Source organism: Henckelia pumila, chromosome 3, assembly GCF_033568475.1.
Source record: "Henckelia pumila isolate YLH828 chromosome 3, ASM3356847v2, whole genome shotgun sequence".
Classification (NCBI taxonomy): domain Eukaryota; kingdom Viridiplantae; phylum Streptophyta; class Magnoliopsida; order Lamiales; family Gesneriaceae; genus Henckelia; species Henckelia pumila.
The window spans coordinates 150,240,072-150,312,160 of NC_133122.1; the positions used below are offsets into that span (position 1 = coordinate 150,240,072).

Consider the following 72,089-nt stretch of genomic DNA (forward strand, 5'->3'; position numbering starts at 1 on the left):
AGGAATTTCAAATCATAGCTAAAACTCATAACAATTTCCTACAATAACCGTTCTTTAATCCGTCTTCGATATCGCCATACATATCACATTTAACCATCATCTGAACATCTAATTCATCTCTTAACATCATATACCAGCATAATCAAAGGTGATAATCTCGAAATAATTTCTGGAATTTCATATCAAACTCAATCGTTGTCCGTTCTTCGATTCAATTGCGATATATCAAGACATAGAAGCTTTAGAACATCAATATATGATCAATATGATTTCTGCCCCATATCAACATTTAAAAATCATAATAAATCTCATCAATACTTACATCAATAGATAGCCCTTCTCGCAAGGAGTCCGGAACTATTTTCAAAATTGAATTCGGACAAACGGATCATAAGAAATCAAGGATTGAAGATGATAAAATATCTTGAGCTTTCCTTTCCTTTCTCTCTCGGTTTTGGTTTCTAAAATTCTGAACATGTACATGTATTTACACGTTCCTATTCATAATAAAGACATGTGTCCATGCACTTTTCCCATATTTGCACTTTGGCCCCTCAAGTCTTCATTAATTGCAAATCGGTCCTCGGCAAATCTTTTTAATTCAATTTCAATCCTAAATAATTTAAAAATATTATAATTTAATTCAAAACTCCAAAATTCTCAAATTAAATATACTTGGATTAAAATTAAATAATTTTCGAATTAAATCAATTAATCCCGGGCCTTACAATTCTCCACCGCTAAGATCGGATTTCGTCCTCGAAATCTCATGCAATCTATACGCACATAAGATAAGGAATAAGAGAAATACTGAATAAGAACTCATATCAGTAGAATAACTCAGAATAACACTGATTCATATCGGATTCAACTTTTCAAATAACTTCTTCAATTCTACAACGACTCCACTGAACTATCACCAGCGGAATAATCTTATGTCTGAGTTGCTTTTCTTCCTCATCAAATATCTGTATCAGCTGTTCGACATACATCAATGTCTCATCAAACTCAATCTCATCTGATTGAAGTACATAAGAAGTCTTTATTCTAATACGTTGGCAAGATTGCCTACTTATTCGGAAGTGTCATAAGATTCAACAATTCTCGAAGATAATATTCTTCGCTAGTCAAATGAGATAAGACTTCAGCAATTAAAAGAATCTGCAAACATACTCGATCTCCCTGTTCACAAATCAAAGGTCGGTGTCTGATTTTCGTAAGTCTTGCTTCTCGATCTTAACCTATCTTCATTCTCGTCTTAATAAGCTTCTATGTCTCTATCATTTCTCAAATCATATCTGATCCAATAACTGATAGTTCTGAAATACTATCTCAATTCAGGGAATTTCTGATTTTCTTGTCATTTCACAATTCAGAACAGTATCGTTACATCTATTAGATAGCTGTTACAGGAATTATAATATTCAAGTGGCAATATTAGTCCGCTAATACCGAATCAGGTACTAGAGTTCTGAGCATCTCCTCAAATTTTGGATAGTCAACTCAGACAATCCATCGATAAGAGGATGGTCGAATGAAATCTCATAAAACCAATTACTCAAAAATATTTGACAATCGATACCACAATCAATCAATTAAATCTAAAGTCGTAAACTTGACAATAGATTTTCATAATTCCTGTCCTCTCATCATATCAGTAACTTCTTTTACAGCTATCTTTTCATATCTGTATCATATCCAATATAGCATATTCTTGCATTTGTTGAATTCTACTTTAAGTAAATCGCAAACTCATAACGATCAGTAGCATAACTGAGAAATTTAACTCAAACTAGTACTCTGACATAATAGATCTCAACCTTTCTGCCATAACATCGAGTAATATCAATTTTAGAGTCAAACTCCTTTGGCGATCTCTTATAACAAGGAATAAAATTTCTCATATAGCTACCATCTATTTCATCATCTTGTATAACTTCAAATACAACAGATTATTCCATCTATACGAACTACATCTATACGAACTATCAAAAATTATATCGCAATCTCCTGCCAATATTGATAGTTTCAGAATAAAATTCAACGAAATTTGATCTTCTTTCGATTCTGAACTACGAATTTGTTCATAAATCATTCAATTGACCTTGCTCAGTCTAATTCATTGACAATATAGACTTTAGAACCAAGAATTCTATCACATCTGCATTCATATCTCATCTGCTAGAATTGATAAATTCTATAACTGTGCAAATCAATCATCTAATCAAGGCAAAAAGATAACAATTTAGTATTGTGGTCTTATTCAATTTCTGATAAGTAGCATAAAATCTCACTGATCTGTGTCTCTTTCAATTTGTGCAGTTCTGTTGGTGTCATTCTATAAGGTACTGGAAAATCAATAAGATACCTGGCATCAGTTACGTATCGAAGTCCATCTCACAGGCTGGAATTAATCTCAGAATTTCATTTGGAAAATAGCAGCAATTCGATAATAATTGACAAATCAATCAATTCCGAGCTAGCTTCCAATACATTGATTTCATAATAAAGAATTTTCTCTGCTCTTTTCTGCAATCATCAAATCATAAATAGAATAGATATCGAAGAAATTCAACATGTCGAACTCTTACCGTAGAATTCCCAGCCCTCTATCAATTCAATTCTGAATCTCATAACTTTCTGAATCAATCGACGACATCCATGTACTTGATCAACATATCTAAGACGATATTTCAATCATAATCTGACGAACCAAACACAATACAATCGATGTTTCTCACATTACCATCAGACTGTAGTATACAATTTTCGAACAGATGTCACTTCCTTCAAACTCACGAATAGATACCACAGTAGATAAGATATCAACAGGTAATGCACAAAATATGGAAATTTCGTTGAGAGATAACATATGGAATGCTCCAATATCTTCAAGAACTTAAGTAAAATAATCATAAAGAGAATAATTACTAGTTATATCATCATTCGATGCTTCCGGCTGGTTTCCTCCTGGTTTAATCTGTAGTGGAGGCTGTAGTTGATAGAAATATACCAAAGATGCTTGCTGTTTAGGCTGAGTCACTTCTCTCGATGATCTGGGGAATGGTTGCTGAAACTGAGTCTGTGGCTCTCTTTGAGACTGTAACTCACACAATGCTTCTCGTTGTTTCATCAAACCAGCCTCTGCTCCCTTTGCTTAATCAAGTGCATCAGTAAAGTTGTTATGTCTACCAGCATTCACCAGTGTAAACACATCAGGATTTAGTCCATTAATGAACTGATCAGTTTTAGCTTCTTCGTTCTCAGCTTGATTCTCGAAAGCTTTCTTGGTTTCAATTCACCAGCTCTTTGCAATGTCTTGCATTTGATACCCAATCAGTCTAATTTTTTTTCTATCATTTGCATAATCAAGGGAATCAAACATGATTTCAATATCCTCTAACCAACCTTCGCATTCCACTGAATTATCAATTCCTGTCAGAATAGGCGGCATGAAAAGATTGAAATGTTTTCAGAAGTATCTCCATTGGTGACGCTATGTCATCCCTCATATCTCTCAATGTACTGCCTTGCTCTATTCTCGGAGCTTCAGGTGCTTGTGGCACTATCGGGGATATATTCACCTGTTCTGGCTGAGGAACTGTCTCTGTCTATTTATTCATCATTCGACGAGAAGACATATCTGATATTTCAAACAGATTAGTGTATAATACAATCTCATGTAAATCGATTCTATCTCAACCCTCCTCTGATCTGCGCTTTCGTGCATTCTCAAGAGATCAAATTCTAATTCATTCTCGAATAATTCTGATTCATTCTCGAATAATACATGCTTTCAATCAACTCAGATAATAAGAAAAGCATGTAATTCTTGCATCTGTACGGCATACTATTCTTACCATTTAATCACATAATTATAGCATTGTATAATTCGAAAAACAGTAAAGCATGCTCGATAATTTAAATCACAAAATCATGCAATCATGCAGTTCTGGCATTATAACACAATATTCGCATGTACTTTAGGTAATCACAAAAAGAATTCAATCACATGCGAATAAAGAAATCAAACGGACTCGATCTACCCCGCTCATTCTAAATCAGTCCAGAACCTACGCTCTGATACCACCTGTTGTGACGACCCAGTTCTTAATCTCTCGAATCAAATAATAATCTAAGGTTCATGAATTAAGGTCAAGCATCAAAGCCAAAACCAAAAGAATTTTTTTTTTTTTTTTAACAATGTGGCTCGCTCGAGCGAGCCTCACCCCTCGCTCGAGCGAGAGCTGCTCGGGTCCAAGACCCCGCCTTGGCTCGCTCGAGCGAGCCTCGGGTTTCGCTCGAGCGAGCTGCACTCTGTCCAGCTGCTAAAAACTCTGATTTTCTGCTGTACAATGAAGATTTATACTATATAACCTCTTCCAACAAAACCAAATGTACAAGAGAAGGTGATAACATCAAAAACTCAAACCCAACAAGATCATGTGTTATACATCTCAAAGTAGTAGAATCTCTAGACTAAAAGTTCAAGTCTAAGAAGAATTAAGACAATACTAAGATTCACAACATGAGTTTCAACATGCTTCATTTCATATCCATCTAGCATTTACAACATCATAACATCTATATAAAGATGTCAACTAGAAACTCATAAACTAGAGTTTAGTACATGATAAGCTAAAATCATAGCATAAAACAAACTATATCTCAAGTTGATACAATTTGACAGCAACTCTATATCTAAACCCGGATTACTCTATTCTCTCTCGATCTCAATTCTTCAGGGTCTTCCCGGACTCGTTCCAATCCCACCTATTGTTATGCACACATACAAACAAGACAATAGCCGGAGAGACTCCGATGAGAATTTAATCCCAGTATAAAACAACATAAACATGCATAATCTCAAGTAATTCAACTTGAAGTATATATCAATTATTCAACAAATAAGACTCAAGGCAACTTAAAACATATTAACTCAACATGCTATAAATCAAGTTGCAAACATTGCATTTAAGCAAGACATGCTATCAATATTTACAAACTCATATCAAATCAATAAGTCAATATCAACTCTTCAAACAATCATCATTTCCTTATACCCATACCTGTCGAACATCTTCCAAAGAAAATTCATTCAATAACATAAAGACTCAAAGACAAGTCAAGGGTTCAAGGATTCAAATCTCACAGAATCGATATTTTCAAAAATCATCTCATTGGGATCCCGGGAATATAATAAGGCCCAAAATCAAGCCTCCCACCTACGCTCCCGCTCGAGGTGGTAACAATCTCATATTCCCTGGACTGTGAAAACTATACTGAGAATTCGTAGCAAAAAGAAATCAAGTCCAGATCTCTAGCTTCTCATATACAAGTTCACCACGTCCACTATTTTCTTTTCAATTCTGTTTTCAAGGTCTCGAAAGAATTGTGGCTCAAGAGGTTTACTATCAATTCCATAACCAATATACCACAACTCAACAACTCAAAATAATTTAAACTCATCAATATCAAATAAATTATCAATCATCAATCTCAACAAGTAATCATATAAGCATCTATTAACATAGAAGCACAAAGTATGTGGTTTTAGAAAGGAATACTCAATAGATTCATATTGAGTGTGCAAGCCCTTTCTTTAAAGGTTGTCTTATACCTTTCTTTTCTTGGTTTTCAAACTCTTCAACTCTTCAAAATCTTGACCCAAATCAATCCCGGTTCGAAGCTGAACTTCTCGAGCTCAATGTCCCCTATTTTCAATCTGAAAATACATCATATATATTCAAGAACATCAGCAAGAACTCAAACCATGTTCAGCTCAATCAAAGAGAATCCAAAACTAATCAATTCTTGACTTGACAACATTAACGATTAAACTTCGGCAACCGTAACTCATTTTTATCAACTCTACCATTTATATCAACTTTATATACATCTTATAACAGCTGAATATCATCATATATCAGCTAATTCAGAAGCATAAATTCGAACCCAACTTCTGAAAAATCTTGACGATTGCAACAACGATTGTTCTTCGGTTCAACTTCAATACCGTAATTTATATCATTTCTAAACATCATATTAACTTCTAATAAACCTCATACCAGCAAGATATCAATAAGAACCAGCACATACACGTTCACACTAGCAAGATCAGATGGTAGGAATTTCAAATTATAGCTAAAACTCATAACAATTTCCTACAATAACCGTTCTTTAATCCGTCTTTGATATCGCCATACATATCACATTTAACCATCATCTGAACATCTAATTCATCTCTTAACATCATATACCAGCATAATCAAAGGTGATAATCTCGAAATAATTGCTGGAATTTCATATCAAGCTCAATCGTTGTCCGTTCTTCGATTCAATTGCGATATATCAAGATATAGAAGCTTTAGAACATCAATATATGATCTGATTTCTGCCCCATATCAACATTTCAAAATCATAATAAATCTCATCAATACTTACATCAATAGATAGCCCTTCTCGCAAGGAGTTCGGAACTATTTTCGGAATTGAACTCGGACAAACGGATCACAAGAAATCAAGGATTGGAGATGATAAAATATCTTGAGCTTTCCTTTCCTTTCTCTCTCGGTTTTGGTTTCTAAAATTCTGAACATGTACATGTATTTACACGTTCCTATTCATAATAAATACATGTGTCCATGCACTTTTCCCATATTTGCACTTTGGCCCCTCAAGTCTTTATTAATTGCAAATCTGTCCTCGGCAAAATCTTTTTAATTCAATTTCAATCCTAAATAATTTAAGAATATTAGAATTTAATTCAAAACTCCAAAATTTTCAAATTAAATATACTTGGATTAAAATTAAATAATTTCCGGATTAAATCAATTAATCCCGGGCCTTACATTCTCAGCCCCATTGCATGTGTGGATGAGAACCATAGTTTTGGGACCCGAATATGTCCATGATTTATGGTATGGGAGCCACCTCTTGATGCGACAGCCTAGCATGTTGCATATTATGGCTCCTAGACTGAGCAGAATTTTATTCCCAGTATGATACCCAGATATTCATTTGCATGCATCATGTTTGTATGTTTACCCGTACTAGTGTATTGAGCTTTAGCGCTCACGTCCAGTATTTTGTTATTGTCTGGACACCCCATTCTACGGAGAAGTTGCAGATGCAGGTAGTTCATCCAGAGACTCGGTGGAGTCATTAATCAGGGAAGAGACCGCAGGGTTAGCTATTAGGCTTATTTTGTTTATCGAAGTTTATTCGATTGAGTTGTAAATTATGAATTTGTTTAGCCGGTTGTTGATAAGTGTATTTTATACACTTAATTTATATATGATTTTAATTATTAATTGTTTGTTTCGAGCAGATTTATGTGGATATTTTATTGTGTTTGTGATTGAAGAGAATTAATGAATTATTTGGAAAAGAAGAAGAAAATGAGAATTTGTGAAGAGGAAAGAGGAAGTAAAAGAAAAGAATAAAAGAAAATTTAAGAAGAGAAGTCAGGGAAAGAAACGTGAGAACAGAGATGGGCTTTTCTTTTATTGGGCCTTGTTTCAGCACTAAGGTTTAGCGCCAAGCTAAGAGCAATCGCGCAAGTTTTTGTCAAGGTGAGAAAGTGGAATCCAGAAGCCTATGAGCGCCCGCCTGGAATGTGGAGCGCCCGCGTGTCGCGAAGTCTGAACTTGGAAATTTCTTTGGGAAAGAAAGTTTTAATTTTTCTTGGACTTTTGAGTGGGTTTTTCCATGTCCATATAAAAAGGGATTTTTATCAGAGAAAGAAGGAGAGCCGCCACACACATAAGAGATCAGAGAAAAGGAATTGAACGAGTGATTTGCCGGAGGAGTTTTGGAGCTTTAATTGAAGAACGAAGACGGAGATCGATCGACCGGACACGGCATCGACGACGGATTTGATTTCTTTATCTTTTATTTATTTTATTTTGAACATGTTTTGTTTTATTCATAATTTTATTATGAACTAAATTTTTAGAGTCTATAGGTCGGATGGAACCTGGTGTAGACACTTTCATGAATTCTTGATTTTATTGAATTGAATTTCTTCTAGATTAATTGTTTTTTCTAGAATTGATTATCTTTTCAATTATCTGATCAATAATTGATTTGTAATATTTATTTGAAATCTGGCACTCGGGAGAGGAGATTTTGAATAGGACCAATAGAAAATACACTGTTAATTGTTTATATCGCTCGGGAGAGTGTATAATTTTAACAGAACTTTAAAAAAGAACATTGTTTTGAATTGATCACTGCAATTAGATTCTTAATAGGGATATTGGAATTGAATTTTAGTTGATATATTTTATTCGGCACTCGGGAGAGGGAATAATACACTTAAGTGTTCTTGGCTATTAATTCCTAGAAATTCATGAAGATTAATTAATTAGGATTGATTGTTGTTGAAATCATGTGAAATCTATACTTCTAGACCAATTTTCTCTGATTGATTATTCCTGAAAGTTGTGTGCGTGCTATCTAAAATCATTAATTATTTTATTTTTATTGCAAAATTCTTGATTATTGATTTTCTAGATAAAGTTTGGACTATTTTAATTACAAGCACTGAATATTTTCATTTTATTCCCTGTGGGATCGATATCTGATTTTATCACTTTATTAAAACTTGACACTCGTACGCTTGCGAGGAATTTTCACAACAAGTTTTTGGCGTCGTTGCCGGGGAATAATTTTGATTATTTTTTAGTCTTGTTACCAATTAGTCGAAGTTTTAATTTAGAGCTTTTATTTATTTTTAATTTAATTACTAATAATTTGTTATTGTTCTTAATTTCAGTTTATGCGAAGATCTCAAAGTGCGAATTCTTTGCTGTTTGATCCAGAGATCGAGCGCACTGCACGTGCTTTGAGAAGAATTAGAAGAGAAGAATTAAGGAACATGGCTGAAGAAGAAGCACAACAAGCTCCCCTAGTGCCAATTAGAGATCACTTCAGGCCGATAATCCAGGCTCACTACTCTTGAATAGCTCGAGGAACTATCAATGCCAATAATTTTGAGCTAAAGCCGGCCTTGATCAACATGGTTCAATCGAACCAATTTAATGGGAGTGCCACAGCTGATCCTCATCTGCATCTCAGGACCTTCTTAGAAGTTGGTTGCAATCAATGCCGCTTGGAAGCATCACTACTTGGGATGGGATGACAAAAAAGTTTCTTGCAAAATATTTTCCACCTGCCAAGTCCACCCAGTTGAAGATAGAGATCAGCACGTTCCGGCAGATAGACACTGAACAGCTCTACGAGGCATGGGAAAGGTACAAAGAATTACTTAGACGTTGTCCTAACCACAATTTTGCAGATTGGGAACAGATCGAGTGGTTTTACAACGGACTGAATGCGCCTACAAGGATGAATGTCGATTCTGCTTCTGGAGGAACTATTTTTGCAAAGGACCCTGTTCAAGCCTATGATATGCTTGAACAGATGACGATAAACAGTTTTCAATGGTCATCTGAGCGTGGGGGAGTCAAGAAACCAGCTGGAGTGTATGCAGTGGATCCTCTCACGTCCATCACTGCTCAATTATCTGCACTGACTACACAGGTAGCTTCTTTGAATAATATTCAAGTTGCAGATTCAACCGGATTTGAAGGATCACATACACCAGAGCAAGTCAATTATATCAATCCTAATGGCTACAGAGGATATGGAGGCTATAGAGGTAACCCTGTCCCAAATACTTATCATCCTAGCTTGCGTAATCATGAAAATTTTTCGTATGCTAACAATAAAAATGTGCTGAATCCTCCGGGGTTCAATACAAACAAGGATGAGGGTAAGCAGTCTTTGGAGGATGTGGTTAGTACATTTGTGTAGGAATCAGGTAAGAGGATGGCGAGAACTGAGTCTCGCCTCGACAGCTTGGAGACACACATGGCCAACATGGGCGCAGTGTTGCAATCCATGGAGACTAGTATTGGGCAGTTGGCGAACGCACTGAAAGTCAACAATCACGGCCAGTTCCCTAGCAATACTGAGGTGAATCCCAAGGAGCGGTGCAATGTCATCGAAGTGCGGAGTGCCAAAGACGTTGGAGTCCAAATTCCTACTGTTGCGGATAAGAAACTTGAGGAAAAAGTTGAGGAGAAAGAGAAGGAGCTTGAATCTGAGCCAAAACTGATGTACAAGCCTCCACTCCCCTACCCACAGCGGTTCAAGAAGAAAGCGTTGGATGAGCAGTTCTCCAAATTCTTGGAGATTTTCAAGAAAATTCACATCAATATCCCCTTTGCTGATGCTTTGGAACAAATGCCGAACTATGCAAAATTCATCAAGGAGATGATGTCCAAGAAGAGGAGGCTGCTAGAGAATGAGGTGGTCAATCTGACAGAAGAGTGTAGTGCAGTGATTCAAAAGAAGATGCCACAAAAGCTTAAGGATCCAGGGAGTTTTACTATTCCTTGTTCTATTGGCTCTTCTTATTTTAATAATGCACTTTGTGATTTAGGGGCCAGTATTAATTTAATGACGTTGTCTATTTACAGGGCCTTGAAGTTGGGAGAGATGAAATCGACCATGATTTCGTTGCAATTAGCGGATCGGAGCATCACATATCCACTTGGCATTGTTGAAGATGTTCTAGTTAATGTGGATAAATTCATCTTTTCAGCGGATTTTGTGATTGGACATTGAAGCAGATCATGGAGCTCCGTTTATTTTTGGACGTCCATTTTTGGCTACTGCTGATGCCAAAATAGATGTCAAGAAGGGTGAAATATCAATGGGTGTGGAGTACGAATGGGTGATGTTTAATCTATTTATGAAGCCACTTAGCCCACCCATCGAAGAATTATGTCTACTTGAGCCGGCTGTGAAGTTGGAGGGTTGCCAAAGAGTTGAGGTGGTAGTTGATTCATCGAAGGAGAAAGCGCCAAATTTACCACCAAAGAAGGCCACGAAAAAGAGAAAAAAATTTAACAGGCGGTTCGTGGAATTTATTTGGCGAGTGAAAGAGAAAGGAAAGACTTGATACCGGTGAAAGTCGGGCTGACGACTATAAACCAAGTGCTTTTTGGGAGGCAACCCAAAATTTTTGTTTTATTTTTTTATTTTTAATTTTATGCTTTAACTTTATTTTTGTTCATTAGTTAATTTATGATTTTTGAAATTATTATTTAGAATTTTAAAGGCCTGATATTATAAAATTGTTAAATTTTTTCAGGAATTTAAAAGTTTGGACAGAACTTTGTGCGCGCTCGCTTGTGACTCTACCGCGCCCGCCTCGTCTCTACGCATCCAGTGCGAAAAATCTCATGCACTATCGCGCACTCAAAGCGCGCAGTACCATGCACTATCGCGCAAGTTAAGGGCGAAGACCATGCGCTATTGCGCAATCTAATCGCGCTACTCCAAGCGCTATCGCGCACTCCAAAGGCGCAATAATAAGCGCTATCGCGCTTGTGAACTGCTTAAGGGGGCCGCAGATTAAATTCATTTGGGAGATTAGATAAAAAGCCAGTCTGCTCGTTTCCATTCCATGTCTAAATCTCACTCTCTCGCCCATCTTGCCTTCGTCAATCTTCGACTCAACAAAATATCATCTCTTGGATTTTAATCTTCATTCTAAGGCCATCATAAATCTGGAATTATCAGAAGTTTATTTTGCTACATCTACGATCGCAGTGAAACAGGAACAGGGGAGTCTTGGAGGGTTGAAAATTTTTCTTCTTGGATGGTACAAAAGCTGAAATTTTCTCTCTTATATTTGAGCAGTGTTCAAGTTTGTGTGTTGAGGTTGTTGGGTTGTTTGAATTGTGGGGTGGAGAACGTTTGATTCAGTGACTTTCTATATCATTTTTTTTCATGCATGCCAAGTGTTTGTTAAATTGCTTGGGTTAAAGTTGTGTTTGCACGTTGCTCGAATCGGTTGGAGTTTAGTGCATTGTTTGTTGAGGCAGTTGATTTGAGTTGAAGTATTGAGTTACAATGCCACCGAAAACCAAAGGGAAGGGAGCAATTTCTTCATCTTCTACTGCTCCATATGATAGACACAGATTTTGGAACTCCAAAGCAGAGGAGTACTATAGTGATGTGATGGAAAGAGGGATGAAAAAAGAAAGAGGAATGAGTTTGAGAGAGCATAGTGCACCGGCGTTAATTGAAGCTGAGAGAAGAGGTTGGGATACATTCGTGAGGAGTCCACCAAATGCTGTTATATCATTGATTCATGAGTTTTATGCAAATTTGATGGTCAAAAACGTGAATCTGAAAGTTCGAGTTTGAGGAAAATTGGTGCCTTTTGATAAGAGTACAATTAACAGTCTTTATGAAATGCCAGATTTGGACATTGCAGATGATGAGTATGAGGTATTCAAGAATCAGTCATATCCAGATAACATTGTACTTCAGACCTTGTGTCAGGATGGGGCGGAATGGAAGAGGAATGCAAAGGATGAAGCTGTGACATTTCCATCCATATTTCTTCGATGAGAAGCGAATAATTGGCATGAGTTTGTGGCTGCCAGGATGTTGCCATCTGGGCATACATCCGATGTGACTAAGGTTAGAGCTGGACTGGTGTACTGCATTGTGACAGGGAAATCCGTTGATGCTGGGAGAGTAATTCAGGATTCTATCATTGCTGCTGTTAGGGGATCTTCGACTATCAGTTTACCCCACTCGTCCTTGATTACTCAACTTTGCCGGTTAGCCGGTGTTGTGTGGGATGATACAAAGCAGATTCTTCCAATTCGAGGTCCTATAAGAATTACTGGTGCACTGCGACGGGAAAAGAATAAGAAGGCGGCCAGTACTTCTGAACAGACAGCTGAACCACCACAGAACCACCACAGCACTCTGAGCCCCTACCACACTTTGAGCCAGCACCTTCCCATTTGGAAGCACCTATGTCACTACCGATGCATCCGGCCACTGAGTATTCTACTCGTGATGATTCTACGGTCGTGCTTGCTCAGATGAAGAAGCAGTGGAAGATGATGCGAGCACATATGACATACATGCATGACTTCACTGCCGCTCTCGCCCAGAATTATCCTCCCACTGTTGTGCCTTATCCACCTTCTCCGCAGTGGTCTTCTGATGATACTGCTGCTGCTGCACCTTCTTTCCATGGAGATGATGATGATGACGCCGAGTCCTGATGCTCGGTGTCGAAGGTATGAGTCCCTTGTTCTTTTTATTGTTTTTAATCATTAGGAACAATGATTACATTAAGTTTGGGGGGGGGTGAATCAATATTTGATTTGGTTGTTTGGTTGATTGAGTAGTTGAGTTTCATACATGTGCTTCATAGATAAAATTTTTGGTTGAGTTGAGTTGAATTTAAAAGAAGTTGAGAAATATTGGATGCATGGCTGATGAAAAATATTTTTTGTGCTATAACTGAAATCCATGATTGTCCAATTATCTAACAAATATTTTTGAAAAAATGGAACCAATTGAATGAACAATTTCCTATATACTCTGTGATTAATACTTGAATCTGATTTTTGAGACATACAAACATAGATATGATTGAGGCATTGTTTGAAATTTTTGGGCCTGATTTTCATTGAAATTTATCCTTAGTTGCCTATTTGAGCCTCACGTATATTAGTACATTGAGGTACGAGAATTCTGAATTTTTTGTTGAAAATCATCGTTTACTGCTGATGATTTTTTTTTTTTTTTGCACTGATTGAAATTTGTATGAATTAATTGTGGATTGAGACTTGTCTAGAACTAGTTCGGACACTCTTCGAGGCGAAATACGGGCAAAACTGAGATTAGGGATGATTTAGGAGATTTTTCTAAATGCGTTTGAGCCTTTCAAGCTACCTATTAATATTTTTATACCTAGTACCTTGTTTGAGCTTTATTTGAAAATCGAATGGCATGCGTGTAAACGTGTGATTAAGCCCCCATTCGTCATTATTTCAAGGTCCTACATTAACTACCTGAATAGCCTAAACACTAATTCCTACCTTTAAGGGAGTAATTTGAATGCTAAATTGTTAGATGCTCCTAGTTGATATTTTTGAAAATATGGAATGGTGTGGTGGAAGATTTGAAAAGAAAAAAAATGAAAAGAGGTAGTAGAAAAAAAAAAGAAAGAATGAAAGTTGAAAAGGGGTGTGAAAAAGTTGAAAAAATTGTGGTTGTGAAAGATGAAGTTGAGAAAGAAAAAAAAAATCAATGAAGTGAATTGAGTGAAGTGAAATGAATGTGAAATTGTGAAAAAAGGAGTTGAAATTAGAGCATAAATATAAATTACTCCTTATTTTGAATTCTTTTCCTTCATTTGTAGCCATGAGCCAGGCCTTACAGTATAAGCTGATTAAGTCCTATTGACCGAGTCTTAGTTGCCCAATATACTAGTGGAGAAGAGTTGCGAGAATTTAGCCTATGGACTGTTGATTGATGCTTTTAATGATTATGAATTTTGATCGAAACACGCACACACGCTTATTCGTTGCATTTACCTATTTGTGAGTGTTTTTTATTTATATCCTATATTTGATCCTATTCTACCTTGAAAAGACCTCATGATCTATGAATATTTGAATTGAATTCGGATGAAGGTGTTTTGAAACGTGAGTTGCGGAGATTGTGAGTTTATGCGGTTATTTTGTTCTGGCTGAAACTTTCAAGTGTTAGTAGGTTGGATATGATTGGATTTGAAATTATTTGAAATCATTGCCAAGGCCATTGCTCCATATTATTTCTTGACTATTCTTGTGAGTTTTTGAGAGAATGAGTTTTGGAATTTAATAGTTTTGCTCGGGACTAGCAAAAGTCTAAGTTTGGGGGTATTTGATAAGTGTATTTTACACACTTAATTTATATATGATTTTAATTATTAATTGTTTATTTCGAGCAGATTTATGTGGATATTTTATTGTTTTTGTGATTGAAGAGAATTAATGAATTATTTGGAAAAGAAGAAGAAAATGAGAATTTGTGAAGAGGAAAGAGGAAGTAAAAGAAAAGAATAAAAGAAAATTGAAGAAGAGAAGTCAGGGAAAGAAACGTGAGAACAGATATGGGCTTTTATTTTATTGGGTCTTGTTTCAGCGCTAAGGTTTAGCGCCAAGCTAAGAGCAATCGCGCAAGTTTTTGTCAAGGTGAGAAAGTGGAATCCAGAAGCCTATGAGCGCCCGCTTGGAATGTGGAGCGCCCGCGTGTCGCGAAGTCTGAACTTGGAAATTTCTTCGGGAAGGAAAGTTTTAATTTTTCTTGGACTTTTGAGTGGGTTTTTCCATATCCATATAAAAAGGAATTTTTATCAGAGAAAGAAGGAGAGCCGCCACACACATAAGAGATCAGAGAAAAGGAATTGAACGAGTGATTTGCTGGAGGAGTTTTGGAGCTTTAATTGAAGAACGAAGACGGAGATCGATCGACCGGACACGGCGTCGACGACGGATTTGATTTCTTTATCTTTTATTTATTTTATTTTGAACATGTTTTGTTTTATTCATAATTTTATTATGAACTAAATTTTTAGAGTCTAGAGGTCGGATGGAACCTGGTGTAGACACTTTCATGAATTCTTGATTTTATTGAATTGAATTTCTTCTAGATTAATTATTTTTTCTAGAATTGATTGTCTTTTCAATTATCTGATCAATAATTGATTTGTATTATTTATTTGAAATCTGGCACTCGGGAGAGGAGATTTTGAATAGGACCAATAGAAAATACACTGTTAATTGTTTATATCGCTCGGGAGAGTGTATAATTTTAACAGAACTTTAAAAAAAACATTGTTTTGAATTGATCACTGCAATTAGATTCTTAATAGGGATATTGGAATTGAATTGTATTTGATATATTTTATTCGGCACTCGGGAGAGGGAATAATACACTTAAGTGTTCTTGGCTATTAATTCCTAAAAATTCATGAAGATTAATTAATTAGGATTGATTGTTGTTGAAATCATGTGAAATCTATACCTCTAGACCAATTTTCTCTGATTGATTATTCCTGAAAGTTGTGTGCGTGCTATCTAAAATCATTAATTATTTTATTTTTATTGCAAAATTCTTGATTATTGATTTTCTAGATAAAGTTTGGACTATTTTAATTACAAGCACTGAATATTTTCATTTTATTCCCTGTGGGATCGATATCTGATTTTATCACTTTATTAAAACTTGACACTCGTACGCTTGCGAGGAATTTTCACAACAGTTGTATTCTGCTGGCCAGCCTTTATTTAAGCTTCCGTGGTTATTTTTAAATTATTTTTATTGCATTCTTTATTAAGCTTTAATCTCTGATTAATAGTGGATTCTGGTTGGGTCACTACACCTACTTAATTGAGAAAGCAAATATAAAGCATCTTGAAGCCTATCATTTGAGAATCGAAGAACACAGGCACAAAAATTCAAGCATAGTAGATCAATGAAGGATCAATTAGTGCTAAGTTTTGTGTAATACCAAGTGTTGTATCAGTGATATATCAGTTGAGGTGCTGCAAAATTCATTGTAACAAGAAGCATTCGTGAACTTTGTTTTTGAGTTTTTTTAAGAGTTCTGGGATAGGCAGTGTGTAAGTCCTAGCCTTGGAGTGAGCGGTTGCAAGTCGATTGTAATATTCAAAGTCTTCGAGAGTGAATCCTTCCGAGATAGTAGAAGCGGTGACGTAGGAGTCTTTGAAATCTCCGAATATCCATAAACAAACTTCGGTGTTTTTCCTTTCAGCTTATCATACTCACGCACAATCCATCTATTTACAAGTTCAATCTGTTAGTTGACCTTATTCCGCACTTATCTAGTTGGTCAATTAACATCGACACATGAGAAGGACAAAATTCAGTTGACTAACCTCAACTGAACCAAACTAAGTGTTTTTGAGATCAACTGCTACAGTAGTTCAAGAGATCAGTTTATCAAGAAGTTTAGCTCCCCCAAACCGATCCCAACATATATAATATAATATGTTTGTTCATAAATCATAAAATCACACTTTGACGCGTGACACAGAAAGAATTGGGCAAAAAAACTGTCACAGAGGCTTGGTGACATCTGAAATCTTATTGTATAAGTTGAGAAGGGGATTGAAGGTTCTAGATCTATGTAGAAAAACTTAGAATACATTGTGAAAAAATATTAAGGTTTTATGTTCGTGCGAAAAGATCTAAAATATTATGGACAAAATTTGAACATTCTAAGTTCATGTGTAATGACCTAAAATGTTGTGGAAAATGTTGAGTTTAGAAGCTTTCGTGGAATTCTAGCAAGATGTGAAGACATTGAGAAAAAAATTAGTCTATTCTATAGCACATGTAAATATGTAAGACAATCTAGAATACTCTATGGTATAAAATAGTGTGACATACACTAGAAGGATCTAGATGTTTAAGACTTGTATATATAGAGATGTAGAATGAAACAAAAGTTAAATATGCAATGATGTTCAAAACAAGGATAAATGAAAAATATATATTTTGGGTGCATGTACACATTTTTTATGTTATTTTTTAATATATATTTTAATTTTAAAAATCCTAAAAAATCAAAGATTATGCTTAAAAAATTTATCAAAATGATAATAAATAAACAAAACTCGATAAACATAAAAATAAAAAATGTACATATTTATTTCACTATAACAATAAAAGAACTAATATTAATTTAATTACGCTGGCTTATCCAACAAGAACAGGCCAAAATTACGCTGGTAGCTACTGTTATGTGAATACCAAATTTGATTTCACCAGTCTTCATGAATCTCAAAAAATCACCATTATCTATTTCTACTGTAAAAGTATTAATGTTGAACAAAGTTTTTGTATTATCAAATTTCATTACTTCTCCAACTTTGTTCTTTAGAGTGTAAAATATGATTGATATTTTGGACAATTACAAGAAAAAAAGAAGGGAAATGAAGAAAATTTTGAATCTGATTGAGCTATTAAGTACCATTAATTATCCTAAATTCATTTTTTTTAAAAAATCAATGATGAGAAGAAAATGTTGTGTGGACCCATATTTTTTGGTTATCACAAATTGAACTGCCAAATTTTGTAAAACAGGTAAAAGAGCTTGAACTCCTCAACAAAGTCTTCGAACTGCTTGAACTGCTCAACAAGTTTTCGAAATGCTCGAACTACTCGAACTGCCTGAACTTCTCAAATGACTATTTTAATTGCTCAAAGAATTAAAAAATTCTCATCTGTTCAAGAAGACTCTTCGTTATATTTGAAGATTTCCAAGAGAGAATCTATTGTCCATATTAAAAAGCCGCAAGGATTAATTCTCAAATTTCTTGGATATCGTCTCACATTTATGAAGACATTTATAAAGACTTTTGAAACTATAAAAATATAGCTCAGAGAGAGAATTTAAGTCATGAAGAAGAACGTTGCAAAAATATGACTATATATAATAGAGAGAAAACTTCAAAAAAGAGTTGGTGAAGAACTTCAAAACGAAGAACACAAGAAATCTATTTTTTCAAGCACTTTGAATTTACATATCTCATTTGCTCAACAAGCCCACATATACAACTATTCATCAGATCATCTTAAAATATCATCAAGAGAATCAATAAAACTCTCAACTGCTCATTCAAGAAGTGTTGAAAGAAGAGTTGCTCAACAGACTGAATCTACAGATTCATTCAAACTCTAAATTTGTTTCATTTGTTGCTGATTAAGACTTTTTGTCTTATTTTATGGTGTACTAAGAGTTTCGATCTAGAAAAATGATAAGTCCTACGATTGAATTTGGTTGTATACAAAAGAGTATATAAACCAAATTATTCTAGTGAATTCATTCTTAAGTGGAAGAAGGGGAGACATAGATGCAGTTTGTTTCAAACTTCCATAATATCTTGTCTCATTTATTTTATCTGCACAAGTTATTTTCATAAGATAGTACATTGCTTTCATCTGCACATTGAATTCATCTGGATTCTCCGAGAAGTAGTGATAGATGAGAAATTTGTCAAGACAGTCCGAGGTAGATCAAACGACATTGCAAATAGATCATAAGTGATCATGACAAATTCTCCTCCAATAGAACTTGTGATATTACCATCTGCCACTTTAGCGGTTTGGAAAAACTTAGGTGGATCTTGTTTGAAGATGAAGTTTCCACAGCTCAGCTTCACGCCATGGCGCAGAACATATCACGCCATGGCGGGAAAAGTTCTGTCCCAAAACTGTTATTCTCGTATTTGATTTTCTACAGCGCGCGACAATTTTCAAAAAATCATATCTCACAATCTAACCGTCGGATTGAGCTAAAATTTTGAGAGAAACTTTAAAACATCTTGAATTTATTCTGAACGGTGAAGATCGGATTTGGATCTCTCTAAAATAAAAAATGATTTTTTCGACCAAAGCTGCTCCGTAATTCGGCTTTCCGCTTCTTCTCTCTGCTTTTGCGTCATTCCTTGCATCTCACAAAAACAACAACTAACACGCATAAAATCCACTTCATTCATAACAAAAGCCAAGTCAAATCATATATAAATTAAGTGCATAAAATGCACTTATCAACACCTCTCTACAAATCATATAGTACTCTTCTGAATTGCGAGCAAAGACAGATGATCCAGCATTATCCATTACAAGTTTCACTATTTTATCTGCTTATTTTCTTGAGAAGTTTGAGAAAATTATGAGGATTTAGTGGATTGTATTTATAGACGCTAGATTGAGAATACAAACAGTCTCCTATTGATCTGTTTTTGTCTTTAACGATTGAAATATCGTAGTACTATTAATTCAAAATTCCAGGTGGCTGTGTCCCTTTTATTTACCGTGTAATATGTACTTTTTATCCTTTCAAAATTCAAAATTAACACGAGGGAAAACACATCATTTTAGCATAGTTACATATATTATACATGTATCTAGTTATCATCACTTTGCTAAAACCCTAAAATTCTCGAACTCATTTGCTTTTCACCCTTTGATTTTCCTCTGCATAACAATGTCGTCCATCACTCAAAACGTTCTTCTTTTGCATTTTCACACCGTTTATGATCTTTTGGACGAAGGGTTGGTGGAAATGTTTCGTACCCTTGAAGCTTCGGGTCTACGAAAATTTGCGAGGATTTTGAAGAAGTGAAAACAGAGTTTTTCACGCTATGGCGTGACATTTCCTGCACTATGGCGTGAACTGGTAAAAAGTTGAGAATCGAGACAGAGCTTTTCAAGCTATGGCGTGACTGTTCTGCACCATGGCGCGACGCGGACTGGAAAAAATATTAATTTTCTAACATTAAAAATTGCGATTTTTTCTGTGGGCTTTTCTTTGGGCTTGGAAGCAAGATATAAAAGGAGGAATTTTTCAGAGACGCCGACATTGAGAATTTTTGCAGGAAACGAGTCGGTGATTGGAATTTATTGGATTGTATAAGAGCTCGAGAACCCGGTACAAATACGGAAGACGGCGACATCCGGCGACAAAAAAGCTTAATTCTACTTCGTTCTAGTTTTCTTTTGAACTCGATTTTTCTGAGTTTATGGATTGTTGGAAAAACATATTTTGTTTGATCTTTGAATTTGTTATGAACTAATTTCTTAGTCTAGAGGTAGACGGATCTTGACTGGAAACCATGATTAAGATATTTTGATTTATACATTTAAATTTCTTCGCACGGTTATTTGTGTTTTTCTGATTTTAATGCTTTCAATTTACTAGCCATAGATTGAATGATATTTTATTTAGAATCTATCACTCGAGAGAGGAGATTTTGAATACGACATAGGAAAATACATCTTTGGTGTTTATATTGTTTGAGAGGCATATAACTCCATAAAAGTCATAGAAGAATAATTGAACTATTTACCGGATTTAATAATTGAACTTTGATATAGATATTGAGTTTGTTATTGAATACGAATTTCTGTTTGACACTCGAGATATGTAGTAGAAAATAATAGGGATTCTTGGCTAATAAACTAGAAGAATTTATAATTGAACAATCATTAGAAATAAATTGTGGTGGACAATCAAGTGAAGTTGAACCTCTAGCATTCTTCGCTTATTGAATTTTCATCTCGTGACTCGTGGTTATTTAGTTTTGTTTCTTGCAAATTTTAGTTTTATAAAAATCAAACCATTTTCGTAGCTCTACATAGGATTAGGATTTTATTAGTTGCAAATATTTGATATAATATCATTTATTCATTCTCTGTGGGATCGACTTGGACTTAATTCCTATATTATAACTTGACATCGTGCGCTTGCGAGAAAAAAACACGCAACAAGTTTTTGGCGTCGTTGCCGAGGAGTGAATTTTATTTGATTTATATTAAATTGTGCTAATTAGTCTTAATTTTGATTTAGAGCATTTTATTTTATTTTGTTGGTTTTAATTTTAAAAATTTTCTTGTTTATGCATTTTATGCAAAAAAGCCAAAGTTACGACTCACTGCTCTTTGATCCGAAAATTGAGAAAACTGCTAAAGCTTTGAGAAAAGCTAGAAGAGAAGAGTTGCAACAAATGGCTGAAGAAAGGGAAAGAGCTGTCAATAATGCTCCGGTGCCGATCAGAGATCACTTTCGACCAGTGATCAATAATCATTATTCTAGGATAGCTTGGTAGAATATCACAACAAATAATTTTGAGTTGAAGCCAGCTTTGATTAATATGGTGTAGCAGAATCAGTTTAGGAGTGCAGCTACTGAAGATCCAAATTTGCACCTGCGTACTTTTCTGGAGATTGCTGACACAGTGAAGATTCATGGTGTTACTGAGGACACCATCAGACTACGATTGTTCTTGTTCTCTCTTAGGTACAATGCTCGCAGTTGGTTGCAGTCACTACCTCTTGGGAGCATCACTACATGGGAAGACATGACATCTAAATTTTTGGCTAAGTACTTTCCTCCTGCCAAGTCTGCTCAGCTGAAAATTGAGATCACTACTTTCAAACAGCAAGATTATGAGCTACTGTATGAAGCTTGGGAGCGGTACAAGGAATTGCTTAGGAAGTGCCCGAACCATAATTTTCCAGATTGGAAACAAATCGAATTATTCTACAATGGTTTGAATGGCCCAACGAGGATTTCTGTGGATGTTGCAGCTGGAGGTTCAATATTTTCTAAATTTCCTGAACAGGCTTATGAGATGCTTGAACAGATGACTATTAACAGTTATCAGTGGCCGAGTGAGAGATCTGCGATAAGGAAGCCTGCTGGAATTCATGAGGTTGATGTGCTCACTGCTTTGACTGCTCAGATGGCTACTATTTCTACACAGTTGGCTGCACTGACCAAAGGCGATTAGAGTTTCTATTAAGATAGCATCGCTGGCGACTGCCGTAAATTCTGCTGATGGATTTGAGAGTATGGAGCAAGCTCAATATGTGAACAACAGAAATTACAACAACTATTGAGGTAATCCTGTACCCAATCAATGTCATCCTAGTTTGCGTAATCATGAGAATTTTTCATATGCAAATAATAATAATGTGTTGAATCCTCCTCCAGGATACAATACAAATAAGGGTGAGGGTAAGCCTCATTTGGAGGATGTTGTTAATGCTTTTGTGCAGGAATCGAGCAAGAGGATGGCGAGGACTGAGACTCGCCTTGACAGCTTAGAGACGCATGTGGCCAACATGGGTGCTGTATTGCAATCCATGGAGACTAGCATTGGGCAGTTGACAAACACACTGAAAGATAATAACAGAGACCAATTCCCAAGTAATACTGAGGTGAATCCCAAGGAGCAGTGTAATGCTATCACGTTGAGGAGTGGGAAGCAGGTGGATAATGAAGAGGGCAAATCTGAGAGCAAGACGTCTGAAAAAGTTGCAGTTGACGTGAATAAGGTCGAGGAGAAAGAGTCTGAACCTGAGCAAAAACCGATGTACAAACCTCCTCTTCCATACCCCCAAAGGTTTAAGAAGAAGGCAGTTGACGAGCAGTTCTCAAAATTCTTGGATATTTTCAAGAAGATACATATCAACATCCCTTTTGCTGATGCTTTGGCACAAATGCCGAATTATGCAAAGTTTATTAAAGAGGTGATGTCCAAGAAAATGAGGCTGCAAGAGAATGAGGTGGTGAGCTTAACTAAAGAATGTAGTGTTGTGCTCCAAAAGAAGATGCCACAAAAGCTGAAGGATCCAGAGAGTTTTACTATTCCTTGCACTATTGGTTCTTCTTATTTTAATAATGCACTTTGCGATCTAGGAGCTAGCATTAATCTGATGTCTTTGTCTGTTTTCAGGAGCTTAGGACTTGGCGAGGTGAAGCCCACAATGATCGCATTGCAGCTAGCTGATAGATCTATCACATATCCGCTTGAAATCATTGAAGATGTTTTGGTAAAAATAGATAAATTTATTTTTCCGACGGATTTTGTTGTGCTAGATATGGAGGAGGATGCAAATATGCCACTGATATTGGGGAGACCTTTCTTGGCCACTGCTGATGCCAAGATTGAGGTGAAGAATGGTGAGTTGTCGATGGGTGTGGACGGAGAAAGAGTTATTTTTAACATATTCAAGAAATCAAGTAATCCACCCATCGAGGAATTATTCATGATTGAGCGAGTTGTGAAGCTGGATGGCCATCCCAAACTTGTTCATGAGGTAGATTCAAAGAAGAATAATCCGAAGGTGCCAAAGAAGAAGAAAACGAAGAAAAAATCAAAGTTTAAAAAGCTTGTTGAATATATTTGGAGGGTGAAAGCGAAAGGGAAGACCCTCAACAAAGCGGAACCGGGCTAGAATTGGAATACAGTCGGGCTATGGACTATAAACTAAGCGCTTCTTGGGAGGCAACCCAAGCTAGTTTTTATGTGTTTTTTATTTTCTTTTAGTTGTTTTTGTTTTTGTTTTTATCATGAGGAAACTAGACATTAATAATGATTTTGAATTGTGTAGGTGAAAAAGTATGGAGCTGAAAAAGTTTAGGAGTCACCCCTGATGAAGAGTTTTGAGTGATTAAGATGGTGCCGAGTACTGATGCTTGGTGCCTAAGGTATGTGTCCCTTGTTTTTAATGAATATTTTACATTGCGGACAATGCACAATTTAAGTTTGGGGGGATGTTTAAAAATTTTGAAAATCTAAAATTTTTTATGAGTTAGTTGGAGTTGAAGGAATGATGTTGTAATTGTGTTAGCCTATAATGAAAATAAATTTTTTTTTCGCTGGAAAAGCTCATGTTAGCTATATTTAATCTTGAGTTCTCACATTTATGCACGAATGCCATGATTTTCGATACTCCTAGCAATTAGAGAAAAATTATGTGGATTTGTGAAGTGGTTTAGAGGATTTGATTCTTAACTCTTGTGATTTTTGCTTGAAACTGAGATAGATTTTTATGAACACGGAAGTGATTTAGGCGTTTTTTCGAATCTATTAAGCTTTTTTTAGCCATTCTATATTCATAAAAAATCCAAAACAAATTGAGTAGATAAAAAGTTCAAAGAAAAGTAATGGCGGAGAAAGCAAGGTGAGGGGAGGCCTTAAAAAAAATGGATTGAAATTCTAGTCCAAATACAAGGCATAAAGATGGAGATGTATGGAGTAAAAGAAAGCCAAGACTAATGTCTGGCAATGCAAATAAAAAATTTTATCTACTCATAATCTTGCACAAATTGAAAATATTCAATTCCCTTTGCTTTTAATTCTGAGTCCTTGTTTACATTGATATACATATGGATGCTTATCTCCTGCCGATTATACTTGAGACTAATGTTAACCGAAAAAATCATGTTGATCTGTGTGAGTAAAAGTTGAACTTGGTTGAGAGTATTTTGAAACTTGAGGGCGGAGTTAATAATTTTATGAAGCTTACGGATTGCATGATTTTACCGAAAGCTAGGTGGGTAGATGAGATTGGCAAATCACACACACACGAGAACTCTTGAGAAAATTAGCCGACATGTGTATTGAATCTTGGAATGTATAAATTCGGAGGTCGACTATATTGCTCATTATTATTTTGCTCGGGACCAGCAAAAGTCTAAGTTTGGGAGAATTTGATAAGTGCATTTTATGCACTTAATTTATATATGATTTGACTTGGATTTTCTTATGTATGGAGTGGATTTTATGCGTGTTAGTTGTTGTTTTTGTGAGATGCAAGGAATGACGCAAAAGTAGAGAGAAGAAGCGGAAAGCCGAATTACGGAGCAGCTTTGGTCGAAAAAATCATCTTTTATTTTAGATAGATCCAAATCAGATCTTCACCGTTCAAAATAAATATCAAGATGTTTTAAAGTTTCTCTCAAAATTTCAGCTCAATCAGACGGTTAGATTGTGAGATATGATTTTTTGAAACTTATCGCGCGCTACAGAAAATCAAATGCGAGAATAACAGTTTTGGGACAGAGCTTTTCACGCTATGGCGTGACATTTCCTGCGCCATGGCATGAACTGGTAAAAAGTTGAGAATCGATACAGAGCTTTTCAGGCTATGGCGTGACCGTTCTGCGCCATGGCGCGACGCGGACTGGAAAAAATATTGATTTTCTAACATTAAAAGTTGCGATTTTTTTGTGGGCTTTTCTTTGGGCTTGGAAGCAAGATATAAAAGGAGGAATTTTTCAGAGACGCCAACATTCAGAGATTTGCAGGGAACGAGTCGGCTTTGGAATTTTTTAAGAAGAAGAGTTCGAGAACTTGGTACGAGACGGAAGACGGCGGCATCTGGCGACGGTGCCAAAGAAAAAGAAGAAAACGAAGAAGAAATCAAAGTTTAAAAAGGTTTTTGAATATATTTGGAGGGTGAAAGCGAAAGGGAAGACCCTCAACAAAGCGGAACCGGGCTAGAATTGGAATACAGTCGGGCTATGGACTATAAACTAAGCGCTTCTTGGGAGGCAACCCAAGATAGTTTTTATGCGTTTTTTATTTTCTTTTAGTTGTTTTTGTTTTTATTTTTATCATGATGAAACTAGACATTAATAATGATTTTGAATTGTGTAGGTGAAAAAGTATGGAGCTGAAAGAGTTTAGGAGCTACCCCCGAAGCAGAGCTTTGATTGATCAAGGTGGTGCCGAGTACTGACGCTTGATGCCTAAGGTATGCGTCCCTTGTTTTTAATGAATACTGTACATTGAGAACAATGCACAATTTAAGTTTGGGGATGTTTAAAAATTGTGAAAATCTGAAATTTTTTATGAGTTAGTTGGAGTTGAAGGCATGATGTTGTAATTGTGTTGGCCTATGATGAAAATAAATTTGTTTTCGCTGAAAAAGCTCATGTTAGATATATTTAATCTTGAGTTCTCACATTTATGCACGAATGCCATGATTTTCGATACTCCTAGCAATTAGAAAAAAATTATGTGGATTTTTGAAGTGGATTAGAGGATTTGATTCTTAACTCGTGTGATTTTTGCTTGAAACTGAGATAGATTTTTATGAACACAGAAGTGATTTAGGCGTTTTTTTTTCGAATCTATTGAGCTTTTTTTTTTAGCCATCTATATTCATAAAAAATCCAAAACAAATTGAGTAGCTAAAAATTTCAAAGAAAAGTAATGGCAGAGAAAGTAAGGTGAGGGGAGGCCTTGAAAAAAAAATGGATAGAAATTCTAGTCCAAATACAAGGCATAAAGATGGAGATGTATGAAGTAAAAGAAAGCCAAGACTAATGTCTGGCAATACAAATAAAAAATTTTAGCTACTCATAATCCTGCACAAATTGAAAATATTCAATTCCCTTTGCTTTGAATTCTGAGTCCTTGTTTACATTGATATACATATGGATGCTTATCTCCTGCCGATTATACTTGAGACTAATGTTAACCGAAAATGTCATGTTGATCTATGTGAGTATAAAATGAACTTGGTTGAGAGTATTTTGAAACTTGAGGGCGGAGTTAATGATTTTATGAAGCCTACGGATTGCTTGATTTTACCGAAAGTTAGTTGGGTAGATGAGATTGTCAAATCACACACACACGAGAACTCTTGAGAAAATTAGCCGAAATGTGTATTGAATCTTGGAATGTATAAATTCGAAGGTCGACTATATTGCTCATTATTATTTTGCTCAGAACTAGGAAAAGTCTAAGTTTGGGGGAATTTGATAAGTTCATTTTATGCACTTAATTTATATATGATTTGACTTGGCTTTTGTTATGAATGGAGTGGATTTTATGCGTGTTAGTTGTTGTTTTTGTGAGATGCAAGGAATGACGCAAAAGTAGAGAGAAGAAGCGGAAAGCCGAATTACGGAGCAGCTTTGGTCGAAAAACTCATTTTTTATTTTATAGAGATCCAAATCCGATCTTTATCATTCAGAATAAAGTTCAGATGTTTTAAAGTTTCTCTCAAAATTTCAGCTCAATCCGACAGTTAGATTGTGAGATATGATTTTTTGAAAATTGTCGCGCGCTGTAGAAAATCAAATGCGAGAATAACAGTTTTGGGGCAGAACTTTTCCCGCCATGGCATGATATGTTCTGCGCCATGGCGTGAAGCGAGGATTTTGAAGAAGTGAAAACAGAGCTTTTCACGCTATGGCGTGACATTTCCTACGCAATGGCGTGAACTGGTAAAAAGTTGAGAATCGAGACAGAGCTTTTCAAGCTATGGCGTGATTGTTCTGCGCAATGGCGCGACGCGGACTGGAAAAAATATTAATTTTCTAACATTAAAAGTTGCGTTTTTTTCTGTGGGCTTTTCTTTGGGCTTGGAAGCAAGATATAAAAGGAGGAATTTTTCAGAGACGCCGACATTGAGAATTTTTGCAGGAAACGAGTTGGCGATTGGAATTTATTGGATTGTATAAGAGCTCGAGAACCCGGTACGAAGACGGAAGACGGCGGAATCCGGCGACGGAAAAGCTTAATTCTACTTCGTTCTAGTTTTCTTTTGAACTCGATTTTTCTGAGTTTATGGATTGTTGAAAAAACATGTTTTGTTTGATCTTTGAATTTGTTATGAACTAATTTCTTAGTCTAGAGGTAGACGGATCTTGACTGGAAACCATGATTGAGATATTTTGATTTATATATTTAAATTTCTTCGCACAGTTATTTGTGTTTTCCTGATTTTAATGCTTTCAATTTACTGGCCCTAGATTGAATGATATTTTATTTAGAATCTATCACTCGAGTGAGGAGATTTTGAATACGACATATGAAAATACATCTTTGGTGTTTATATTGTTCGAGAGACATATAACTCCATAGAAGTCATAGAAGAATTTTTGTGTTATTTACCGGATTTAATAATTGAACTTTGATAGAGATATTGAGTTTGTTATTGAATACGAATTTCTGCTTGACACTCGAGAGAGGTGGTAGAAAATAATAGGGATTTTTGGCTAATAAACTAGAAGAATTTATAATTGAACAATAATTAGAAATAAATTGTGGTGGACAGTCAAGTGAAGTTGAACCTCTAGCATTCTTTGCTTATTGAATTTTCATCTCGTGACTCGTGGTTATTTAGTTTTGTTTCTTGAAAATTTTAGTTTTATAAAAATCAAACCATTTTCGTAGCTCTACATAGGATTAAGATTTTATTAGTTGCAAATATTTGATATAATATCATTTATTCATTTTCCATGGGATCGACTTGGACTTAATTCCTATATTATAACTTGAAATTGTGCGCTTGCAAGTGAAAAACACGCAACAGGTGTTCATGGAGTCTAGACAGAATAAGATTGAGGACATGGTCCTTAGGAATACGATGTCCACGTGGTTCAAGATTGAAGAGCTGCGAATGTACCACAATGCTCTTCTGCCTCTTCGAAAGGAGAAAGATGCCCTGGAGCTGTAGTTGAGGAAGGAGAAGTATCGAACAACGATCGGCTATGACCGATCTGAGCTCATTTTCCAAGAGGAAAATGTGCTCTATCTGATGCTCTGTAAAGAGAAGAAGACTCTTAAACACCTCCTAAACTCAGACGAGTTCACAAAGATAGTTGCTGAGTCACTGTATGCTTGGCTTAAGAGATGGATGCGAGAGATTGAATTTAAGATAAGAGTGTGTGATCCTTATTAATAAAATTATGTTTATCTTCTTTCTGTTTTTCCTTTATTTCTTTCTGCAATTAATTTTACTGATTTAGTATGCAACATACAGATCAGATGAAAAAGTATCAATAGTAACTATGATAAATAAGAGAAAACAAATAAACAAACAATCAAATAAGTAAATAATCAGATAAATAAGCAGATGAATTCCTCCTAAATGAAATCATTTTAACTTAAATCAATTAAACTAAGAATATTGCAAAAGTAAGAAAACTTAGCATCCGGAAGAGGCTTTGTAAAGATATCTGAAACTTGTAGATCGTTACAGATGTATTCCAGACCAATGTTTCTTAATAACATGATCTCGGATGAAGTGATGACCTATGTCAATATGCTTTGTCCTGGAATGAAGAACCGATTTGTAGGTGATGGCAATTGCCTTGGTATTTTCACAAAAAATAGGTGTTTCAGTGAGTTAACACCATAGTCTCTTAGTTGCTGTTGAATCTAGAGCAATTGTGCACAACAACTTCCTGTGGCTAAGTACTCTGCTTCAGCTGTGGATGTTGCAATTGAAGTTTGCTTCTTGCTGAACCAAGAGATTAGTCTATCACCAAGGAATTGACATAGTCCACTTGTGCTTTTGCGATCAATTCTGCATCCACCATAATCTACATCAGAGTATCCGATAAGATTTAACTTTGAATAATTTGGATACCACAGTCCAAAATTTTGAGTGCCCTAGCCTTTAAGTACTTCAATATCCTCTTGGCAGCTACAAAGTGTGATTGTTTGGGATCAGATTGAAATCTTACACAGATGCATACTAAAAAACAATATCTGGTTTGCTGGCAATGAGATAGAGTAGTAATCCAATGATTCTTCTATAATGAGTTTGATCTACTGATATGCCTGATTCATCCTTTTCAAGATTGATAGTAGCACTCATAGGAGTGTTAGCATGAGTGCAATACTCTATTCCAAATTTCTTTAGTAGCTCTTTTGTGTATTTGGTCTGGTTGATGAATATTCCCTTGTCCATATTTTTGAGTTGTAATCCCAAAAAAAATGTCAATTCTCCCATCATACTCATTTCAAATTTCTCCTGTATTAGCTTAGAAAATTTTCCACAATGTTTGGGGTTAGTTGACCCAAAAATAATATCGTCTACATAATCATGTACTAATAATGTATGTTCAACTTTAGTAAATTTAAACAAGGTCTTATCAACAGTCCCAGTGATAAATCCATGATCAATGAGGAATTGTGACAGAGTGTCATACCTGGCCCTTGGAGCTTGCTTCAATCCATAGAGTGTTTTATCCAGTTTGAACACATGATCTGGATAAGTATGATTTTTAAAACCAAGGGGTTGTTCAACATACATTTCCTCTTGCAACATACCATTAATACTTGACTTGTAAGAGTTTTCCGGAGAGATTCACTTCTTGCCGCCTCCAGCTATTGTGATATTATATTACATACAATGATTTCTATGACTCCGGGTGATCACAAGCTACTAATAATAAATAAATAATCAAGATTTTCCAACCAAGAATCCCCAATGTGTTTCTCAAAGAAGCTTCAGTGTGGAACCATATATAATTTATTATATTAATATGGCACACCAACTATTGAAAAAATTAATTTTGGCTTGAGTTCAACTCGAAAAAAGTTTGAACATTTTTGGATTTGACCAGAGTTCGATAAATACAAATAAAATATTATCGAGTCGGATCGAAAAGTTCGTGAATTGGCTCCATTCATTCACACTCTTAGTTATATCCATGGTTAATTATTTAATCCTACTGAAAAGTGAACTTAGGTATTCAAAAAATATTTAAGACCAATAAGTTAAAGGCCCAAAATAGGTCAAGCCTACTAAGGTAGTGTTTGTGAAAACTTTTAGGAAGCATTTCTCAGTTGTTTTTTCACAAATTTTGAAATTTTGTGAAGGAAAAAAATGAGAAATGCTTCCTAGAATCTCTCCAAAACACTACCTAAGTCTCCCATGAAATTTATGATTAGGCCGGTTCTTGGCATCTACAAAGTAAGCTCTGATTTTGACACGTTTTGTCATCTTGTCCTTTTTTGAGGTAGCGCTAAATTGAGCGTAAGAGAGTGTTTGCTTGATATGGTTCTCTAATTCTTTGTTTGTGATGCGGGTGAGAATACACTACATTCTTATTTTTGGTTCGCGGTAACAAACCAAAGGTGGTCTTGAAAAAAAAAAATACTCAGAACAAAGCTGAAAATATTGACCCTCTACGCTAACTTGAAAAGTCAAATATGTGTGTGTATGTGTACACACTAATCAAATATCACAATCAAAGTAAACAATAAAATTTAATTGAAAAAACGACACATTAGAAAGAACGTTTTACATAAGTTCTCAAAACAACTTATTGATCAACAACTAATACACTTAAAAATGTACTTTTCTGTTATTTTTTTACACAAAGTCATGAATTGTGTTATCTTATAAAGTATCCTTCAATATATATTTTTCAATGTAAAATATCACTAAATCATTCAATTTTTTTGACTCGTTGTAGTTCTCAAATAAAATTTGAATAATTTTAACTTGGAAAAAATACTTTCAGTTGATGCGTAGAGCTCCTAACTATGTGAGCTCCCAACTGGGTAACTTACCTGCATGACCTCCGATATCTCGAGCTAGTGATTGGGACCATCTCATTTTGAGGTCCAGTTAGTATTTCAAAGCTCGGTCATTAGATCTGGAGCCTGGTTCTATAGGTGCAAAGGATGAAAGCGATTATGTTCCAACCTTGGACCTCCACTCCGTAAGGAGAAACTAAGGGGAAACTGAATCCTTCAAGATTGATCATTACTATTTGGAGGATAAATTGCATATATCACCCCTGTGAAATCGTGTGTTTGCTGATAACCTCCTATGAAAATTTTTTGAGCTAGAAGCGCCTTACGATTCTAAATTTGTAGCATACACCCCCTTCTGGCTAAAAAATGACTAAAATGTTTTTAATGTTATAAGATAATTTAATATTAAAATATATTTCGTGTATGATAAATATTATGATAAAATAATTATATATAATTTTCATAGTTATTTAAATAAAATTTGATTATTTTACTCAATTAAATATAAAATTATAAAACAAAATTAATATAATTATTTATTAAAGCAAGATTATTTTTGTCAATTTTTAACTGAAAATGGTGTGTATGCTACAAATCTAGAATCACAGGGGGTTATTAGCTTAAAAAAATTTCATATGGAGTTATTTGCAAACTCGGTATTTCACAGGGGTGATATATACAATTTCTCCCTATTTGGATGCGTATGAAATGACCCCTCGACTATCTACATCATTCGCACAAGGTTTGTTTTTGTTTTCAGGGCTGGTATCTACGTTACATTCATTAAATTTTTATTCGTTGAGATCTTATTCTTCGTTATTGCCTAACTGTTGATACCTGACTTGAGCGTTGGAGGGGATACGCTTTCGATCCCTTTCTAATGTCCGTGTTCATGGTTTTAGGTCTTCCTCAAGTGATATAGCACTCTAGCAGCAGATCACAAGTGTTTTCACGTCGGCAAGAGCTCACCTTGTGATACTCATGGCCGATTTTCTGACATAATAAATCAAAATTATTTATATATGCCCATTTTTAATTTAGCTAAAGAAAATTAAGAGTTTAATTCTGTTGTGTCGAATTGCTTCACTTTTTATACATATAATAAGGATTTTACAATATATTTTATAGTCAAAGGAGAATATTATTTTCAAATTAAACTATTAGTCGAATTTTCAAATCAATGTTTTTATTTCTTCATATTAATGAGGAATTATTAGTATATGAAAATTGTTATTGATTTTTCAAAGGGGAGTGTTATTTACACTTTATTTATTGTTAAATACACTTCATCTTTAAAATGTATACTCAAAATTTACATTGATACCCTTTAATTGATTGTATTTAATTTTGATAAATTCATTTATAGTTTCCTTTCTTAAAATAAGTTACAAAATATATAGTTAAATTTGTTAATAACATTAAATAAAGTAAGATACACACAAAATTTGTTAAAACTAAGTAACCAACTAACTATTACTTTCATTTCATCTTAATTTCTGTTTTAATTCATACTTCTCGTCCTTATTTTAAATTTTTTTTAATTACATGTTATCTTTTTTTTTTTGGATAGGAATTACATATTTTCTTACGTTTTTGACATAAACTAAATTTTTTTAGTTAATCATAATATCTTATAAAAGAGATATATTACTGAAAATTTTTTATTTTAAAATAAAATATTATTTATTAAATTTATAATTAATATGTGTGTATTAACATTATTCAAATAGTCCATCACAACATTATTCAAATAAAAAAATAAAATAGAAATACATTAATTTAATATTTAATTTTTATCTACATTACTACATAGATTCAAATAATATCTTTAGGTTAAGGAATTTAGTCTTGGTGAGTTTTGGTGATGAATGCTGAACCAGTAGCAATAGACCTAGACAAACTTAGAAAATAGAATAAAGCTCTTAAAACAGAATAAGTAGAAACATTCATAAGTTGTTCCAAAAAATATGACTAGTCTAAGAAAATCAATAGACTAGATCAAAACCAGAAGAATGTTAGCATAACAGTTTTCTTAATTTAAACATTATCAGAACCAGCAGACTTACTAGAAAGCTGAATCAGTAAGCAAGACTCAAACCTCGTACATTGTTATAGCCATTATGATATTATAAGACATCGTATTTATGTGTCCTACTAAGCATTAAATGAGCATTTATTGCACATACCTTTTAATAACATATAAAAATGATAAATATACTCCATATTTCAAGGATAATCATTGAAAGATATAGAGCCGTTTATGGACGTTGAAACCAACAACTATATAAAGTTGATCGGTCCTTTCAAGAAAGGTGTGAGAGAAGACGAGAAGAAGAGAGAGTGACAAAAAGAAAAACTTACAAGAAGCATTCTACTGCTTTCAAAAAATACTCTCAAGTATTCACTCAAAAAGATAATCACACACACACACTCATTGATATATATATATATATATATATATATATAAAAGTTCTTTAGGATCAATATTGTTCTTCAATCTCTGTAAACATTTGTGAGTATCTAGTACTGAGATATATAAATTTTTGAACGAAGTCGATTCAAAAGTTAGATTAAGAAGATACTAGGAGTTTTAGTAGGTAGTGGAGAAGTCCTGCTGAAATGGGTTTGTACTAAATTTGTGTACCGATCAAAGCTTTTAGTGGATACCTTCTGAAAACAGAAGAAGGGGAGACGTAGAAGGTTTTATTCTTCGATTTCCAAAAACAAATTTGGTGTAACTCTTCTTGTTGTATTCAAAGCATCAGTAGATAGTCAATAGCTTGTTTCCGCACTAATTTAGTAAGTTGTTGCTTCTACTCCAATAGCTAGACAGGATAACTTGGATTGCTGCTAACTACAACTCCTTGCAAAGAGGTTAAAGAAAAGTTTGGAGTGCTAACTACAACAACTCCTAACACTTTATATTGTAGAAATCATACTAATAATAGCTACAAGGGGACACACACATATTTTGTATTTTATCTCAAATTTAATATGAATTAATAAATTTTTCATCTCAATAATTTATATATTCTTGTAAAAATAATTTCATATATTTTGTATATGAATACTAAAACTTGGGATAAAATATAAATAATATTAAATTTTATTGTTATTTAAAAGTTCTTATACATACTAAAATTCGGTGATTTGTTTTTATAAATATTGATTATATTTTTTTGAATTAAAATTTCATTGTTGATCTACAAAAGTATTATATTTGAGTTTTTTTAAGGTAAATTAAAATTTAATTATAAAATAAAATATATTATAACTTATAAGGGGAAGATTTTCTAGTAATAAATTAATATTTAAGCAAGGTGGAAGTTATTAACACTTTTTTATACTAATAATTCATCTTATTTAATTGTTGAATAGCTTAAATGTTATTGTTATTTATATAAACTAGCTACGATGCACATGCATTGCGTGTGTATTGTTATATTTGAATTTTATGATTTGTTAGTAAGATATAAAATAAATGATATTCATAAATTTTTGAAAAATTATAAAAAAAAAAAAAAAAAAGATAAATACTTGCATAATTTTATAAGAAATAAGAAAAATAAAGATAAATCATAATTGTTGGAGTGGTGGGTGAAGCAGGAAGTGTTGGAAGGAAGAAAATGGGTTAGTGGTCTTTTAGAGTTCGTTTTTTTTAATGTTAAATTTCTATCATGCCCTTTTTATTTTCAAGAACATGATAAAATAAATAATGACATTTTTTTCCACCCACATTTTGGACAAAATTCAATTAGTCTAATGGGTTTGTGCATTATAAAATAGTAAAGAAGTAAAGATTAAGGAACATAAAAAAATAAGATTCTCTATTTATTTTATAAAAAATATATTATCTTATGAGAAAAAAATATAAATAAATTGTTTATTATTATCGTCATCGTCGTCATTATTTATCAAGATGCCAATATAGATATTTAATTTTCACGTATTGTAATAATTAATTAACACCAAATCAGCCATAATTTATAATTAATTAGCATTATTTGATTTGGTGTATTATTAATCTAAGTATAACTTATCTCATCCAATCTCGCGTTATTCTCGTCATATTGTTTATCCATCTATTAATTATTAATTTTACATGAATAAAATCAAATAAACTATAATCTATCCATCAAATCAAATAATATATTAAATATTATTTCTTATTTATTTTTAATTATATTATATTACTTATCTATGTATTACTTATCCTATAACTCTAACCAAACGATGGCTTAATGATTAACCACTACCCCATGCACGTTTCTTCTTCCCTTTGGTATATATAATTCTCCAATTGCTTTCATTTTTATATCACTATCGTTTGGTACGAGGATTATTAGTTTATGTATAACTTATCCTATTTAATCCAGTGTTTTTTTCGTCATACTATTTATTTATTTATTAATTATTTATTTTATATCAATCAAATCATTAATCATTTATCTTACATCAATCAAATCATTCAATATAAATAATATTATTCATATTTTATTTATTTTTTAGGACAAAATGATATTTTATCATTTTTATATAAAATTTAATCAATCAAATCAAATAAAGTATAATCTATCAATCAAATCAAATACTATATTAACTATCATTTTTCGTTTATTTTATTTTATATTACATTATATTATTTATCCACGTATTATTATCTCATCACTCGAACTAAACAATACCATTTAAAGGAAATGGTCGGTCTAAGCCCAAGTAACTTTGTCCACACCTTAAATAATCCCAAAATTCATCCTCCACCAAATACTTCTAATTTATCTTATTAATTAATTAATTTATTAATCTTCTATGTAAAATTATATTATAAAAATGAAGGAATCGTTATCGAAGGTAATTTAATTATTTAAATAATTTCTACTACATAGACGTAACGATAAAGGACAAGTGTGTATATATTATATATTTTAGATAAAATAACTTGTATTTAGTCTTATTTTTTAGAATTTTATTTAAAAACAATGTTAATGCGGTGTTTCGGACTTGAGCATGATACGCTCCGTCAACATCAACAAGTTCTACCATAAATATACATTTTTTTATATATATATTTTTTTAAAGTCATAACTCATAAGTATCAGAATTCAACTTCCAGACGTTTGATTGATTCAAAGACTAATGGTTTATGCTTTACCAGTTGCCAAATAAATTCAAGTGAAGCTTCCATTTGTGATGTTCTTGAATGCCTTCGATCACAAGCTAGTCAACTTTCGATCAGCTTATCTTTATAAATTACCAAATATTATTAGAGCTAATTAGTTATTTGCAATATCATTAACGATCCAAGTTCAGCATCCAGTTGATAGAAAACTATTGAAATCAAGCAGGAAATTAACAAAGATGGCTCGGGCAAACGATAATTGGGAGAGGCTGGTAGGGGCCGTAATCCGAAGAAACAGAGACTGGGAGATGTGTCACGCACACTCAAGAACCCCGAGCATGAGCTCTGCAGCATCCAGTAGGGATGATCCATTTCTTGACAAGTTTGAATCAATTAGATCAAGATATATAAATGTTGAGGACCAATATCTGGAAGCCTTCACGCGCGATGATATCAAGACTAGTGCACAAGGAATTGGAAAGACGATGATGGGTAAAAAAGTTGGAGAAGTGGTGAAGCAAGGAAGATCATATTTTGATGTAGATATGTTAATGAGTCATGATTATGTAAGACCCGTTAGCGGCGGAGGCCTCAGTTCGATTGGGAAGTTCAGCTATGGATATGCGAGTTTTGCAGGTAAAAGGTCCTCGATGGAGGATTTCTACGAGACGAGAATTGATGTTGTAGATGGAGAGGAAGTTGGTTTTTTTGGAGTTTTTGATGGTCATGGCAGAAAACGAGCTGCGGAATATGTTCAAAGAAACCTTTTCAGAAATCTGATCAGCCACCCAAAATTTATTTCAGACACCAAATCGGCTATAGCTGATTCACACTCGCACACAGACGCGGAGTTGTTACGTAATCAGAGCATATTGGATGGTTCAAGTTCAACTGCGTGTACAGCTATTCTTGTTGCCGACCGTTTGCTGGTGGCAAATGTTGGTGATTCGAGAGCGGTGATTTGCCGGGCTGGTCAGGCCATTGCTGTCTCTCGAGATCACAAACCGGACCAAGAAGACGAGAGACGACGAATTGAAGATGTCGGAGGTTTTGTGGCGTGGGAAGGGGTTTGGAGAGTGGGAGGCGTGCTTCCAGTGTCCCGCGCCTTTGGTAATAGGCTGCTGAAGCCGTATGTTGTTGCGGATCCAGAGATTCACGAGGAAAAGGTGGATGAGACCTTGGAGTTCCTCATCCTCGCAAGCCATGGACTTTGGGACGTTTTTACGAATGTGGAAGCAGTTCAGATGACCGAATTCATCCAAGATCCCGAAGAAGCAGCGAAAAGGCTGATGCAGGAAGCACTCCGCAGAGGAAGTGCTGATAACATCACCGCTGTCGTGGTGCGGTTTCCTGGGCACTGACGGCGGTTCGATGCTCTTTTGGCTAAGACCGGAGAATTTGTGGAATGCAAAACGAACTCGAGTACTAGAATGAGTTTAGTTTTTTTTTTTGACAAGAACTCGAGCGGAAAGAGTTATTCTCCATTCAAATTCAAGTGTGGAATCGACATAGAAACCTTTCTATCAATCTACTATTATCTATCTATATCTATCTAATATATATTTAATGAGTGTGTGGAAATTGAAAGATTTATGGTGAGATTCATAGAGACAACAACATGCTCATAATTCTTAAAGATGTTGGAGGCTTAAAAATCCCAAGAATTCTGAATAAAAATATAGTATGTGATATATCATATACATACACAGATGCATAATATTGATTTTTCTTAAAAAAATATTAACATGCTATATAATCATTTACGTGCATACGATATGTGTATTCAATATGATAATATAGAGCACGATCTAAGTTGGAGACAAATTAACGACTTAAAAAATAATGATTATAATTTATAATAAATAAACGAAGGGCTTAAATATTAGACAAGCTAAACTTCAATTTTTTTTGGGCGATTGAAACTTGTAATTTATTATTATTTATAGATAGGAATGAAATCTAAATAAATAAATAAAAATAAAAATGTATAAATACTAAAGCCCTTGTAGGGTTCAAGAACTTGTCCCTAATTCTTTGCTGTTCACTGTACATTAAGCATGCCTTCCAAGAAGAAAAATTCCAAAGCGTCTTCACCTTCACCATCTTCTTCCAAATCATCACTTTTCGACCCACAAGATGAAGATTTCTCTTCATCCCTCGATGAAGCTTCCGCAAAGTTCCCAGCTTTCATTGCTAAATCGGCTTTCATCGGCAGAATTGTGGAAGGAAACACATCCGATTTCAGAGGGTGTAAGCTTTGGCTGTCTGAATCGGCTATGATTTCTAGGTCCATTCCCCCTGGATCCGTTGTTTCGGTATTTTTTGCGTTTTTTTATTGTTCTTTTCGTTTGAACAAATGGTTTCTCAATAATTTGTAAACTTTTGTCCTGTTTTACTTGCGACGTACTCATCTTTGTTTTTCTTTGGTTTCGGCTTGTTTTTTTGTTCTGTCTTGAGTGTTCAAATTACAAGTTCCATGCACACGCAGTACGCATTCGAGAATTTGCTTCTAAAGTGTTCGATCCTTTTGATCTTGCAGTGCCATGTATCATTTGTTTTGTTTCATTCGTTGAATCCACTGTTTTTTATTTATAGCGATTATAATGGTCCTCACCTTGCATTTTCCTTGTTTAGTTGATTGCCCCATTTTATTGACAGGTTTCCTTGCCTTCTCTGGACAAAGTTCCGGGTGGATTTTCATTGACCGACATATCATATGAATGTGCTAGGCATTTTGGGTTTGAATTCGAGGATGAATTTTGTGAGGAAGCAGGAAGCTTTTTTGCCCTGGCAACTGTATTTCCTTCTTCTAAGGTTAGTCATAATTCTCGGGTGTTGACTACTCTCTATATCTCTGTTGTGCAGCATCTCTATAATTTATATAAAAGGTATTGATGGTTAATCGAATGTGTGAGTTTAAGCTGTAGTTTGTCATGAATTCTTTGTGCTGATTATCTGATTACTGTCATCAATAACTTTCATCTCATGCTTCTATTTGCAATTATATTGATTTCTTTTCTGTCACATCTTTTTGGTAGATAATCACAGTTTACTTTGTGGACAGGTTCTAAAGAATGGAGTATACTTGTCTTCGAGCCTTTTATGTACACTGGGTTGTCCAGATTCTGGCAGGACTGTTTTTGTTTGTCCTGTGGAGTTTCAACGGTTGACTGAAAATGGAATTGGTAAGTCAACTGGCCTTTCAGATGGTTGTTTCTCATCTGAAGGCTGCAAGGAGTTATATCTGTCTCCAATGTGTTTGAGGAGTAAATTTCAATTGGAGAGTGCCACATCATCTCACTTTGACTTATCCACGGAAGTTGAACTTGGGCCAGTTGAAAATGACAAAATTTCATCTCCAAAGACACCATCTGTATCATTGCCTACAATGAGCTCTCCCTGCTCAACGCAACCTCAGATGTCGAGCTATAAAAAGTTAGCATCAAAGACAACTTATACATCTCATGAATCTATTGACATTCTTGATGTGAAGGAAGTTTTGGAGGATGATTGTTCTAGGAAACTTTTAGAAACTTGCACTGCCTCATGGTTATGTTCACGGAGTTTACTCCTTGGTAATTTTGTGATAGTCCCTATACTTTCAAGGAGATGTACATTCCGGGTCATAGGTTCTGGTGGATTGTCTTCAGTTGGTAAGAAAATGAATAATACAAATAATGGTTCTGCCACTGGAGCTCCATACTTGAGCAAAGACATGGTGTGTGCTTTTTCTATAGACCAGGGAACAAAAATTCATTTGCTATTACCAAGAAATTTAATGGTTGAACCTTCAGGGACAAGCTCTCTGGCGCATCCTGCACTTAGACATGGATGTAACACAGAGAGTATGGGAATCAGCATCTCAAAGTTGGGTGGCCTTTCCAAAGAATTTACTGTTTTGAAAGATATTATAGTTTCATCAGCTGTGAAGGGTTCAGTTGCAAGGTATACATTTTGACTTTGATCACAATCTATCCTGATTCTTTTGTCCTTGAGTTGGTTGGACTTGATCTTGATGTTTTACAACGCACAAAGGGAAATCCTTTTTTTTTTTTGCCGGACTGCATGTTGTGTTTGTCTTATGGGCCCTGCACCTCCTTGATTGTACCACTGTATCATTATTTCCCCTAAATCTGAGGGTCTTTCACCATACTTTCATTATTAATATATGTTTTCTGAAACTCAGTGATATCCAACCAAATATTTAAAGTCATGTATGCTTTACGTGTACTATGTATGATGGAGAACAATGAGAAGTTGTGCCATAACATGACATTAGCAAATTTTTGTGTAGAAGCTCCATGTATATGTGTTCAAACAAAAGTGTTGCTCCTTATCATGTGTTTGTGAAACTGATCAAATGACATCATCCTCCTTGTCAGCAATGTGTACTAGACATTGGATGTCCATCAGGAGTATTAGCGTAGTGACCAAGGTGGGGCATCAGTTATAGCATCAAAATTTGCATTTATCTATGGCTACAAGTTAATTAATGCATATTTACTTCTAGACTAGATGCAATAAAGTTTGACATTTGTAGAGAAAAGTTTTTATATCTTTCTTTCTCAATTGTACATTTGGTGATTATTGCTTTTACTTTTTAGCTTGGGGTTACGTCCCACCAAGGGAGTGCTTCTTCATGGCCCACCGGGAACAGGAAAGACTACTTTGGCTCGAGTATGTGCTAATAATGCAGGTGTTAACTTATTTGTAGTCAGTGGCCCTGAAATTATTAGTCAGTACCAAGGAGAAAGTGAACAAGCATTGGATGAAGTGTTTAACAAAGCCAGTCTTGCTGTGCCTGCTGTGGTAAATCGTTTTCCTCTGTATTTTTCTTGTTTATGAAAGGAGATAAATTTTGATGTTGGACCTTTGTATTTCTTTAAACTAATTTCAATGGAATGCATTGATTTTAATGTCCAACTGGTAAAGTTGAGTAGAGAAATCTTATATATTGTGGTTGGATTATACATAATTCACTAAGTATATGAGGCCCTGAACTTATATTTATTAAATTTGTAGAAAGTAAAATAGCTTACGTTTTAAACATTTGGGTTTGCTTAGGTTCAACCACAAATTCAAAACTTCCAATCATGGTTCATGGGAACCTATAGGCATCAATAGGTAGTGTAGAATGCCACTGAGATGAATTTAGCAATTCATGATTACACCAGCGAATGTTATGCTCAGTTTGCCGATACATAATTATATAAAACGTCAACTGGGTTTCTTTTCAATAGTTCTTCGAGGTAGCTATTAATTGTTATGTTTTAGATTTTGAAATTTTTTTGGTTGGTAAGCTCATGTTTGGATCAAATTTGAACTGCTGTAAATATGTTGCTGAATATGTTTTACTTGGAAGGTGAAATTTGTGCCACAATGCAAGGACATATTTCAATACTCTATTTTGTGTAAACTTTACTTTTTCACCATCAGATTGTAGTTTCATGCTTTACTATTATTGAATAAATTTATATTTTGGACAGAAACAATTTCGTTATTCCTTAGTAGAAGTATTTTAACATTCTGGGATGCAGATTTTCATAGATGAATTGGATGCTATTGCACCTGCACGCAAAGATGGAGGAGACCAAGTTTCTCAAAGAGTGGTTGCTACTCTCTTAAATTTGATGGATGGGATGAGTAGAACTGATGGGATACTAGTTGTTGCTGCAACAAACCGACCTGATAGCATTGAGCCTGCACTTAGGAGGCCCGGAAGGCTTGACCGAGAAATTGAAATTGGTTTGTTGAATTTTTTGCATTGCTTTTGTTTAATATTTTGATATGACACTTCTCACTGATTTCTATGAAACTGTCTTGCTCTTGAGCTACTCTAGTCAATCAGACAAAAAATTGGAGTCCTGTCTGCTCATTTTAGACATTTCTAGTTGCAGGATTCCTTATGCTTGACTCATGTATATCCCAACTATAATTGTGTTTCCTAATTGATGCTTTAAAGTCATACTCTATACGCTTTCGGCCAAATTTGTTCTCGTAAGGACGAGAAACGAGGGAAAAAGGAATAGAAGAGAGTGTTTACATGGTTTCACTTGATAAAAGAGTTTTAGTATTTTAACATAGAATCAAGATATTGATTTTTTATGGGCATCTTTTAATGAGATATCATTATAATGAGATTTTTTTCTTCATTTCTTTCCATATCTTCTAAGACAAACGAAAATAATGCTTTGGCTTCAAGGACATTGCGGCAAGAAATCGGTTTTCTTATGGACATTATTTTTCAGTATGATTTCATTGTAACACTTGTCTTTTTATTTTTTTTAAGACACTGAAAATAATGCTTTAGCTAGAATAGACTAGAATGTGTACTCATTGAATTTTTTTTCATTCTCGTTATGTGAATAGTCACATAGATTAGTATTACATCCTATAGCCCGTTTCTATTTCACGCATATTAAGAATATCATTAGAAAAGCAAATTTCTATTAATATCAGCCCTGTTTAATTCATTCAAGACATGCTATGTACCATTTTCAAGTTTGACCGGTTGGATACGGTTTGGGTACGGCCTGAGTACGTTTTTGGGTACGTTTGGACTAAATTACAAATAATTTAAAGTTTTGAGGGTTCAATTGAAAAATAATAAATTTATAAGGACTTAATAAATATATTAATTTTAATTTGGCTTAAAAAGCCCTATCTCAGTCCGTCACTTCTCCATTCTCTATTCCTTACTGCTCGCTCCCCATTCTTTCATTTTTTCTGCTTCTCATCATCGATCATCACCAACACCACTTCTGAACTGTTCCGCCGCACGCCGCCTCAGCTGCCGCACGCCGCCACCTCAGCTGCCCTATCTCTAGGATTTTTAATGCTTTATATATATATATATATTATTTATTTTTTAATCCTAGCCGTATCGTGTCCTATATTTTCAAAATTTCTCGTATCGTCGTACCCGTATCGTATCCGATCCGATACCAGTACCCGTATCTATGCAACATAGAAGACATGGTTGCACATCTTTCCAATAATTAATTAATAGGGATTTATTAGTGAAAAACCACGAAGAAATACTATTGAATGTAGAAACCTCACTATATAATTGGGACAACCGAAAAAGGAAAAGCGTCTATATATTTGAGACAAAGGTAGTAACATTTTGTCATGGGGCACCTATGTTGGTTTTATTTCCATCTTTAGATTTAGTTAAAATCGAGCGATTCTAAGTATCCTGATCAAATATGTTGCTGTTTCATTAAAATATGCGCAGGAGTTCCTTCTCCTCGACAACGTTATGAAATATTGCTCGCACTTCTGAGTGAAATGCAGCATTCACTTTCTGACAAGGATGTTCAAACTCTTGCAATGGCCACACATGGTTTTGTTGGTGCTGATTTAGCTGCTCTTTGCAATGAAGCAGCGGTGGTTCGGCTTCGACAACTTGTTAATTTGAATGTCTCTATTGGAGAATCTGATTTCAAAATTTCAACGGCTGCAAATGATTCAGTTAGCTCAACATCAAGTTGCTCTCATATTGTTTGCTTGAGCAGTGATATGGATACCTGTCAAGTTTTGGGAGATTCTGTCAATAGTAATTTGGAGGCAACTTTTTCCCATGCTTCAGAAATAGAAAGCTCGTCAGACTTTATGGATGGAACTGGAGCAACTGGGGCATGCACTCCAAAGGGTGACTTAAAAGTTACTTTTGAGGACTTTGAGAAGGCTAGAGATAGAGTGAGACCAAGTGCTATGAGAGAGGTATGTACACGTCATCTGTTTTTATTCTCATATTCGAGGTCAGCTTATTGCCTATTTTTTCGGTGGCAATAAATAGATATTCTTGATACGATGATATCCTTTTGTAACAAGGTTCAGAAGAATCAGAAATTTGTCTCAGATGTCGGGCTGACTTAAATCTCCTCTTTCTTCCAATAAATATCTGTCTATATAATCCCTCACAGTTCCTTTTTGATTTGATTTTTTGCATTTGTGTTGTACTCTAAGTAGTAGGTGACACTATATTTGGGTTTAGGCATCCCAGTTTTAGGAAAAGTCTGACATAGGAGGTTTAAAATCTTCACCCCTAGGAGCGGACTTGTATGGCGGGTCCATATTATATTAGTATGTTTTTGGGTTATCCTATTTTTGTTTTGCGTTGATCTATTTACGAAAATTTAGATAGGGTTGGACATTAGTAGTGTGATGGATAGGATATTATATAACATTATATTATATAATTATGTGTTTTATTTAAATTAAATCTATGATTATATGTTTTATTAAATTAAACAGATTATACCCAACATTATGAAAAAAAATAAGAGGGTGTTTAGCCGAGCTTATAAACTCCCTAAAACAGCTTATAAGCTGTTCTTAAACTTTGTTTGGTAAAAAATTTTCCAACTGTCAAAATAAGCTGTGCTGCACCCTTACTTTTTAAAAAAGATGTTATTTTAATATTTTATCTCTCCAATCTCCAAATTATCCTTGCATATTTTTATAAATCCCCATCAAATCCTCCATCCATTAAATATTAAATATTATTTTTAAAAAAATTTCTAATGACATAAATTTTTCTACATTAAAATAGTTTTATTTTTAAATATAGGTTTATTCTAAAACTATTTTCGTATATTTATAACTCATTACATTATCTTCGTAACATTATACCCTTTCTGGTAATTTTGACAATAAAAAGATCTTATAATATCAAACACATCAACATATAAATTTAACCAAACACTTTAACAACTTATTTTTAAAATAAGTCATAACATCTTAAAAGTTGTTTTGCTTATAAGCTCTTTAAACAGCTTTTAACCTCTAAAAGTTTATAAGTTTTTTCAATAAGTTTGGTCAAACACCCTCTAAGTTAACAATCCAAGCTACTTTAAAAATAAAAACATAAATTGTTCATTTCACCCATCAAGTTTTAACGCAATTGTTTTTCAAAACAAAGTTTAATTATTAAAATAAAATTTAACGATGTCTGTTAAATTTAGGGAATGTTTATATTATCAAATTTGGGATAGTAATTATATTATAGATTTGTATAATTATTTCCAACATTGGTATTAGAAAAAAAATGCAGATAAATTAAAACATATGTAAATTAAGAGAAAGATTAACATAATATAAATTTTATCTTGACATGTTGATTTTTATTAAATTTTGTTTTTTCTCGTTAATTTTAGCCCCCAAGGAGGAAATTTTGGGCTTCCCATGTTCAACCCACACTTCATTCTAGTAGACTTCGCCAAGCATGCGAAACATCAGCTTGTTGAATACATCAAATTCCAAAAATCCAATATCATAGAGAAAATACAGTAGTTCATTACAAGAAGTTACAAAATCAGTATTGCTTCCATTATGCATTTGCTTGCTATTAACAGGTAGTTCTTGAAGTTCCCAAGGTTTCCTGGGAAGATGTCGGTGGACAGATGGAGGTTAAGATGCAACTAATGGAAGCTGTGGAGTGGCCTCAAAAGCACAAGGACGCTTTCAAACGCATTGGAACCCGTCCCCCTACAGGAATTTTGCTGTTTGGTCCTCCAGGATGCAGCAAAACTCTTTTGGCTCGTGCAGTAGCTTCTGAAGCGGGGTTGAATTTTCTTGCAGTAAAGGGCCCTGAACTTTTTAGCAAATGGGTTGGTGAATCGGAGAAGGCTGTACGGTCACTATTTGCGAAGGCAAGGGCAAATGCTCCTTCAATTATATTCTTTGATGAAATTGATGGTCTTGCTATAATTCGTGGAAAAGAAAGCGATGGAGTTTCAGTTGGTGATCGAGTTATGAGTCAACTGCTTGTTGAGTTAGATGGTAACAGTTTTACAAATTCTCTAAGAAAATCCTCATTTATTTGGATATTTTTTGTTCGAGCCTGTCATCTATTATCTTTCAATAATTATTATTACTATTGTTATTTTTGAAACATTGGTGGTGCATATTTCAAATAGTTCCCAAATGCTGATAACTTCTATCAAAGTGGAGTTTGTGATGGCTATTTAATGGTAATTTGTTAGCGTGCTATGTTACATATCTCTATATCAATCAATGCTTTACTGATAGGTTTGCAACAAAGAGGTAGTGTCACTGTTATTGCTGCTACAAATCGGCCAGATAAGATTGACCCAGCTCTTCTGAGACCAGGTAAACTGTGATGTGTCCTTGTTGTGTCTGATTACCTTGCATTCTTCTATACTATTTTATTTTTCCCGAAACTCGAGTGCCCACATAGTTATCAAACTTGTTAGGACGGTTTGATCGACTGCTGTTTGTGGGACCACCGAATAAAAAGGACCGTGAAGATATATTCCGTGTCCATTTGCGCCGAATGCCATGTAGTTCTGATGTATGCATCAGTGAGCTCTCTCTTCTCACAGAGGGCTGTACAGGTGCTGATATCTCACTTATCTGCCGTGAAGCAGCAATGACAGCTATTGAAGTAGGCACTACATGACTTTTAATTTAGACCACTGTATGTTTTTTTTTTCTTATTCAGTAGTCTTAAACAATTGTGTTGTTGTCAGGAGAACCCATCTGCATCAGAAATTACAATGGAGCACTTAAAAGCTGGAATTAACCAAGTGCAGCCATCTGATGTGCAAGTATATGCGAAATTGTCATTGAGGTTTCAGAGACTCGTTCATGCAACATCTAAGGAACATAATTCTATATGTGAACCTATTTCAAGTAAACAAAGTCCAATCCCTTTTTGGTATGCCGTCTCTTTGTTTTGTGACATTTAGGACAACATTTTACATTTTTATTTTCCTAGTATAGCACGATTTAGTAAATGCTTGGTGTCCGATTAAATAGTCAAGTTTGTGGAAACACGTTAATATGATTTCCTCTTATTCATGCCACTATCTCTAATTTTGAGCCACCTCAAAAATGACTGGTCTGTTACAGTAAATTAAACCTTTGTTGACCCTTACGCTAGAAAATTCTCAGTGAAGAAGTGGGCATTTGAAATAATAATTTTTTTTGCATTTTCAAGCTCTCCATGGCATCATCCCCTCTTCTTTCTTTGCCTGTGGCCTGCATACGCTCTAAGTCACAACTCGTTGCTATCATGACCTTGTTGAAAGCTCCAAGGACAAGGTGACTAGTTCAGCCATGTTCAGATCTAATATGAGAATGGGCTCTCGACTTACTGTTATTTAGAAACAAGCTGAATGGGATTTTTCATGACCATTATTGCATTTTCTTGGTCATTCATGTGTCAAATATACTAGGTGTCGTGCACATACTTTGTGTGTGCATAATACTTTATCTTTAATTATTATTTTCTTAAAATATTTATTTAATCATATAAAATTATGTGATTATTAAAAACTCTTTTGTCCATTACCTTAATAAACCATCATACTGGCCTCAAAAAAATAAATAAATAAACCATCATACATGGAAGATTTTCGAGTAGGGTTTTTTTTTCAGTGGAAAAGTTTATAGGCGTTCAAATTTTAGGCTAACTTAAAAATTGGAGTTGGTTTGTAATTTTATAGCGATCACACCAAGAGACCAAGTTAGTTTTCACTCTCGTTCTTTGTACGGTAGTAATAGATTTAAAAATGTAAAATGTTGTTGATCAATCATGGTCATATATGAGTTAATTTTTAAATTTTCCCATGTTGATACGCCAAGGAGAAGGGATTGAAATGTTTAGATATTGTACATGCTGTTTTTCACCTCTTTAACCTTTTAGGTGTTCTTGTAGGTCTCTCGCATGCCCTTAAAAAGGTTCCTGAACTTGATTTATGTACTTTGTTCTTTCTTTCACCTGAAGTCTTTGACTTATTGCTGCTGTTATCTTTTTCTTCAGAATCTTTTAGTCTCTTTCAATGGTGAACCGTTACTTTAAAAACAGGGAAAAGCATCTTTAGTCCCATGGAAAAGGAATTCTGTGATAAAGTAAAAGTGAATGCTCCTTTTGAAACTCAGTGTTATTTACCGTAATTCCATATTGATGAATACATGATTTCTTATCTGTATATATTTGTATGTATATGATCTAAATGCAGTGTTTTGTAATTATTATTATTATTATTATTATTTTGTCATCAAGATGTTTTGCGGAATCTAAATTTGAGATTACTGGCATAACTTTTGTGATCAGGACCAAAATAAGATCTGCTGTGCTATTCTTTTATCGGCTCCCATTGCTTCTAGCGCAACGAGGTTCTTCCTGAAGTTGGTTTGTAGGTTATGGCGTTATTCCAAGATCGGTGATGCTGACTCTTGGAGTAGAACTCCAGGTGCATCATAGTAGATTAGTATCTGCCTAATATTATGAATTCTGGGTTAAGTGATGGACCAGGCCAAGGATACTACTAAATCTGCCAAAGAACCATTTTCTTTGGCCAAGCCAATGCGGCCATAATGGAGGAACGTTTCAGATGCCGACTCACTAGTTTTACATCAGAGCCATTTGGGTTCATGTCATTGCCCTTGGAACTTTGCAGAGAAGTTGGCAAATAATCGAGTTGAGGCAGATGAAGACGCGCGGATGAATCCATATTCGTATGCTGCATTTCATTGCCCCTACACCCATTATTACGTATTTTTTTCTTCAATTTTGTCCAATCTCATGTTTAATGCATGTATAGATAGATTGATGCATACCTATGTTCAGTATATAGTTATACCTATGTTCATGCCACTCTTTGACATTTGCCAATTAAGATTAAGAAATGAAATGTTCTTTTTGTCGAATTTTTTCTAGCGCGTTTTTTTTATTACAAATTTTCCAGCATTTGAGTAGATATCGCTTTGATGGATAAAATCGAAGTGAAATTCACTTCATATTGTGTGTGTGTTATTCAATTTTAATAGTCATTATAGCTGTCATTTGAAATATAACTATTAAATTTTTCTAAAAATCAAATTCATCGATTCAAGTACAATTTTAAGATATTAATTTTTTTTAAAAGGTAATAAATATTCATCGATTTTGATAGGGAGAATTTCAATGGAAGATTTGAAGATACATGAAATTTGATTTTAATTTATATATATATATATATATAAATTTTCAGATGTCCAACAATATTTTCTCAACTCGTTTCCGATCACAAAAACCCGGTATCGTGTTTTAGTGGTATCGTATTTTAGTAACAACTAAAACACGATACTGGGTTTTAGACTTTTAGTGGTCGGGGACGAGTTGGGCATCATTAGTTGGACAGCTAAAAATTTATATATATATATATATTTTTATGGTGCCCAACACTATATGCCCACTTCATGCCCACCATGTACAATAGATGAGTTGATCGGAACAATAGATGAGTTGACTTGTACATGGTGGACATGAAGTGGGCATATAGTGTTGGGCACTCTATATATATATATATATATATATATATATTATACATATATATATTATCATTTTTGATCCCATGCACCTTAGGGTGCAAGGGATCCACGTGCACCCGTTCCCAAACAACTCCGATTGTCTTGAAATTTTTACGGTATGGTCGTCTCAAAAATGCGAATCCAACGATATATCATATGATATAAATTTCAATCTCGGTGATTATATCGTTGGATTCGCATTTTTGAAACGATCATACCGTGAAAATTTCAAGGCAATCGAAGTTGTTTTGTGCACAAGTGCATGTGGATCCCCGCACCCTATGGTGTGTGTGATCAAAACTGATTATATTATTTATATATATATATATATTACAGATAGAGGTTTTTAATAATTGGTATGGTAATTAATTGAGCATTTTCATGATAATCGATGCTATCCATTTTCAATTTACCTCTGACTATGTGATCAAAATTTATATTATTTATAATGATTTATGAATAGTTGTCTCAAGAGTGTCCGAATTGATAGAGTTGGTAAGCATTTAATCAGTTTTCAGGTGTTCGATTCCTTATACGATATGCCAACATTTTTTTGGACTAGTCTGTTGCAAATGACTTGCACAGTGCAGTTTATTACCTGAAAAAAAAACTAAAAGTTGCGGGTTCTCACATCATAAAAACAGTTTACCTTACTATGCATGTTATAGTGTTAGTCCGTGCAGTTTACCCAACTAGCGTGATTAGCAGATTAAACGCAATGTAGCGGCTGCAATTACAGGCTATTGTTTTAGTTCGAGAATTTATCTGTGCACTGAAAGATAGTAGCAGTGAGTAGGGGTGTTCTCGAGCCGAGTTGAGCTCGAGTAGCACACTACTCGAGCTCGAGCTCGAGTAGCACACTACTCGAGCTCGAGCTCGATCGAGTAGTAAAATATGAGCTCGAGCTCGGTTGTAATTCGAGTACTCGAGCTCGAGCTTTTATATTATATATATATATATATATAAATTAAAATATATTAATAAATAAATAAATATAATATTATATTATATTATATATTATAAAATAAATAAATATATAAATATAATAAAATTAATTAAATATTATAAATAAATATATAAATATTATAAATAAATTAATATATAAATATAATATTATATTATATATATTATATTTATATTTATATATATTTATATTATTTTTTAATATATATATATGTGACTTATCGAGTAGCGCGAGCTACTCGATCACATAGTTTCAAAGCTCGACTCGAGCTCGATTGTATGCTCGAGCTACTCGAGCTCGAGCTCGAGCTCGGTCAAATCGAGCTCGAGTCGAGCTTTGACCGAGCTACTCGCGAGTTGCTCACGAGTAGCTCGGCTCGTTTACACCCCTAGCAGTGAGTCTCATGTCATAAAAAAGTTATTGTATTGGATCGAAAGTTTATCTAATATGCATTGAAAGATAGTGGGTTCCACCTCATTAAAAAAACAAGAAAAAAAAAAGGTGCATTGTTTATATATGAATATGAATGAAGAAAGATGCATTGCTTTAAAGCATACATAAGATTCCTCGCCTTTACCCTAAGACGGATTTTGCACGCTTCTCACCTTAAATATTATATATATACTCGTCGTAAATAACTAAATATACAAAGTTTATTTATTTTTCCATATAAATTTTAAAAAATCAATGAAGATGCCATTATAAAAATAAATTATATATTTTATTTAATGGGTATTTTAATAATATGTAAAAAATTATTGAAAATACTTATATATTTAATGACATTGATATATCAATTTTTTTTTAAAAAAATACTACTATAAAATACATATATTTTAAAAAAGTGAAAAAAGAAATACTACATATTTTGACATATATTTGGGGTAGAGAAAATAGTAATGTTTTGTGTCACTGCATTACATTTTTCAACAATAAATTAATTTACTCATCGTGTTTTATTCGTAAGTCAAAATTTCAAAATAATATGAGCTTCTTAAAAAAAATTCAATTCTAAAATTCAGTAGAAATGTATAGTTGTTGTGGAAATCATATTTAATATTATTTTCATAGGTTGGGAAGAAAATTTCAAATTTTATAGGTACACATATAAAAGGAACTTTACTAAGCATTTTCCTTAAACTTTTCACCTTTATTTCCCACTTGGGAATTTTCAAATTCCAAACCAACAAACAAAGTACAAAATCTCATCTTCTTTTTACAAATAAATGCATAACTCTCACTCAAACACATCACATTGGAGCGTGCATTACAATCGCCATATCATTGCTCCAATTTCTAAGGCTATCTTTAATTGCCATTTAAAAAAAAAATAAATTTAAGTCTAATTCTTGAAATCATAATATGCATATAGTTGAATTAAATTAATTTGCTTGCCATTTATATTTCCCAAATTTATAAATATTAAAATAAAAATAAGACTTGTTTAGTAGAATTTAGATTTCTCATCACTGGAAGCAATAATTGTCATCCTTAATTTCTACAAAATATCATTACATTTTGGGTCCCAATATAATTTTCAGGTATCTTTCATGTTTATTTTCATTGAATTTCAAAACTAATTTTAACACCCGCTTTGCAGAAACCTCTAAAAAAAGCAAACAAGTTGGTCCAAAATGCAATATGATGCAATAAAAAGAAGGAAAATGCTACGGTTTATAACACAACGTGTAATATCATTTATATATATATATATCAAGATTATTGAAAATCTAAAAAATCTATACTATATACTAAATAATCTCTGAAATAAATATGGAAGTGGACACCAACTTTTATATCCAAAATTGCTCTTATACCAATTATTTTTCCCGAAATCACCGTTTTAACTTATTTGTTATATTTTCAATCTCAAATATTATTTTTATTTTAATATAAATCAAATTAATTAAAAAAAACCAAATATATATGCGTGGCTTCGGGACACTGGTAATATAAAAATAAAGACCCCTAAATCCCGAAAAATATATATACAGAGAGAGAGAGAAAGATGGGATATAGATATAGAAGAAATTGTATGTAAAACAAAAACCAGATAGTACCATTTCCACAAACATAAAAATCAGAAGAAAAGCATCTGCAACAGTAAACATTAACAAAAGCTGGAAACAAGAAGACAAGATCCACCTCGATCACCCCTCCCCACTCTTCTCTCACAAATGAATATCTGCAGAGAATTCAAAGGTGAAATACAAACACCCCATTTCTCTACTCTTTTTTCCATTTAATTTGATCTATGCTCGAGATAAAGTTGAAACTGTCTCTTCTTTTTATCTGTATCCTTGTCTTGTACTCTCCAAAAAAGTGAACTTTTTTCTTCTAGTTATTTTGGTTATCGTTTTCTTGATTTTCTGGGCACTAGATCTTGGATTTCTGAAGAACAAGGGGTTTTGCACATGTTTTTGTTTTTGTTTTCCGTAATGTGAATTTTCTTGTACTGAAAAATTTTCCCTTTTCAAGAAAAGATTTGCGTGGCAGTGAATCCAAGAACTGAGGCACAAAAGGAAAGGAAATGAGGGAAGAAGAATCCAATTGGTTTTCGAAATGGGAAGATGAATTGCCCCCGCCCGAGGAATTGATGCCCTTAAACCAATCCCTTATTACTCCTGATCTAGCGCTTGCTTTCAACATTTCGAGCCCACATCACAACCTTCACAACCACAACACAGCTGCTCCTCCGCCGCCGCAGTCAACTGCCCATTCCTCAGCTGAATTTGACTCACCGGAGTTGAGTGGCGCCGCAGGCGGATCAGGTGGGGCCGCCGGTTCTGACGAGCCCGCAAGAACCCTCAAGCGTCCGCGCCTCGTTTGGACTCCACAACTGCACAAGAGATTTGTAGATGCGGTTGCACATTTAGGGATCAAGAATGCTGTTCCAAAGACTATAATGCAGCTCATGAGTGTTGATGGGCTAACTAGAGAGAATGTTGCGAGCCATTTGCAGAAATATAGGCTATATTTGAAGCGAATGCAAGGTATTTCCAATGGCGGAAATGGCAGCGCCATCGGGAATAATAGTCCGGCGGGATTGTCTGGTTCTGGCATGGATCCGGCCATGGACCACTTATTCGCGAGCTCCCCCGTGCCAGCTCAGTTTTTGAACCATGGCAGGGGGAATCCAGAGCATTTCTTGCCATATGTACCGGTTGCTGCACCAATGCAGCACCACCACCAGATGGCGGTGGTGGCGGCGGCAGGGCCAGGACACCAACAGCAGTTGCAAAAGCAGTTCAGGCCGTTTGGTCACTCACCGCCAAACGGGCAATTTGACAATCCATTTTTGAGGCAATCGCAGCAGCAGGTTCAGAGAATGGGTGGTTCTGTGTTGCCTCTCGCATTTGTGGAGGATATGGAGCCGGCTGGCGCCACGAATGGGAGGAAAATTCTTACGTTGTTTCCAACAGGGGATGATTGAGTTTCAGTAGTTGATGACTTTTATGAGGGGTGCTATGCAGTTCATAAGTGATTCAAGGTTCAAACAATGTGAAAAATCCAGTCTTTTCGGAGACTATCTAGTGTTTCTTTGTCATTTTAGGTGTTCTTAATGGTGTAGATTCGAGTTGATCGGCATTCGATGTTTGTTCAAATGATTTACTACTTCCATTATTCTTTCTGATGTTCATGTGGACAGCAGTTTCTCCATTAGAATCAGTGCTTGCATAGTGTAAATTCTGTTGTTCCCCCAAGTTTCTAATCCATAAATGTCATTCTGTTCAACTTGTTCTTACAAGGGGTTCGAGAAACCGGTCTTATGGTCAAGTCTCTTGGATTTTTATTTTGATTTATGAGTTAGAATCACGACGTTTTTATCCGGTAAAACACTATTGTCGGATCAGCTACAAAAAACATATATTCCCACAATTTCCCCCACAGCAGCAATCATTTACAGACATTCTTTTGAGAGACCGACTAGTAGGGTAGGTGTATGGTGAAATACAGTTTAACCAAAACTATTTAGCCTAGTTCGATCATTGGTCCGGTTATCACGTTTTGATTTGGTTCTATTGTTTCAAAAGAAGCAGGCATACGGCATACCACATTTTGGAGAAAATTTCTGTTGCATAAACGCGTACTTTCAATTCGATTTTGTTCGTTCGGTTAGATTATTTTGGTTGTTTTTTGCTTTGTGAAACATTGATCCATGGATGGATTTAATGATCCATAGGTTTGGTGGTCAATCCTATTCCACTACATCTTGCAACAAACTGTATTTCTCAGAAAATTGTGATATAACTGCGAAAACTTTGAAATAATTAATATGATTTAGTATTATGCAAACACCATATTAAATCATGATGTGGACTTGAACACTCGATCTACTATTGCAACTTTGCAAATTTCATGTGTGATTAGGCATCATTTTGTATAAATTTTAATTTTGTGTGTTCCATGCACACGATTGGTTCACATCAAATTTTGTGTATTTATTTGTTTCACATCAAATTTTTTTTGGGGGAAAAACGTTGTATCTGAATCAAATAACAAGTGAGCCAACTACCTACTCCACCAGCACGATTCTTGGGAGAATCATTTATTTTATCCAAGCAAATCCCATCACCTAAGCACTCACTGGATTCTTTTGAGAAAGGGCTCGTGTGCAATTATGGTCTTTCTAATGACCATATTATAAACGGAGTTCTTAAATAATAAATAAATAAATATATAAGGTCTAAAACTAATAATTTATGATTTTGGCTATTATTAAGGCTTATGCATTATTTCACCACTAGTTTTCTTTGAATCGAATTATGGTTTTGAAGTAGTTTTATGAAAATTATTTGGAAAATATGTTTATCACTTTCAGATGTAAAAATATTACGTCATCTGAAGTAGTTTTATGAAAATTATTTAGAAAATATGTTTATCACTTTCAGATGTAATTTTTTTTTTTTTTTTAGATAAGAACAAGATGTTTTTAAGTAAATAAAAAACTGAAATAGGGGACTCAAGAAAAAAAAAAATTGAGGGCAAAATCAATTTGACACAAGTTAACATCTTCAAATGTAGAACCAAAACACCTCCATCCATGCTCCAAAAACACTATTTTAGAGAGTGCTACTCTAGCAAAAGATATTACTTTTAGAGAATGACATTATTTACTAAAATCTAAATATCCAACACTATTTTAGAGAGTACAATCATAATTTTGTTTTTTTAATTTATTTTTGTTTTATAAATATTTGTAATTAAATTATAAAATAAAAATATTTGTAAAAAAAGGTAAATAAAAATTTGGAAAACAAAAAAAAAAACTAATTAAGGTATTATTGACATATTAAAAAAAGCCTCACCAAAAGTTAGTTACTATTCTCCTCTCTCCCTTAATTAATAGTATATATATATATATATATATATATATATGGTTTATTGATTCATTTCATATACATCTTCGTTCTTTCAACCTAGGGGTGGTTTGGTACGGTATACCGCATACCGTACTGAATATCGCATATCATACCGGAAAATTTCGGTACCGAAATTTTCGATACCTATATCGCACCCGAAATTACCGAAATTTCGGTATGGCATAAATCCATATCGATACTGTACCGAATACCGAAATTTGGTACGGTATTGGTATGATACCGTGTATATCGATTTTTTTTAAAAAATATCGGTATACGCGGTATCATACCGATATCGTGTATATCGATTTTTTTCGATATACCGAAATACCGAAAATTTGAAAATTTATACCTATATCGATACCGAAAATTTCGGTATATACGGTTTTTTTTTGTACGATAAAGGCGGTATGAAGGTATTTCGGTATTTTTCGTCAGCCCTATTTCAACCTCTTTATTTAATTTCAATGGGTTACTCTTTTGTCCATTTTTAGTTGATTTAAGTTTTCTCTCTTTTTCTCATTTATTTATTGCAATTGTACTATTTGGAAAAAAGAAGAGAAGAGAAGAGAAAAACCAAAAGAACAAAATCATGAATAAAAAAAACATATATTATATATTTTATTACATGCATATATCTTTAATGTCATGTTTGGTTAGGTACTTTGTAATTGATGACAAAATATATGCAGCAATTCAAAAAAAATATACTCAGGTTTAATTGAATTCAGTTTAATAATAATAATCTCCGTAATATGATTTATTTAATGGTTTGTAAAAAAAAAAAAGATATTTTTTATAACATTTAGAGAGTATAAATAGATAATGAAAAAATAAATTTCATTTGAATAATACTTTGAAAACGTTTTCAATAATTTATATCTGAAAAAAAAAAAAATTCGTATCTTGATAATATTTTTCTAAAACATTTTTAAAAAATATTATCCAAATAACTTTTAAAAATAAATATTTTTTGATATTTTTATAATAACCAAACATCTCATCAACTTTAAGATATCCTCTTAACATTTATGTCCGAACATGTATTAATTTCAAAAACAACCTTTAATATATTTTATTAATTAAAATTTTGAAACACTTGTATAAAATCGTTATATTAATACTTGTTAAAACAGAGCAAAAAATATTTGAGTTTGAACTTTGAAGATCTTAGCATGATTTAAGATATCGTTTGGTTTAGATGATAGGATAAATAATACAGATATAATTAATATGGGCAATTTGCTCAAAAATCCCCAAATGCGAACATGTTTTGCTTTGGGGTCCCTAGTCATAAAATGTGGTACAAAACAATACAAAATGTGGTACAAAACCATACAAGATGTGGTACAAATTAACAAAAAATGTGGTACAAAAAAGTGGCTAGGGAGTGCAGAGCAAAACATGTTTGCATTGGGAATTTTTGAGCAATTTGCACTTAATAGTGATAAAAAAATAAATAAGAAATGATAGTTAGTATAGTGATTGATTTGATTGATAGATTATAGTATATTTGATTTCATTGATTATATTTTATAGAGTAAAATGTATTTTGGTACATGAACTATTGGTAAACTGTCATATTGGTACACGAACTATTGAAAATGACTTAATTGGTAAATGATCCAAATAAAAAGTCAATTTTACCCTTAATATGAATTAATATTATATTAATTAGTTTTAAAATATCATATTTATTAAAAATTTATCTATATCTATATATATAAACCACAAACTCAATAAATAAATCATATGCATGTAGGACTAAAAATACTCATTAATAAATTATTTAAATTTTTAAAAATATAAATAATTTATTAATGAAAAAAAATACTAATTAATAAATTATTTATATTTTAAAATTTAAATAATTAATTAATTAAAAAAATATTCATTAATAAATTATTTATATTTTTAAAATATAAATAATATATAATGAAATGATATTTTTTCTATCGATGTAAATAATTATCCATTTAAAAAAATTGATATAAATTATATATTAATAAAACCACAAAGTATGTATGTAAGACTAAAATATATTTAATAACGATAAAATATAATTAAATAAATATTTATTTATTAATATTTAATTCAAGTGCGAGTAAAAGTATAAATTTATAAATTATTTAATCAAATGGAAAAATTTTGGGTTATTAGAACTACGTAAATCGAGACAATGAGTGAAATTTTTTCTTTGAGATTTTTTTTTTCATGATCTAGTATTTAATGTTGAATTTTTTTTTTATCAAATATTGAAAAACTAAAATGGTGAATATGTTTGTTTCAATCATTTAAACACAAGATCAACAGACTCCGGTGATCTATATTTTTATCATAACAATATATTACAATATTTGTTGTATAATTTGACTTGACAATTATTTATCATTATATATATATATATATTTATTTTTAATAAATATGATATTTTAAAATTAATCAATATAATATTAATTTAATTTAAGGGTAAAATTGACATTTTATTTGGATCATGTACTAATTAAGCCATTTTTAATAGTTCGTGTATCAATATGACATTTTACCAATAGTTCGTGTACCAAAATACATTTTACTCATATTTTATATAAAATCATAAAATGACCATTTCGTCCTTTTAATATATTAATAAAATATTATAATAATATTATTCATAAAAGGTAGTATAGTAATTTAAATTAAATGATTTGATTGATGTAAGAAAAATAATTAATAGATGGATAAATAATATGACAAGAAGAACATAAAAATGGATGTGATAAATTATGCATAAATTAATAATAATGGCAACCAAACGGTGCCTAATGGTATACGATTAGGAATGTAAATGAGCCGAACAGTTCGCGAGCTATTCGGGTCTCGGCGCGTTAAAAGCTCGTTCGAGCTCGTTTAATGAGGCTCGTTAAGGCAAACGAATCAAGCTCGAGCTTTACAATATTCGGCTCGTTAGCTCGTGAACATGCTCGTGAACAGGCTCGTTAGCTCGTGAACAGGCTCGTTAACAAGCTCGTAAGTCATCTCTTAGACGAAAAAATAATAGTATTGATATTTAATTTATAAATTTACACTTTACCTATGAAAAATATTGAAAAATCTATAAAAACTAATTTATTAGAATAAAATTACAAATTTTAATAATAATATTATATTTTTTTAAATATATAATTTAGTTTTTACTTAATTTAATGAATATTTAAATTTATATTTTAAATATATTAAGCTCGTTTAGGCTCGATAAAAGCTCGAATAAGCTCGTGAGCCATGAATATATTCATTAAATAAGCTCGGGCTCGGCTCGGTTATAAATGAACCGAGCTTGAACATTCAAAAGCTCGACTCGACGCGTTTACATCCCTATATACGATACAAATTCTATTGATAATAATTTCAAACAAAATAGAATTCTAATTAACCGACCCCAATGACATTGATAACATAACGATTGACATACGAAAAAGTAACACAAAAAAGAGGGGGGAAAAGGGCAAACAAGTAAGAAGGTACGTACTTCAGCTACAAAAAGTATCTTCATCAAATCAATCAAAAATAGTAAAAAGATACAAAATTATGAATACCTAGTTTGTCTCCCAACACTTCACCTAAAAAGGATACCTACTAATACAGAATTCCACACCAAATATCCCGACACTCGTTCAATGATTCTGGGAGTAATCAAAACTCAGTGGCTGCTGACAGAAGGGAGCCTACAACAAAGATTAAATAGGGATAAAATAATACTACAATCACCAAACTAGGTAATTCTATGTTTCATTTCAGGCTTAGTTTCAAGGCAAAAAAAAAAATCCTGGAAATACATAGGGTTGAATGACTTCCATTAAGCACAAATGTAAGTTACATCTTATATGAAAATCTTTTAGAGCACAAAACGTCGATTAAAATGATACTGAAGTACTAAAAAGTATGGAGGAGAGACGATCACATTTGATTATAACTTGAAATCCATTCCATTAATTTATGACAAACAATAGAAAAAGTATTTCAAATTCGTCAAATTCAAAAAGTATCTAGACAAGTAAAGGAATTTAGACCGATGATTTTAAACTCTTTTAAGAGTGCACTTGGAGCGAGTGATTCGAAGTTATGGATTTCAAATCTGTTTAATTGCTTGGATGAATTTTTGATTGGTGAATTTTAAATCCACATCTTTAGTAATTTATTTATGTAGATGTAATGGTAATGGTATTGGATTTGGAAGCACACAAGATGGATGTCATTTCAAATCCTTTCTTCAGATTCCTATCCAAATCAAATCATTCCATCCAAGCACAACCTAAATTCAAATTCTTCAATTTCCGCACACCCCAAAATTATTTCAATAATGACAGTTATGGAAATGAGATGAAAAGAGAAGATGACGTTTACCTGAAAGAGGGTGGGTCTCATTTGGTTATACGAATGTGCATACATCATGGATTGGGTTTGCCATTGCATATATAAAGCATCCCTTGGAGTCTGATTCACTCCGACAGCACAATAAGGACTCATCAGTGGGCTGCTGTAGTTTAGAGAAGCCTGAGGTGCTGGCATTTGATGCAACTGGGGGAAGACAGAATCATATTGGACAAATGGAGGCTGGAATTTCTGCAAATTACAAGGGGCTAAACCGAAATTTTGAGTGTTGGGAGTGCTTTTAACATATCTGCATCAAATCAGAAAACAGAAAAAACTCAGATTGGTTTCGTACAATTTGCACATAAAACATTATCAATGTTGATTGATGGGCATTGAGATTGGGAGATTCGGCTAAAGCACCTACAAAAGTAAGGCTAATCGGTCTTATCCATTTATCCATTTATTAAGTGCACTGGTGTGAGCCCTATATTATAATAAGGTACCTCCAACATCAGCCCAATAATTCAAATCGCAAAAAACTCATGATGTGGAAATGCAAGGTCTCACTACCTTTTGTAACTGCGATCATAATCGGGGTCAGTGCGATCTTTTTCCCTGTCCCTAAAAATGGCTACTCTTAAGGAACTACCAGTATCCCTGCTGCAGATGCTCTTGTCAACATCCACATTCAGGTTCATTGAAACCACATTCTCATCTAGAGTTAAATTCCTCACATCAGAAGCAACTTGAGTTAACGGATCTTCCAACTCAGAACCACTTGAACTACGGAAAATACGAGCCCGTGCTCTGTCATACTCCTCCTTCCTTTCTTCCACAGTTCTTACTGAACTACGTTTAGTCCCCTGTTCATTGGTGTCATCTAAGGAACCTCTAGAAGCTCTAGGCCTTATAACAAATTTGATTTGATCAGGTTTGTCATTTTCTGCCTCTTTCGCTGGAACATCTGATAAGAAGATAGCGGGGAACTTGCTGTCTGGCTTCTTTATAACCAAAATCCCACTTCCCTGGCCATCTACAACATTATCCTGAATCATGGTCTGCAAGCCATAATGTTGAGCGACACGATGAGCTGCAAGACGAAGGTATGAAGTAGGGAAGTGTGGAAAGACAAACATCTGTAGATCAGAATTCTGAAAGAACTTCTGTACATCGAGTTCCATCCGTAGAACTGGCAAAAATTTACAAAACAAAGTATATCAGCTTTACCTAGCCGTGCCTCTATTAGGAGGCTGAAGTATGGAGAAAAACATAGAAATGAAGTATAACAATAACAACAAACTTAAAAGATGAAGCTGAGGAATATAAATGAGAACCTGGTATGTTTTGTTATTGAATATACTGCCTTTACTTATATGCAAAGTAAATAAAAACTTAAAATTGATAAAATGAACCATTATCCATGCAACATCAAGTTTCTAATTCCCTTCTAGCCATTGACATAGGAAAAAGTGCTAGGCAATAAGTTCTAACCATCAGAAGAAGAAAGATCAATAAGTTCTATTATGCCGTCATTGATATAGGAAGACCGTCCTTGTCTATGTGATATCATTGATCGATCCATTTCTAACTAACCAAATAGGCACTGAAAAGAAATAGCATTAGAAGGCAAATACGCTAATCATAATATTCACAAGCAATCATTCTTTTATGTATATTATAAATGAAAAACGTGAAAGTCATGTAACCCAGAGTACTTCAAAGAAGTTGCATATCACAATTGTTGAGTACCAATACAAGAAGAACAAAATCAACACCCATCAGAAACTAGCTGCGGCAATTCAGGATACAAACAACAAAATCTGCAAGCAACACAATTTAGTTCAACAGCAGGCTGGTCCGTTGGATACAACACCATGCTTTTCTGTTTCTTTGCCGATGCCTCATACTAGTGAAACCTACAGTGCATAGTTCAGCTTCTCCCGACCCAGATCTAAATCAGCCAAAATTCCCAACGCCCACACGACCAATAAAACCCAAACAAAATCACAACCTGTGACCAAAACCCCACTAGATCTACCTCTATAACCTCAAACTTACAACTTCTCCCGACACACACAGCATAAATCCACCACAAGCACGACACCATAAACAGATAACGCAACCAAAACAAGAAGTAAAAAAACCTGAACTTGAAAAAATAAAATCACCAATCTGGGAAAACAAACTTACTAGTCAGACGATGACGAGGATTCTGAAGAGCTTCAACGAGGAACGGGTCCACCATGGAAACATAGACCGGCGGCGGCTCCTTAATCTCCGAAACGGCAGAATTCTCGTTAGCTTCAACAGAGGTGATATCCATCTTCGAAGAAATCCAAAAATCAATTTCTCCTCGGCGAGAGGAGAGAGGAGGCGTTTGGGAGGGAGAAATTCTGCGTTGGGGTTATCTCTCCCACCAATCCAAGAGAAGAAATCAGCGGAACAAGGAATCCTATTTATATCCAACTTTTTATTTTTACTTTATTTTGTTTATTTAGGGAATCCTCGAAATATCCATCCATGATCCGACCTGTTTCTAATACCCATACCCGATTTCACGATTCCGAATCCAACCCAAGACTCGAATCAAGTTACTTCTTTCATATAATTAAATTATTACACGATGATGAAATACTTGTAGAATTTTCAATTTATGGGGAAATAAATATTTTTAAATAGCTTCTCTAAATAAGAGAGATACTCTTTATCGATAAATATCGTATCCATAAATTGCAAATATAATTTTCCATATTTAATTTTTTCGAAACGGAAATCAATGAAAATTGAGTGATTAAAAATTTGCTTCTTATGGAATATTTTAAGAAGAAAAGTTAATATAAAAAAAAATCGATGGATGAAATAAATATATTTGTACACAAAGTTGCCATATATATACCATGCTAATGCTACATAACGAATATATGATGTACGCTCTCATGTACAACTTTTTTTGTTGTCACATTAGTTTTATAAGATTTTAAGTTTTTTTAAATGTATATATACATATATATAGATAAGAGTATATAAATAATATTTCAAAAAATGTATATATATAATTAAATAAAATGTGTTGGGACCTCGGGTGCTAATCTCATTTTAAGGAATAATTAAAAGTTAAACATCATTAACTAATAATCATCAACCAGACATGCAAAAACCAATTTTTTTTAATAGGGTGGCTTGCTCGAGCGAGCCTAGGTTGCGCTCGAGCGAGCACCACTCGGGACTAGGACCCCCTTGGCTCGCTTGAGCGAGCCCAAGCTGCGCTCGAGCGAGCTGAGTTCTGCCCGACCTGCTGAATTTCTGCTTTATTGTTGATCTTTCTTGTTTTGTTGATGTAAATGCATTTATATATGCCAAATATGATATACAAAAGAAGAACACATCAAAAACACAAACTAATCATGTATTGCTACCTCAATCTTTCCAAAGTTGGTGCCAAACATAAATACATGCTAGATATAATCATAATCAAGTGTTCTACAAGGTTTATTCTATGTACAAGAAAGTTCCAACTACAAGCAATACAAAGTTTGATAACAACTCTAATCATAACCCAAGGTCACCACGTGCTAATCTTGTTATCTCGAGCTATTCACGACCTCTCTGTCCAGCTCCTGCCCCATCTATTGCCATGCACACATACAAAACACAGCAATAGCCGGATAACTCCAATGAAAAATATAATTCCCAGTATAAATAACATAACATGCGAGATAATAAACATGAATGCAATGCATGTTTCAAAGGTAGGTTATCAAGTCTGATAGCAATAGAATTTCGATTCTTGGGATCCCGGAAAATAAAATATCAACCAATCACCAACTCACCAATCGAGGTGACGTCAAGTATCTCATTTTCCCTGACTTTGGTGCAACTATAGTGAGTCATCTAGTTCTGAAAGTAAATCTACATTCCGTGCCACTCAACTATAGCCCTCCAAACGTCATCTGCACTCTAGGCCTTTCAGCCCTCTGTGCTTTTCAGGCTGGAGTTCAAGATGAATGCAACATAAGTTGTATGCATTAAAGATTGTAAAACATCTTGAAAATCTAATCACATAAGCAATCAAAGCAACACATTCATCAAAGCCACATAAAGACATATAAGCAAAAAAGTATGTGATTGACAAGAGAATACTCGAGAATCATATCTATCTCGAGTGTTCTATTCCATCTAGATATGCTGTCATTTATACCTTTCAATGTCGAGTTTGAAAGTACTTCAAATCTGAAAACATAACATCAAGAACATATATCAAATTCTGCTCAACTTTCCAACTCAATTCGTCAAAGGCAAATGGCTTCAAACCTTCTTCAAATCTTTCTCTTGTCTTTTCCGATGCGCCGCTGAATTCTCGAACTCGAAACACGATAATAACAAGCTGAAATGAAGTGAGAAGCAGCTCAAAACTCAATATAAAGATGGCTAGTTCAATCGATTCAACAATATAGAAATTCTAAAATCGGCGGCGTAACGGCTACAAACGGGCAACCAAAACAATATCAAATATGATACAACAATCCTCAACAATATATATACACATTCACTTCAGCATATACACGGCCAAATAAGATTCTCAAACATGAAAGTGTTCGAATTTTGCTCTAAAATTCATAATAAATCCGAACAACAGTCTTTTCCCGACCCATCTTCGAATATATAATCGGTACTAACTCATAGACGCATATATCCAATAATAATAAAAAACCATCTTCAACATAAAAATCAAATATGAGAAATCTCAATAAAATTTGTACCAAAACGAAGCTCTCGGAGCGGTGATCGCAGATATATATTCAAATCTGATTTCTGACGGCCGGATCAAAAGTTATCGGAGCTTGAAAGGAACAAAAATGGCGTATTCACCCTTGCTGGTCGTTTCCTTCCTTTATTCTGGTGATATTCACGTGTAAAATGATATATTACAAGTGGGAATTAAGATATATATAGCCAAATTGCACTTTAGTCTCTGAACTTTTGGCTATTTGCAATTCAGTCCCCGGAAAAGCGATTTAATTCAATTTCAATCCTTATTCATTTAAGAATATTAGAATTTAATTTTAAACTCTAAATATTCCCAAATTAAATATTCTTGGATTAAAATTAAATAATCTCGGTCCTTACATTTCTCCCCCTCTAAGACATGAGTTCGTCCTCGAAATCATATGCAATTTGTATAAGCAGTCTGTATACGCATAAGATAATGAAAATTTGTATAAGCAGTCTATATACGCGTAAGATAATGAAATAACATAAAACAGAATAAGAATTCACATCAATGAAACAACTCTGGAAATCTCTGTCTCATATCTGACTCAGTCTCCCAAGTCGCTTCTTCAGTGCCATGTCGACTCCACTGAACTTTAACCAACTAAATCGTCTTGTTTCTGAGCTGTTTATCTTTACAATCAAGAATCTGAATAGGTTGCTCAAAATAACTAAGAGTCTCGTTAACTTCAGCTTCATCAAGCTGAAGAATATGGGAAGGATCAGGCTGATACTTTCGAAGCATAGAGACATGGAATACATCATGAATACCAGACAAAGATGGAGGAAGAGCGAGTCGATAAGCAAGATCGCCTATCTTCTCAATAATCTCATACGAACCGATAAAACGTGGAGATAACTTTCCTCTCTTGCCAAATCTGACTGTACCTCTGAACGGAGAAATCTTCAAGAAAACTCTGTCTCCCTGATCAAAAGATAGAGGTCGTCGTCTGATATTTGCATACTTTACTTTCCTGTCCTGAGCTGTTTTCATTCTTTTCTGAATAAGCTTCAACTTTTCAGTCATTTCACGAATCATATCAGGCCCAACGTCAGGTACTTCTGAGATATCATCCCAGTACAACGGTGATCTGCATTTCTTTCTGTACAATGCTTCAAATGGAGCCATCTCAATGCTAGTCTGATAGCTGTTATTATAAAAAAAATTCTGCAAGTGGTAATGAATCTTGCCAACTAGTACCAAAATCTAGTACTATAGCTCTCAGCTTATCCTCAAGTGTCTGGATAGTTTGCTCTAACTGTCCGTTTGTTTGAGGATGATATGTTGTACTCAGATGCAATTGAGTACAAAGAGCTTGCTGTGAGCTATGCCAAAAGTGTGATGTAAATCTAGGATCTCGATCTGAAACGATAGATTTAGGCACACCATGTAATCTTACCACTTCTCTGACGTAGATTTCTGCCATCTGATCATGTCTATACATCATTATGTACGGAATAAAGCACGCTGATTTCGTCAATCTGTCAATAATCACCCAAATAGCATCACAACCTTGGGATGAACGTGGTAGCTGTATAACGAAATCCATGGAAATGTGATCCCATTTCCACTATGGAATGGATAAACTATGCAATAGACCACCTGGCTTCTTTCTTTCAGCTTTTACCTGTTGGAAATTCAGACATTTGGATACAAAATCAGTCACATCTGACTTCATCTGTTTCCACCAATACTGCATCTTCAAATCATTTTACATTTTTCTGCCACCAGGATGTATACTGAATATACTACTGTGAGCCTCTTTCAATATCTGCTGTTTCAAGTCTGAAACATCTGGAACAACAAGTCTGTTATTCATATATAAAACATCATCAGCACTGACCTGATATTCTGATTGATGTCCAGATCTGACCATTTCAATCGATTTATGAATATTCTGATCAACTTTCTGTGCTTCTTTGATTTGTATCAACAATTCTGGCTCAGCTTTAATCGCACAAACTCTGATAGGCTGCATATATGTCTCAAATACTAATCCAGAAACACAACAATCTTCTACCAAATTAGATACACCTATCGTAGATAAGGATAAAGAACATACCTTTCTACTCAAGGCATCTGCAGCTGCATTGGATTTCCCTGGATAGTATTTAATCTCGCAATCGAAATCTTTCAGTAAATCTAGCCATCTACGCTGTCCCATATTCAATTCTGACTGCAAAAACAAATATTTCAATTTTTTATGATCAGAAAAGATTTCAAACTTCTCACCATACAGATAATGTCGCCATATCTTCAATGCAAAGACGATAGCGGCAAGATCCAAATCATGGATAGGATACCGAGTCTCGTGTGGCTTTAATTGTCTCGAAGCATAAGCGATAACATGACCTCGCTGCATAAGCACACAACCCAGACCCCTGTGAGAAGCATCACAATATACAACAAAATCACCCGTACCTGATGGAATCGTCAAGACAGGTGCACTTGTAAGCCTCTTCTTCAACTCTAAGAAACTAGCTTCACAAGCTTCAGTCCAAACATACGACATATTTTTCTAACTCAATTGCGTAATAGGCTTGGCAATGCTGGAAAAATCTCTGTTAAATCGACGATAATATCCTGCTAAGCCCATAAAACTCCGTATTTCTGGCACTGATGTAGGTATAGGCCAATTAATCACTGCATCTACCTTGCTTGGATCCACTGAAATTCCATCACCTGAAATGATATGCCCAAGAAACACAACTTTCTGCAACCAAAATTCACATTTCGATAACTTGAAATATAATTTCTCATTTCTTAAAGTGTGAGACCTCGGTTCTAAACATCTAATCTCGGATTAAACAATAATTAAGCATACAAGATCCAAGATTAAAAGCAATAGAAGAAGAAGAATTTTTTTTAAAGAGCATGCCCGAACCCCGTGCACGGGTCCGTGCATTTAATCAAAGCACACACGGACCCCGCACCACATCCGTGTCCGGGTCCGTGCTTAAACATTTCACTAAAAACCTGAGTTTCAGTCCAGCTACACGGACCCTCATCCGGAGGTGGCACGGGGTCCGTGCACTTGAACAAAGGCAGACTCCAAGCTTGCGAGGGGACACAGACCCTTGCACGGACGTGGCATGGGGTCCATTCCCTGCTGCACCAGAAAATAAAAAGGGCATGACAGAAACCAAAAACCATGCTAACACAATCCAATTCTTCAATTCAACAATGCTACAAACTCATTACAACATGCATAAAGAGTATAAGGTAGGTCTAGAGTTGTACATTATTCAAACCAATAGAACATGCATCGGTTCTAGATTACAATCCGAATACAAACAAGTTCAAATTACAATTCGACTTCTAAAAACACCGAGTCCTCACTTCTACTCAACTCAACCCCTAGCATGCTGCTTCTGATTTGATCCTGTCCCACCTGTCGCCAAGTACACATACAAAATAAAGCAACAGCCGGATAACTCCGGTGAGAATGATATTCCCAGTAAAAGAAACATAACAAGCAATGAAAGGAATATATCAACAACATGCTTTCAATACAACATAATCATGTTTAGACAAATGAAATGTATGTCTTTAAAAACGGGATATCAACTTTGATAAACAAGGGATTGCTGCTATGCTTTTGGGATCCCGAGAATGAGATCACGTAACAACTCACCGACTCTACCAATCGAGGTGGTGCCACGTATCCCACTCCCCTAGACTTTGGTGCGACTATAAGGAGCATGCTGACTCTAGGTGAACCTCTACACCCAGGTCACTCACAGTACATCCCCCAAAACGTCTAAACAAAAAGGGCTGTTCTGCCCGCTGAAATCAAAGGTTTGGCTCAAGATGAATGCATAAGAAAATATAAAGCATTTAGCCATATAACAAAAGCTCAATCAACAACAAAATACAAGTTCCACATGTCAGAACAAGTATTGATGCAAGTATGTGATTTAAGGGAAAACTCAAAAACCAACTGTCCCCAGTATTCTATCCCGCTAACAATGACTGCTTGTACCTTTCGATACGATTAGCTCCGACTCTAGATAAGCTACAATAAAAGGTTATATCAAAAACTATACAACCTAACAATAACATCGGCTCAAGATAATCTCTTTACCATTCTTCGTCCAACTCTAAGACGATCGACAGCTGCTGACTCTTGACTCGACAACTTCAACGAATCTGTTCATAGACAATAGATAATCAACAACGGCGATCAACTCAAAAGCCAAAGTTCTACGATTCAAAAACGGTTCAAAATCCCAAAACTCAAATCGGCGGCATAACGACTATAAACTGATCAAACCGGAAATGCAGACAGCAGTTTACTATTGACATCAACTCATATCAATGCTAAAAAAACAATATAAACTCAAATTCAACACATCTCAAAACTCAATTTTTGAAATAATCTTCCAAAAATCATAACAATTCCGAACGTCGCTCTATTTCAAAATCGACTGAGAATAAACGATCAGAACTCTATCAAGAACAAAATAACCAAAACTCAATCGATTCTAACAACATCCAAAAATATAAGTGCATCTGATCGTATAAAAACTTACGATATAACGAAGCTCTCGCTGCGGTGATCGCTAATCTGCATTCAAAAATAAATTCCAACGGACGGATCGAGCTCGGACTGAAATCTGGAAGCTTGAATGGGTGTTGGGGCGTCTTCAATGGTGGAGCACGGCTTGGAGGGGATGAAGTGGTGAAAGAGAAGACTTAGTCAGGTCTAATAATATAACAAATCCAATAATTGTGTTTCAGTCCCTGAAATTTTTAAAATTTGCAAAATAGACCCTGATCAAAATCAAGTCGGCTCTCGACTTCTGGAAACTCTGATTATCTCAAATAACTCAATTAAGATAGATTCAGGGAGTTACAATTCTCCCCCTCTAAGAAGAGATTTCGTCCTCAAAATCAATAAGAATCACAACTCATAAGATAGAATAAAGAACAAAAGACAGTAAGAAGAACTCACGTCATCCGAATAACTCCGGAAATCGCTGTCTCATGTCAGATTATGTCTCTCAAGTCGCTTCCTCGATGCCGTGACGGCTCCACTGCACTTTCACCAATGGAATCAACTTGGTTCTGAGCTGCTTCTCCTTTCGATCAAGGATCTGAATCGGTCGCTCAAAGTAGCTTAGAGTCTCATCAAGCTCGGCTTCGTCAGACTGAAGAATATGAGAAGGATGTGGATGATACTTTCGCAACATAGAGACGTGAAAAACGTCGTGAATACCAGATAAAGACGGAGGAAGTGCAAGTCTGTAGGCAAGATCGCCCAACTTCTCGAGAATCTCATACGGTCCGATGAATCTCGGAGATAACTTCCCTCTCTTTCCAAATCTAACAGTGCCTCTGAAAGGAGAATCTTCAAGAAGACTCGGTCTCCCTGATCGAAACTCAAAGGTATACGTCTGACATTCGCATACTTTGCCTGTCTATCCTGACCTGACTTCATTCTCGACTGAATGATCTTTACTTGCTCTACCATATCTCTAAGCATATCTGGTCCCAAATCAGGTGACTCGGAAAAATTGTCCCAAAACAACGGAGATCAGCACTTCTTACCATACAAAGCCTCAAAAGGCGCCATACCGATACTTACTTGGAAGCTGTTGTCGTAAGAAAACTCGACAAGAGGCAAAGAATCTTGCCAACCAGTCCCAAAGTCTAGCACTACTGCTTGAAGCATATCCTGTAACTTCTGGATAGTCCGCTCTGTGTGGGAACCTCGGGTTGCTAATCTCATCTTAGGGCAATTAAAGATTAATATCATAATTAATCAAGTAAGTAAAAGAATACTCAAGCCCCAAATTTTTTTTTTAAAACTTCAACACCTCGCTCGATCGGATGAACTCGTCCGATCGAGCGAGCTCAAAATCTCATTTCTCGGGTTTGAAAAGTTCCAGACTGCGCTCGATCGCCCAAACTCATCCGCTCGAGCGCACTCAAAAACTCAATTCTCTGTTTTGCATTTTTACAAGCCGCGCTCGATCACGCAAGTTCATGCGATCGAGTGAGCTTCCCTGCTTCATAAATCTGGAGAATTCTTTTGTTGTCAAAAACTTGGTGCCATCAATTCAATCCCCAAAACATGATATATAAGTTCCAAATCATGCATATAAACGCAAGCAAGGTCGCAAGCATCTATACATGCATTTGTTACATCAAACAAGTCTCTAAATAACGATAAACGACACAACAAAGAGAATCTCAAAAGTGTGTTACAAAATTCTCTAAACTATCATGTTTGTTGCTTCTAAACAGTCTACAACCCAAGTCCTCACATGCTAGACTCTCTCCCCGCTGTCACTGACGTCGATGATCAGCTCCTGCCCTATCTGATGTCATGCACACATACAAAACAAGACAACAGCCAGATAAACTCCGGTGAGAAACAATTCTCAGTATAACCAAGAAAGCGTTAAATAAATCATATCGACTCTATTTAAAACTCGACTCAACAAATAGAGTAATCAACGCTATAATAAAAACTGATTCATATCACTTCATTTCCATCAAGATTCGTAAACGATCTTGACATGGATATCCATCTATCGTAGCCATTCTCGGGCTAGAAAATAAGGTTAACCGCAACCTTGGCATAGAATCAATTCAATATACTATCACATCGACTCAAACTTAAAGATCCACTACCTGAGATGGATCGACAACATCAAACATAAATAAAAATATATCAAGTATGTGGTTTTTGCGGGCCAACTCAAGAATAGTC

At 34.4% G+C, this 72,089-nt stretch overlaps 4 protein-coding genes and 1 non-coding gene across 7 annotated transcripts; 3 read left to right on the forward strand and 2 right to left on the reverse strand.

Moving 5' to 3' along the window:
• Positions 1 to 21,810: 21,810 nt before the first annotated feature.
• Positions 21,811 to 21,916, reverse strand: LOC140893945 (small nucleolar RNA R71). The gene has a single exon (XR_012153503.1). It is a non-coding gene; the product is annotated as a small nucleolar RNA R71 (small nucleolar RNA).
• Positions 21,917 to 36,670: 14,754 nt separating this feature from the next.
• LOC140886373 (probable protein phosphatase 2C 45) lies at positions 36,671 to 38,191 on the forward strand. Its single transcript, XM_073292924.1, has one exon. It carries the CDS (start codon positions 36,837 to 36,839, stop codon positions 37,956 to 37,958), a length of 1,122 nt encoding a protein of 373 aa, XP_073149025.1. The 5' UTR covers positions 36,671 to 36,836; the 3' UTR covers positions 37,959 to 38,191.
• Positions 38,192 to 38,635: 444 nt separating this feature from the next.
• LOC140886372 (calmodulin-interacting protein 111) lies at positions 38,636 to 49,270 on the forward strand. 2 transcript variants are annotated; one of them, XM_073292921.1, is made up of 11 exons: positions 38,636 to 38,912; positions 39,256 to 39,411; positions 39,662 to 40,542; positions 41,202 to 41,406; positions 42,135 to 42,342; positions 43,835 to 44,322; positions 45,957 to 46,383; positions 46,633 to 46,713; positions 46,818 to 47,008; positions 47,094 to 47,281; positions 48,683 to 49,270. In XM_073292921.1, exons 1-11 carry the CDS (start codon positions 38,655 to 38,657, stop codon positions 48,753 to 48,755), a joined length of 3,156 nt encoding a protein of 1,051 aa, XP_073149022.1. In that variant the 5' UTR covers positions 38,636 to 38,654; the 3' UTR covers positions 48,756 to 49,270. The 2 variants fall into 2 exon arrangements, with proteins under 2 accessions (XP_073149022.1, XP_073149023.1); XM_073292922.1 differs by lacking the exons at positions 47,094 to 47,281; positions 48,683 to 49,270 and having other exon boundaries at positions 45,957 to 46,253; positions 46,818 to 46,956.
• Positions 49,271 to 52,900: 3,630 nt separating this feature from the next.
• On the forward strand, positions 52,901 to 54,619 carry LOC140891734 (transcription factor MYBC1-like). 2 transcript variants are annotated; one of them, XM_073300355.1, is made up of 2 exons: positions 52,901 to 53,086; positions 53,363 to 54,619. In XM_073300355.1, the coding sequence occupies exon 2, from the start codon at positions 53,415 to 53,417 to the stop codon at positions 54,315 to 54,317; it is 903 nt and encodes a 300-aa protein (XP_073156456.1). In that variant the 5' UTR covers positions 52,901 to 53,086; positions 53,363 to 53,414; the 3' UTR covers positions 54,318 to 54,619. The 2 variants fall into 2 exon arrangements, with proteins under 2 accessions (XP_073156456.1, XP_073156455.1); XM_073300354.1 differs by having other exon boundaries at positions 53,368 to 54,619.
• Positions 54,620 to 59,752: 5,133 nt separating this feature from the next.
• LOC140890760 (uncharacterized) lies at positions 59,753 to 63,032 on the reverse strand. Its single transcript, XM_073298789.1, has 4 exons — positions 62,791 to 63,032; positions 61,171 to 61,789; positions 60,631 to 60,907; positions 59,753 to 59,951 (listed from the first exon to the last, which is right to left on the reverse strand). The coding sequence occupies exons 1-4, from the start codon at positions 62,921 to 62,923 to the stop codon at positions 59,901 to 59,903; spliced, it is 1,080 nt and encodes a 359-aa protein (XP_073154890.1). The 5' UTR covers positions 62,924 to 63,032; the 3' UTR covers positions 59,753 to 59,900.
• Between the last annotated feature and the right edge of the window lie 9,057 nt (positions 63,033 to 72,089).

Bases quoted from the DNA above. Each gene is read 5' to 3' on its own strand.
- LOC140890760 (XM_073298789.1), bottom strand. From the start codon at position 62,923: ATGGATATCACCTCTGTTGAAGCTAACGAGAATTCTGCCGTTTCGGAG. The intron at 61,790-62,790 runs GTAAGTTTGTTT...AATTTTTGCCAG, and splicing joins TCCTCGTCATCGTCTGACTA to TTCTACGGATGGAACTCGAT. The intron at 60,908-61,170 runs GTAGTGAGACCT...GATTTGATGCAG, and splicing joins TATGATCGCAGTTACAAAAG to ATATGTTAAAAGCACTCCCA.
- LOC140886373 (XM_073292924.1), top strand. From the start codon at position 36,837: ATGGCTCGGGCAAACGATAATTGGGAGAGGCTGGTAGGGGCCGTAATC.
- LOC140886372 (XM_073292921.1), top strand. From the start codon at position 38,655: ATGCCTTCCAAGAAGAAAAATTCCAAAGCGTCTTCACCTTCACCATCT. The intron at 44,323-45,956 runs GTATGTACACGT...TGCTATTAACAG, and splicing joins GACCAAGTGCTATGAGAGAG to GTAGTTCTTGAAGTTCCCAA. The intron at 46,714-46,817 runs GTAAACTGTGAT...CAAACTTGTTAG, and splicing joins CCCAGCTCTTCTGAGACCAG to GACGGTTTGATCGACTGCTG.
- LOC140891734 (XM_073300355.1), top strand. From the start codon at position 53,415: ATGAGGGAAGAAGAATCCAATTGGTTTTCGAAATGGGAAGATGAATTG.